We start from the raw sequence: 71,469 nt of genomic DNA, 5'->3' as shown, positions 1-71,469 counted from the left end.
GGCAAGAGCCTCTGTGGTCCCTTCAGCTAAGCTCTGGCATAAAGTCACTTTCTTTTTACCATCCTTGTGTTTGTCAATAATTTGCAAGCAACAAGCAGCATGACTTGCCTTCCTAGGACTGAGCCCTTAGCCTGTGGGGTCTGATGCTTTCTCCAGTTAGTGTCAGAATTGGATTGCACTGTAGGACACCTAGCTGGTACCCAAGATTTGGTCTGTCTGGGGAAAAAAAACCTATGCATCTGTTAATAGAAGCATTCTGTGTTGAGTGTTAAGAGAAGACAGTTGTTTTTTCTGTTATAACAATTCTTTCAACTTTTTTCTTCATGTCATCTGTGGCATAAAAGCTTTGAATTTTGAGGAGATCCATCGGTTTACTTTTCTTTTTGTGGTTTGTGGTTTTCGTGTCAGATCTAAGAAACTATTGCTGCACCCAGGGTCATGAAGGTTTAGCTGTATGTTTTCTCTAGAGATTTTAGTTTTGCCATATTTAGATCTTTGATCCATTTTAAGTTAAATTTTTTGTGTGATATGAGGTAAGGATACAATTTCGTGTCTCTTTATGTGGATCACAAGTTGCCTTACATCACTTGTTGAGGACAGCATTTTCCCCCAATTTAATGGTTATGGACCTTGTCTGAAATCAATTGAGTGTGGACGTATTGTTTTATGTCTGGACTCCCAGTTCAGTTCAGTTGATCTTTCTGTTTATTCTTGTGCCAGTATCACACTGTCTTGATTACTATTGCTTTGTAATAAGATTTGAAACTGGGATGTGTGAAGCTCCAGATTTGGAGTTATTTTTCAGGATCAATTTTGCTTTTCAGGGTTCTTTGAAGTTCCATATGAACATTAGGATAAGCTTTCCCATTTCTGTCCCAAGACCCTTGGGATATTGGTAGGAATGATATTGAATCTGTAGATTGCTTTGTGTAGTTTGGCAAACATAACAAATATGGTCTTCAAATCCACAAACATGATATGTTTTTACATTTATTTGGGCTTTGTTTAATTTCCTTAAGCAATGTCTTATAATTTCCCCCATCTAAGTCTTGCTCTTTATGTTTATTCCTAAATGTATTATTGCTATTGGTATTATTTAAAGTGGAATTTTTATAATTTTGTTTTCAGATTATTCATTGTTAGTGTATACTTATAAAATTGATTCTTTGGTCAGGCACAGTGGCTCATGCATGTAATTCCAGCACTTTGGGAGGCCAAGGCAGGCAGATTACCTGAGGTCAGGAGCTCCAGACCAGCCTGGCAAACATGACAAAAACTTATGTCTACTGAAAATACAAAATTAGGCAGGCCACCGTGGACTTCCTGGGATAAAAAAATCATGTTCATGGTGTTTGATGCTTTCAAAATGCTGTTGGTTTAAATTTGCTGTTATTATGTTGAATAGTCTTAAGTCTATATTTCTGAGGTTATACATCAGTCCTTGAAGTGGTGTGGCACTGAGTAGTATGGATAAGAATGGGATTGTGAATAGACTGTGGTTAGCATTTACAGATTTAGCGTGTCAGGGTATTACAGAATCAGGAAATAGGGATTTAAGGGTTAAGAGTTTACCAATTGTAGATTATAGTATAAGGGCTGCAAGACAGGATGTTCCAGTTGGTGGTTGTGAGCTGTGTAGTAGAGATTAGTGGGAGACATCAGGTGCATAACAGGGTTAGGTTGAGAGGTCAGGATTATGGTGAAGGGTTAGGGTGAAAGGGTTAGTGAGGTTTATGGTTAGGGTTACAGAAAAGGTTAGAGTAAGTTTAATTTTGAAGAATATGTCGAGTGAATTTTCGTATAAGTTGTAAAATGTGCATCCATGTTCATTTTATTTCCTATCGTTTCCGATTAATTGCCCCTTCTTCATTTCTAGAAACCCATGGGCTGGTGGGCTCTGTGTCAGTTTGCATTTCCAGAATGATGGTGCTGAACGCTTTGCCTTTTGACTTGAAGGGCGCACATCCACCCACCAGTGCCATGAGCATGAGGGCCCTGAAGTGCCCCCAGCCGCTGGCAAAGGGCACATGAGCCCCAGATTTTCTAGTCCCAGGGGCCACAACATCCTACCCATTTGCTCCATGCGGGCCCTTGAAAGGGCAGGAGCCAGGTTCTCCTCAGCACAGACCAGGGGACGCCACTCACTTTGGTACACCTCGAGCCCATGTCCACGGTAACATCTTTCCTGTTTGCCACCCTGACTGCTGAGGGGCAGAGACCCTTCGTGTGGAAAATTAGAAACCAAAAACCATGATGAATCCATGGCAGCTAGGGTTGTTTGTCAGCACCCAAGGTGAGGTGGCCACTGGGCTATGCTGCAGGCTCAGAACAGAAATGCAGCGTCAGGAGAGCAAATAGAACACCCTCCACACTGATGATAACCCCTTATAATACCAGTAATGCTCTGTCTGTGGTGCTGATGTAAGCACCCATTTGACGCAGATATCCCTTCTGTTAGGGGAATGCGCTAGCCACCATGCAGGTCCCAATCCCAGGAATGCGGATGTGTCTCACAGAGTGCACAGAATGCCTGGAATGCCTGTGAGTGCACACGTATCACCCAGAGCGCCCATGACATAGACTAATGCAGCACCCGTCACACTCATCTAACACCCAGAACATGCATGTGTTCCTCAGAGTGCACACATATCACCCAGAAAGCCCGTGACAACATCAGACTCAGAGTGCACACGTGTCACCTGGAACGCAGAAGTGACACCGACTATCCCAACACCTGTCACACTCCTACAACCCCCAGAGCAAGCATGTGTCCCTCAGAGCACACACATATGCCCAGAACGCCGGTGACACTGTCAGAGTGCACATATCACCTGGAACGACAAATCATATTGTCAAATTAACCCAACACCCATCACACTCATATAACCCCTGGAACATGCATGTGTCCCTCAGAACACACACATATCACCTGGAATGACTGTTACACCGTCAGATTTAGAGCGCTCTTATCACCTGGAACACACAGATGATGCTGTCAGACTAACCCAACACCCGTCACATTCATATAACCCCCAGAACACACGTGTGTCCCTCAGAACACACTTGTAATGCCTGGAATCACCATGATACCATTAGACTAATGCAGCACCCATCACACTCATATAACCGCAAGAACATTCATGTGTCCCTTACAACACACCTGTCACTTGGGACGTGAATGTCACCTTTGGAATGTCTGCAGCACCGAGGATGGGACCCTCTGGGTCTCACCGGGGAACTGGGTTCACAGCCTATGCCAGACTGTATTTGGGTTGGATTTGGCATCTGTTACGAAGTGTGAGGTTGTTTCTGCTTTTCTGACAAGGTGTTGACAGGATTGTTTTAAAAAGTAATTGACTTCCCAGTAATGTCATGCTTCTGGGAAACTTGCAATTGCAGTTAGTATGCCATCTCCTTTCCTCTGATTCCCCAGCATTTACATGCTGTGCCAGATTTGCGGCTTCACACAAAATACCCCTGTGTGTTTCACCAAAAGCATAAACACTCCTTCAGGTGATCCTCACGTAACCCCCAAATCAGGAAATAACACGGTTTTTTTCTTCTTCTTTTTTGGAGACGACAGCTCTGTTGCCAGGCTGGAGTGCAGTGGCGTGATCTCAGTTCACTGCAACCTCCACCTCCCAGGTTCAAGGGATTCTCCTGCCTCAGCCTCTCTAGTAGCTGGGATTACAGGTGTGCACCACCACGCCTGGCTAATTTTTTGTATTTTTGGTAGGGACAGGGTTGCACCATGTTGGCCAGGATGGTCTTGACCTCTTGACCTCCTGATCCTCCTGCTTCGGCCTCCCGAAGTGCTGGGATTACATGCGTGAGCCATCGTGTCCAGTCGAAAATACACAATTTCTGTGTGAAAGTCCTGTCCACAGAGACTTGAATTCACTGCTTGCCCCAGTTGGCAGAAAAATGTCTCTTTCAACATGGGCCCAATTTTCCTTTTTGGAAACTGTTCTTGACGCTCTCTCAATTTTTTTTTTTTTTTTTGATATGGAGTTTTGCGTTTGTTGCACAGGCTGTAGTGCAGTGCTGCGATGTCTGCTCACTGCAGCTTCTGTTTCCCAGGTACAAGAGAGTCTCCTACCTCATCATCCCGAGTAGCTGCAATTACAGGCATCCACCACCACGCCTGGCTAATTTTTTGTATTTTTAGTACAGACGGGATTTCACTGTGTTGGCCAGGTTGGCGAAAAACTCCTGACCTCAGGTAATCCACCCACCACGGCCTCCCAGAGTGCTGGGATTACAGGCGTGAGCCACCTGTAACTAGCTGACTACTTGGAGGATCTTTCATCCATCCCACCCCGCTGGCGATCTCACTTGGTAATGTCAGAGTATTTATTTACAATCACAAATTTCATCCTGTCAAGTTCTGGATTTAACTTTGCCAGTGGTTTCCCAATGCTCTTAGAACCATGGCCTCCAGGTGTTGAGTGCTCCTGCCTGCTGCCCTCTCCCATCCAGTCTGCCACAGGTGTGTGCAGTCCCACTCATGGAAACGCAAGCTCTTGGGTTTCTCGGCAGGGATTTTATATGTGTTCTCTCAGTGACCACCTTAATCCATTATTTATTAGACCACCCGTGAGATGACCCTCAATTCTTTTTTTTTTTTTTTTTTTTTTTTTTTTGAGATATAGTCTTCCTGTGTTGCTCAGGGTGGAGTGCAGTGGCACAATCTCTGCTCACCATAGCCTCCACCTCCAGGGTTGAAGCAATTTTCATGCCTCAGTCTCCTGAATAGCTGGTACTACAGACACCCATCATCACACCCAGCTAATTTTTGTATTTTTAGTAGAGATGGGGTTTCGCTATGTTGGCCAGGCTGGTCTTGTACTCTTGACCTCGTGATCCACCTGTTTCGGCCTCTGAATGTGCTCGGATTACAGGTGTTAGCTAGCATGCTCAACCTATTTTTAACTTTTTTAGGGAATACAAACTATGTTAAAAGTAGGCTGCACTATTTTATGTTCCACATACAGTATTTAAGGGTTGTGATTTCTCTCCTACCTTGCCACTTGTTATTTTACATTTCTTAATTATAGCCTTTCTACTGTGTGTTTGAAGGAATATGTCATTGTGATTTCAGTTTAGATGGCCATAATGAGAATGGTATTCATGATCCTTTTATGTGTTTCTTTTCCATTTATATGTTTTATTGGTGAAGTGTGTGTTGAACTATTTCTGCATTGTGTAATTTTGTTCTTTTGGTTGTTGAGTTTATCCAAGTGATAGATTGTGATTAACAAACTGTAGTTAAATACTTAATGCACAAATATTTTATTCTGTTTTGTGAGTTGTCTTTTCACTTTTTTTTTTTTTTTGAGAAGGAGTCTTGTTCTGTCGCCAAGATCGGGCTGCAGTGTCAAGATCTTGGCTCACTGCAACCTCCGCCTCCTTGGTTACGATAAGAGCATGGATCATCTTTTTATGTGCTTCTTTTCCATTTGCATGTCTTATTGGCAAAGGGTATGTCCAACTGTTTCTCCATTTTGTAATTTTGTTTTTGTTGTTGAGTTATTCAAATTATACATTGTTAAGAGATTGTTTTTAGATACATAATGCAGAAACATTTTCTTCCCTTCTGTAAGGTTATCTTTTTACTTTTTTTTTTTTTTTTTTAATAGAGTCTTGCTCTGTCTCCCTGGCTGGAGTGCAGTAGCACTGTCTACTCACTGCAACCTCCAGCTCCTGGGTTCAAGCGCTTCCTCTGCCTCAGCCTCCTTAGTAGCTGGGATTATAGGTGTGTACCACCACGCCTGGCTAATGTTTGTATTTTTTAGTAGAGATGGGGTTTCTCCTGTTGCTTAGGCTGGTCTCTAACTCCTGACCTCAGGTGATACATCCGCTTTGGCCTCCAAAAATGCTGGGATTACAGGTGTTAGCCATTGCACCCTGTCGCTCCCAGGCATTTTGTTTTTCTTTCTGTCTTGTTTTTGAGATTGGATCTTGCTCTGTCGGCCAGGCTGGAGTGTAGTGGCCTGATATTGACTCACTGCAACCTCTGCCTCCTGGGTTCAAGCAATTCTCGTGCCTCAGCCTCCCAAGTAGCTTGAATTCCAGGTGTGTGCCACCATGCCTGGGTAATTTTTATATTTTTAGTAGTGATGGGATTTTACCATGTTGGCCAATGTGATCTGGAACTCCTGACCTCAGTGATCCGTCTGCCCCAGCCTCCCAAAGTGCTGGGATGACAGGCATTAGCCACCATGCCTGGCCTTTCTTTTTTGAGATAGGGTGTTGTGCTGTCTTCCAGTCTGGAGTGCAGTGGTGCAATCTCGACTTAATGCAACCTCCAGCTCTGGGCGGAAGCAGTCCTCCTACCTCAACCTTCCAAGCAGCTGGAACTACATGTTTGTGCCACCGTACCTGGCTAAATCTTGTATTTTTACTAGAAATGTGGCTTTGCTATGTCGTCCTGGGTGGTCTTGAACTGTACTCAAGTGATCCACCTCTCTGAGCGTTTCAATTTGCTGGGATTAGAGGCATTAGCTACTGTGCCCAGGCTTTTTTTTTTTTTTTTTAATTTTTGAGGAGATACCAAAGTATGTTACTAATAGACTGTAACATTCAATATTCCATATAAAGTATTTAATGTTTGTAATTTGTCTCTGACATCGCTGAGTTGTCCTTTCACATTTCTTGTATTTTAGCCTTTCTAATGTGTGTGAAGGAGTATGTCACTGTGTTTAGATGGCCATGATGATAATGTCATTAATCATATTTTTATGTGCTGCTTTTCAGTTTGTATGTGTTACTGGAGGAGTGTATGTCCCAGGGTTTCTTCATTTTATTACTTTGTTGTTTTTGTTGTTGAGTTGTGGAAATTATACATTGTGGGTAACAGACTGTTGTTATATAATGTTCAATATATTTTCTGTTTTTTTTTTTTTTTCACTTTTTTTTTGAGACGGGTCTTACTGTTTTGAACAAGCTGGAGTCCTGCTGTGCAATCTCTGGTTACTGTAACCTCCAGCTTTTGGGTTCAAGCGATTCTCCTACATCAGCCTCCTCAGAAGCTGGGATTACAAACGTGCATAACCATGCCTGGTTTTTTTATGTGTTTTTAGTGGAGACTTGATTTGGGTTAAGAGTTAGGGATTAAGGGTAGAGGTTAGGATTAGGGTTTAGGGTTTTTGGTTAGGGTTACATGTCAGGGTTGGGGATGGGGTTAGGGTAAGGGTTGGGTTAGGCTTAGGCTGAGGGTTTAGGATTAGGGTTAGGGTAAGGGTTAGGGTAGGGGTTACGGTTAGGGTTTTAGGGTTAGGGTTTAGGATTAGGGGTTAGGGTTAGAGTTAGGGTTGGGGTTGGGGTTCGTGTTAGGGTTAGGGTTTAGGGTTAGGGTTAGGTTTAGCGATGGTGTGTGGGGGTGCCATTATCCTCTCTTCTCCCCCGAGTCTCCCTCTTACCCCCACCACTGCCCTCCCATCTCAAAGCAGGTACAGCTCACCTGGAAGAGAGGACAGCCTGTGACTGTGCAGCTCGCCTGGGCTGACAGGTTCTCGGCACACAGCACCGCCTGGGATGGCTGCTTGGCTGCCTCCCCGGGGAAGGTATGTGGGGTCTGACCGCTGTGCCCAGTGTGGGGCTCCCTTTTGTTCCAGGCTTCTTGGCTGCCCCCCATGAGGTCGTGTACCCTATTCTCTTCCCTATCAGCTCCAGGAAACTTTGGGCCTGGACCCCCTCCGGGCCTGTGGGGCCATAACACAGACCCCAGATGTGTTCATTGAACAGTTCCACCTGTCCTGGAGCCAGCAGCGCGTGCGGCAGAACTTGTCACATGAGGTGAGGCCTGGGGAGCAGTGTCCAGGCAGGGAACCCCCATACAGCTCCACATGCTGCAGGAGTGCCCCACTGAGACTGTGTGGTCTTGAGTTCCAGTGCTTGTGGGACGCTGGGCAACTCACTTCCCTGCTGTGCACCTTGGGTTTCTCACCTGTGAAAAGGGCGCAATACTCCCTTCCTACCTGGGATGTGTGAGGCTCCAGAAGACAAGAAGAGCATGTGTTTCCAGCATAAGATGCTGGAAACAGATGGGGAAGGAGGTGGCGTGCTAGTGGGCTTCTCAGGAGGGGGCGGAGGGAGATCAGGAGCTCAGGTTTCTGAAGACATCAGGAACCAGGTCTCCTCCAGCATCACTACCTGATGGGCTCCTCATGGGGCCAAGCACTGTTCTGCAGAGCCTCAGGCAGGAACCCGCTCATGGAGAACTGGGGAGAACTGGCCCTGGAAGCCCCCTTCCTCTCCTGGACATCCCATCTGGGTTCCTGGGGCTCTTAGGCCCATCCCCCTAAGTGCTCACAGCAGAAATCCTGCCATGATCAGAGTGCAGTGGCTCACACCTGTAATCCCACCACTTTGGGAGGCTGAGGCGGGGAATCACCTGAAGTCAGGAGTTTGAAACCAGCCTGGCCAACATAGTGAAATGCTGTCTCTACTAAGAAGACAAAAACAGCTTGGCGTGGTGATGTGCACCTGTAGTCTCAGCTATCTGGGAGGCTGAGGTGGGAGAATCACTTGCACCTGGGAGGTGGAGGTTGCAGTGAGCCGAGATTGTGCCACTGCACTCCAGCTTGGGCTACAGAGCAAGACTATGTCTCAAAAAAAAAAAGAAGAAAATCCTGCACCAGAGTGTAAGGGAGTGCTGTGGCTGATGAGGGCTCTGACGGTGGATTCCTGGCACATGTTCTTGCTAGGTGAGGGTCTCCACCTGCAGTTGGCCATGGACATTCTCTTACTTGATGAGCCCCTGACACATGGGCCCTCTCATTCCAGAGGCATCAGCCATCTCAGCCAGACAAGATCATCATGGAGGCCATGCTGGAGCACGTCCTCAGGGCCTCTTGTGCCCGGCAGAGCTTTTGGGGAGAAATATAAACTGACTACACACACTGGCTGTGGCACTCCCTCCAACTGGGGCTCTGTGACCTGCCCAGGGTGAGTCTACCCTGGGGAAAGAGGCAGCTGGAGGACCAGGAACCCGCGGTGATGGTGCAGTACAGAGGTTGGTGTCTGCAGAAGGCAGGGGTGTAAGCGAGGCAGCCAGACGCCAGTATGGTGGCTCTGCCATTTGCCTGCTGGGTGACTGGGCAGGGCACATCTCCTCTCTGAGCTTCCAGTGTTTCATCTGAGGAATGGAAGCAGCAGCAGGTTCCAGGATGTAGGGTGATGGTGGGAGTTAAGAGAGATGTGATGCAGGAATGCTCAGCCTTGGTGCCTGGCACAGAAGTTAGCATTGCTGTTGTCATGATTGCCTCAAAAGAGAGGTGCTGGGACCTCTTTTCCTCAACCCTTTTCCCCTCCTGGGGTTGGTACTGGTTCATTGGTTCTTTTATGCACCCACCCATCCATTCATTCACCTATCCTTCCTTCCTCCTTCCCATCTTCCATCCATCCCCCTATTTCTGCCTTCCCACCTCCCACCCTCACTCCCTTGCATCCCTCCATACCTCCACCATCCATCCATGCATCCACCCACCATCCATCTATCATCATCTACCATCCATCTACGCATCCACCATCCATCCATGCATCCCAGGGACCCACACTCTTCTGTAAAGGGACAGATAGTAAATATTTTAGGCTTTATGAACCATCCAGTCTCTGTTTCAACTACCAACTCCACCACTGTCTTGTGAAAGCAGCTATGGATGACATGTAAGTGAATGCATATGGCTGTATTCCAGTAAAAGTGTTTTATTATAAGAGTTGGAAGTGAGCCAGATTCAGCCCTGAACCATCATTTCCCACCCCTTATCTATTCCTTTGTTCATTCAGAAAATGTGTGTGATTTACCTATGTCAGGCTGTGCTCTAGGTTTAGGGACTGGGTAGTGAAAGAGACAGCACAGGTGCCGACCTCCTGGGTGGTGCATTCTAGTGGGGCCAGGAAGATACAACAAACTAGAGCTGTTTTGGTCTGTGGTCAGGGCGTGGTAAATGCTGTGCAGTGAAGAAGCAGGGAGAGTGGGCAGGGTGTTGGAAAAGGGGTCTCACTGGTGAGGGTGAGCCCTGCAGAGGGAAGGAGCCCGAGGCAGGACCTTGTCTTGAGGACCACGGGGCAGCCCTTATGGAGAGAGCGAGAGAGGTGAGGTTGGGAAGATGAAACAGTCCACAGGCCATGCCAGAGCCCAGCTTCTCTTAAGCGCATGGGACAATGTCTAATTTGCATTTATTTTCCTGAGACAAAGGGTTTTGCTCTGTCACCCAGGCTGGAGTGCAGTGGTGCGATCTCAGCTCACTGCAAACTCCACCTCCCAGGTTCAAGGAATTCTCCTACCTTAGCCTCCTGAGTAGCTGGGATAGGTGAGCATCACCATGCCCGGCTAATTTTTGTATTTTTAGTAGAGACGGGGTTTCACCATGTTGGTCAGGCTGGTCTTGAACTCTTGACCTCACGATTCACCCACCTCAGCCTCTGAAAGCGCTGGGATTACAGGTGTGAGCCACCACGCCGGGCCCTGATTTGCATTTCTTAGAGGTTAGCTGGGGCAGAGGCAGGCATGGAGGCTGGGAGGTGACAGCTGCTGCAGTATTCCAAGTGCAGAGGATGGTGAGGAGAAGCAGCTCTTACCACCAGCCCCACCCCCCACACCGTGCCTGCCTGAAACCCAGAGTCTTTCATCCTAGGCCCTCTTGGTCTCCGGAGAGCACATCCTGGGCCAGGGTCGGCTCCTGCTGCATTCCCACTGCCAGCTGGGCCTTGCCCCAGCCCCAGACCATGGCCTGCACCTCAGCCTGACCCTCTGAAACCACAGCTGGCCTCATTCTCCTGATCTCCGGGGAGCTGGAGGTTGGTGGCCAGGACCAGGCTGACAGTCCCCTGGGGCAGATGCCAGGACTTCCCTCCCGTTCCTCCCTGGGCAGCAGCTCCTCACTGCCTGGGTGGTCTCGCCATCTAGTGGCCAGCTGAGGAACTGCAGACTTGCACCCTGGATGGGGCTAGAGCGGGGAACACCTACTGAACCCAAGGTGAGGCCTGGCACCAAGACAAAGCAGCTCCTCCACCGGCCCAACACCCAGCCCTTCTTATAACAGAGAGGTAGTAGCTGGGCTGCCCAAGTTTGAATCTGAGCCCAGATGCCTCCTGGCACCTGAGTTTCCTCCCCTGTAAAATGGTTATAATAGTTGCCCTGACCCTATCTCCAATGGGGTTAATATTGCAAAGATTACATATGTCCATAGGCATAGATTGCTTAGAGCAGTGCCTGATGGAAAACTGCCACTACATAAGTATTTGCTGTCATTAGCCGTTATTGGCCCCATCTCCTCCCCTTCCTGCCTCCCAGCAGCCCTGCAAAGTAGGAAGGGGCAGAGTTTGCCCCCAGTGCCTACTCTGCCCTGATCTGGCAAGGAGATCACAGCAAGGAACCTCTCTGAACATCTGTTTCCTCATCTTGGATTAGGTATTTCATAGGGTGGTTTTTGGGGGCTGGATAGCAGTTCCCATTGCCTGCATAGCCAAGGCATGTGACATAACAGGTGCTCTCTCGGTGTTTCCATCTGCCTCCTCTGTCTCCCTGGCTGGGTGAACTTGACCTTGTGATTTTCCTTTGCTGAGCCTCAGTCTTCCCCACTGTCAAAAGGGAACATCCAACATCTCCCTTGCAGAATCCTTAGGAGGAAAACAGACATTTGTATAACATCTGCACATAGTAGGTGCTTGTGAGAAGGGAATTCCCTCCCTTCCTGGCATCTGGAGCTGGATGAGGATGGCATTTTGGGTTGATAGTCCAGCAGCTGTGGCCATTTCCAAGGAGCTTCTCCTTCCAAGGTTCTTGTTCTCTGGGACTGATGGTCACTTCCTGTTTCCCAGCCAGGCTCCTGGCTGCTCCCAGATCTGTAAGCCCCATGCCCGATGGAACCAGATGCCTGGGAATGAGCCTGTGGTGGACACTCAGCAGGTGACTGGTCCTCTTGCTTCCCTGTCCCAGATTTATTAGGGACAGCTGTTCTGGTGCCTCCTCATTGGCTCCATTCTGGTGTCTGTGGAGTGATCAGAGGCTTTCTCAGCCTTCTCTATTCCTCCCCACAACCCAGTGGCCCCAGGACAGATGAGGGACAGATTCAGGGAGGTCAGGCACACTCCCAGGCTGCACAGAGGCGGGTGGGGCCCTTGCTCTTCAGTGATAGCCAGCGGGGCTGAGGCCGACTCTGTGTGGTCTGCAGACTGTCCCTTGCCCCCACCTGCCTGGCAGGATCACACTGTGCTCTGTGAAATTCCACAGGAGTCCTAGGCTGTACCTTCTTACCAACTTGGATCTCCTGAGAGATCAATGTGCTTCTGCACATTTAGTAAGCACCCTGCATTAAGTTCCAAGGGCTACTGTATTAAATTGCCACGACCAGAAGGCTTAATGCAACATACATGTTTGGTCTCACAGTTCTAGAGGCCAGAAGTTGTCAGCAGGGCCACATTGCCTCTCAAAGTCCTAGGAAGGATCCTTCTGTACCACCTCTAGCTTCTTGTCGCTGCTGGCAATGAGTGGCTATGGTGGCATCGAGCCAGTCTCTGTCTCTGTCTCACTGGTGGCCTTCTGCCTTCTGGGTGGTGTCTTCACATGGCCTTCTAGGAACAGCATTCACTGGATGTGTGGCCTACCTTCATCCACTATGGTCCCATCTTAACTTGATGATACTTGCAAAACAAAACCCGCACCTGTTTCCAAATAACACCACGTTCACAGGTATGCGGGGGTCACGACTTCAACATATGTGAGGAACTAAATTCAACCCATAACAGACACACACACACACACACACACACACTCACTCACTTTTAAGTCCTTGTAAGTTTTGTGAACCATTGTTCAGTATGTTTTACAAACCTTTGAACCGAGGGCCAGAGAGGGTGCTGCCCTTACTGAAGGGTGCACAACTTGTTAGCTGCAGTGTCTGGAGTAGAATACAGGGTAGCTGAGGCGCCTTCCCCCGCAGGGCCTCTTCCAGGCTTGTGTTCTCTCGGGGCCTCTGAGCCTCTCCCCTACCCCATTCTAGACACCTTTTCTGGTCCTGGTCCCTGCCATGCCCCAAGGATAGGTGCCTGCAGGGATTTAGGTAAACTGCTCAGTGCCTGGGGCGTTAAACATGCCAGGTGTTACCCGCATCTCCTTGAGCTTGCTTAGACCTTTAGAGTAGTTCCTATGCAAACTCGGAAAGCCTGGGCTCTTGGCAGAAACACCTGGGCACTGTGAATGTTAGAAACACAAGTGCCCAGGGTGCCCCCTCAAACCAGTTAAATCAGAGTGTCTGGGCAGGGCCTGGGAAGCCATCTCTAAGTTGCCCTGTGGAGGCTGCTGCTAGATTGGTGGGCTCCTAGATTTTTTTTTTTTTTTTTTGAGAAAGAGTCTCACTCTGTCACCCAGGCTGAAGTGCAGTGACGTCATCTTGGCTCACTGCAACCTCCACCTCCAGGTTCAAGCGATTCTTCTGCCTCAGCCTTTCAAGTAGCTACGACTACAGGTGTGTGCCACTACACCTGGCTAATTTTTTTTGTATTTTTAGTAGAGACAGCGTTTTACTGGGTTAGCCAGGATGGTCTCGAGTGCCTGACCTCATGATCCACGATCCACCTGCCTCGGCCTCCCAAAGTGCTGAGATTACAGGTGTCAGCTACCATGCCTGGCCTAGATGGATATTTAAAAATCGTTTAAATCTATTTGCTATGAGACTGCCTAATTTTTGTGTTTTTGGTAGAGACAGGGTTTTGCCATGTTGCCTAGGCTGGTGTCAAACTCCTGGGCTCAAATGATCTGCTCACTTTAGCCTTCTAAAGTGCTAGGATTACAGGAGTGAGCCACTGTGCCCGGCCTTGAGTATTCTCATAGGTGCTTTCTGTGATGTGGCACTGGGAGCCTTTTGGGAGGGATGTGGCACAAGGAACCTGGTGCCCTGGAGATTGGGTGTGGTTATTGTGCCTTCCCTTTGTTTCCTACAGGTCTGACTGCAGCCTCCTCAGCCAGCCCCTTCCTAAGCCTGGGGCTGGCAGAAGACAGAGACGGGGGACAGGGCCTGGGACAGACTCCACTCAGGACTTTGCCCTTCTGCTCGCAGCTTTGCGGCTCCAAGGCTCAGTGGGTTGGCCTATTGGGATGTGTCTCCACCTCAGCTTCTCAAAGCCTGGTCCAGTTGGAGGGAAACGTGGACAACAGGGAGGAGAAAGTGAGGCTGTCCGTGTCCAGGGTCCCAAGCTGTCTCCAGGCTTCTGTGTCCCATCAGGAAAGTGAGTGGCAGCTGGGTCCCAGCTTGGCTCACTGGGTCATGGCCCCCATTGGCTCAAGAAAGGATAAGGGTCCCCCAGCAGCCAGCAGGGGGCATACCACCACTATGTTGTTATTAAGAGGTCCTGGAGTCGGGCGCGGTCGCTCACACCTGTAATCCCAGCACTTTGGTAGACCGAGGCAGGTGGATCATGGATCAAGAGATCGAGTACATCCCGGCCAACATGGTAAAACCCTGTCTCTACTAATACAAAAACTAGCTAGGCGTTTGGCACACGCCTTCAGTCCCAGCTACCCAGGAGGCTGAGGCAGAAGAATCGCTTGAACCCGGGAGGTGGAGGTGAGCTGAGACTGCCACTGCGCTCCAGCCTTGGTGACACAGCAAGACTCCGTCTCAAAAAAAAAAAGAGGGCCCTGCATTGTCCCTTGCTGCCAGTAGGGGGCGCGGGTACAGCACCGTGAGCAAGAGGGCCCTGCAGTGCCCGGGCGCCAGCAGGGGGCGCCCGAAGCCGTCTTCTCAGATTCCTGAGGCTCCCGCGCCCGTGTGCAGCCGGTGTGCATGCGTTGCGTTGTGTCGCAGGGCTGGCGTGCGTGCATGCGTTGCGTCGCATCATGGCGCCGGCGTCCCTGTGTGCCTCGCGTCATGTGTTGCGTCACGTCGCAGCGCTGCTGTGCGTGCATCGCAATGCAGCGCCAGCATGCATGTGTCCCTTTCTCTTTAGTATACATGTTGGGGGCACTGCGTGCAGGCGGAGCTGCGTCTTCCTCAGCACGGACCCTAGGATGGAGTGGTTGGGGGCACTGCGGTGGCAGAGCCGCGTTTTCCTCAGCACTGACCTGGGGACACCACCTTGCTTTGGGACAACTCTGGGTCGTGTCCACGGTGAGTAAAATTTTTCCTGTTTGCAGTCCCGACTACTAGTCACAGAGACTGGTAAGAAGGTCTCGGTGTTGAACACTGGACACCAAAAGCCACTGAGTCCTGTGCACCTCGTTCTCCCCGCACAAGGCCAGGCGGCTGCAGTAAGCAGCCTCAGAACACAAATGGAGCATTCCTAAGGCAGATATGACATCTGAAATACGATCACAACACCCGCAGTGCTCCTGTAGAAAACAACTGTAATGTTCATGCCGTGCCTCAGTATGAAAAATGTTAATATAAAATCTGGCTACCTTTGCAGCCCTGCCAATACAGCACTCTTAATGACGCTGACGTGTCAATGCAAATGTAGAAACGTACAGTTAGGGTTGGAGTTAGGGGTTACAGGTTAGGGTTTAGGGTTAGAAGAATTTTAGGCAAAATAAAGTTTAACAGTTTGAACAAAGGAAAGGTTCATAAACTATGCCTGAAGCACCAGAACAGAAAACAGGGCTTGGGGCTTTGAGCTCTAAGTGATGGCAGCTAAATGAGGCTTCTCATTGGGTCCAGCTAGTCAACTGCCTTCAGCGTTTCTAGTCATACAGCCAGCTGGAGGCTGGGGTTTTGTCATTGACTGTAGTTGGTTTGTTAATTTTTTAAAGTCAGTTTAAATGCCTCCAAGTTTGGTATCCATTTGCTTAGGCAAGACCTCAGCTAACGGCCTCCTTTTTTTGCTTTAACATGTCAAAACCGTAATTCATTTTAATTTTACTTTCTGGCATTAATAGAAGTAAATTGACATTTTTGTTGTTAGGGTCAGGGTCAGGGGTTAGGGGTTAGGGGTTGGGGATTGGGGATTCGGGTTTGGGGTTAGGGTTAAGGGTTAAGGGTTAGGGTTAGAGTTTTGGGTTTAGGGTTGCTTGCGCTGAACACAGGAGTTCTCTGTGACCCTTCTGGACTATTCTGCCTTCTCGGACAAGGGAAGAATAAGGTGTACACACTTGGGCTTCAGATTTGTATGGAAACAAAATTTATTAGAACAAGAAGCAAAAAGCAAAAGTGGAGGGGAGCGGCCTGGGAAAGAACCACATGTTGACGTTGCACTGAACACTTACAAACTCTGTTTTTCTTCTTCATCTCTAGTCATGAAAGTGGCAGATTTCTTTAATCATCTATTTCTGATCTCTTTACAGTCTCGGGGAATGTAAGGGGTGAGTAGATTTCCTCTGAAGCCAGAGGTGGGGTGTGCAAGTGTATGGTGACCACATTTGTCTTCTTGTGGCTATAGAGATGAGTTTTGTTACTAATGACTTACTCATCCTCCCTGCAGACATAGGGCTTCTCCCCTGTGTGTGTCCTCTGGTGACTGAGGAGGGTTGACTTATGGCTAAAATCCCACCCACATTCCCTGCAGTCACAGGGCTTCTCCCCTGTGTGTGTCCTCTGGTGACTGAGGAGGGTTGACTTATGGCTAAAGCACCGCCCACACTCCCTGCAGACATAGGGCTTCTCCCCTGTGTGTGTCCTCTGGTGTCTAAGGAGGGTTGACTTCTGGCTAAAGCCCCGACCACACTCCCTGCAGACATAGGGCTTCTACTATGTGTGTCCCCTCTGGTGACTGAGGACATGAGACTTATGGCTAAAGCCCCGCTCACACTTTCTGCAGACATAGGGCTTCTCCCCCATGTGTGTCCTCTGGTGTCTGAGGTGGGTTAACTTAAAGCTAAAACCCAGACCACACTCCCTGCAGACATAGGGCTTCCACCCTGTGTGTGTCCTCTGGTGTCTAAGGAGGGTTGACTCTGGCTAAAGCCCCGCACACACTCCCTGCAGACATAGGGCTTCTCCCCCGTGTGTGTTCTCTGGTGACTGAGGAGGTTTGATTTCCGGCTAAAGCCTCACCCTAACTCCCTGCAGACATAGGGATTCTCCCCCGTGTGTGTGCTCTGGTTACTGAGGAGGGTTGACTTATGGCGAAAGCCCTGCCCACACTCCCTGCAGACATAGGGATTCTCCCCTGTGTGTGTCCTCTGGTGACTGAGAAGGGTTGACTTATGGCAAAAGCCCCGCCCACACTCCCTGCAGACAGGGCTTCTCCCCTGTGTGTGTCCTCTGTTATCCAAGGAGGGTTGACTTCTGGCTAAATCCACGCCCACACTCCGTGCAGACATAGGGCTTCTCCCCTGTGTTTGTCCTCTGGTGTCTAAGGAGGGTTGACTTCTAGTTAAAGCCCATACACACTCCCGGAAGACATAGGGCTTCTCCCATGTGTGTGTCCTCTGGTGACTGAGGACATGTGACTTATGGCTAAAGCCCCGCTCAAACTTTCTACAGACATAGGGCTTCTCCGTGTGTGTCCTCTAGTGTCTGAGGTGGGTTGACTTAAAGCTAAAGCCCAGACCACACTCCCTGCAGACATAGGGTTTCTCCCCTGTGTGTGTCCTCTGGTGTCTAAGGAGGGTTGACTTCTGGCTAAAGCCCTGTACACACTCCCTGCAGACATAGGGCTTCTCCCCTGTGTGTGTTCTCTGGTGTCTAAGGAGGGTTGACTTCTATTTAAAGCCCCGCCAACACTCCCTGCAGACATAGGGCTTCTACCCTGTGTTTCCCCTCTGGTGACTGAGGACATGTAACTTATGGCTAAAGCCCCGCTCACACTTTATACAGACATAGGGCTTCTCCCCCGTGTGTGTCCTCTGGTGTCTGAGGTGGGTTGACTTAAAGCTAAAGCCCTGACCACACTCCCTGCAGACATAGGGCTTCTCCCTTGTGTGTGTCCTCTGGTGTCTAAGGAGGGTTGACTTCTGGCTAAAGCCCCGCACACACTCCCTGCAGACATAGGGCTTCTCCCCCATTTGTGTCCTCTGGTGACTGAGGCGGGTTGACTTATGGCGAAAGCCCTTCCCACACTCCCTGCAGACATACGGCTTCTCCCCCGTGTGTGTCCTCTGGTGACTGAGGAGGGTTGACTTATGGCTAAAGCCCTGCCCAGACTCCCTGCAGACATAGGTCTTCTCCCCTGTGTGTGTCCTCTGGTGACTGAGGTGTGACTTAAAGCTAAAGCCCTGCCCACACTCCCTGCAGACATAGGGCTTCTACTCTGTGTGTCCCCTCTGGTGACTGAGGACATGTGACTTATCGCTAAAGCCCCGCTCACACTTTCTACACACATAGGGCTTCTCCCCCATGTGTGTCCTCTGGTGTCTGAGGTGGGTTGACTTAAAGCTAAAGCCCTGACCACACTCCCTGCAGACATAGGGCTTCTTCCCTGTGTGTGTCCTCTGGTGTCTAAGGAGGATTGACTTCTGGCTAAAGCCCCGCACACACTCCCTGCAGACATAGGGCTTCTTCCCTGTGTCCTCTGATATCTGAGGAGGTGTGACTTCTGGCTAAAGCCCCGCCCACACTCCCTGCAGACATAGGGCTTCTCCCCTGTGTGTGTCCTCTGGTGACCAAGGAGGTGTGACTTAAAGCTACAGCCCCGCCCACACTCCCTGCATTCTTAGGGCTTCTCCCCTGTGTGTCTCCTCTGGTGACTGAGTGTTGACTTATGGCTAAAGCCCTGCCCACACTCCCTGCAGACATAGGGCTTCTCCCTCGTGTGTGTCCTCTGGTGACTGAGGACTGTTGACTTCCGGCTAAAGACCTGCCCACACTCCCTGGAAACATGGGACTTCTCTCTCGTATGTGTCCTCTGGTGTCTCAGGAGGTGTGACTTACCGCTAAAGCCCCGCCCACACTCCCTGCAGACATAGGGCTTCTCCCCCATGTGTGTCCTCTGGTGTCTGAGGTGGGTTGACTTATGGCTAAATCCCCACCCACACTCCCTGCAGACATAGGGCTTCTCCCCTGTGTGTTTCCTCTGGTGACTGAGGAGGTTTGACTTCTGGCTAAAGTCTCGCCCACACTCCCTGCAGACAGAGGGCTTCTCCCCCTTGTGTTTCCTCTGGTGACTGAGGAGGTGTAACTTCTGGCTAAATCCCCACCCACACTCACTGCAGACATAGGGCTTCTCCCCTGTGTGTGTCCTCTGGTGACTTAGGAGGGTTGACTTCTGGCTAAAGCCCCGCCCACACCTCTGCTGTCATAGGGCTTCTCCCCTGTGTGTGTCCTCTGGTGTCTGAGGAGGGTTGACTTTCGGCTAAAGCCCCGCCTACACTCCCTGCAGACACAGGGCTTCTCCCCGGTGTGTGTCCGCTGGTGTGCATTAACATCTGACACATCACTGAAACCTTGCCCACACTCTCCATAGTTGGCTTTTGCAATTCTTGAGATTCCCACCCCCACAAATAATTTGCCCATGTCCACTGGATTCACTTTCTGGTCTGTTCTGGACTCACCTTCCATAATTCTTTCTTCCACTCTAGAGCTCCCCATTTGTCCTTTGGTTGGGTTAGGAAAGGCCCTCGAAATCTCCCTCTGCCATGTCCTTGTATTCAAGATTTTGGACCTTTCTTTGATCTTTTGACCTTTGGTTTTGTCATTAGAGTTGCATGGATCAAAATATTGCTGCTCCTCTTCCTGTTTCCCCTGGCCGGGATTCTCTGGTTGGAGTAGTTTTCTTGTAGATGTTCCTGGGAAGTTCTGAGAGGAATGATTGCGTTCCACATGATGACAGAAATTTCTGACTTGAGAAGGCCAGACAGCATGAGGGACATGGATGAATCTCCGGCTTTGGTTCTGAAAGAGAAAGTTTTTGGTCAGGGTAGATGTTTTGGTCAGGCCTTACCACATATGAAGTCATGAAGATCAAATGAAGAACCAATCATTCTTCATATGTTAACAATGTAAGCTCGCTCCCACCAAGTGCTGGATGGACCTTTAAAGTCCATTTTTCCATTCCACTTTTATTCACTACATCTTACAAAATCCAGAAATCCCACGTCTTGGGCCTTTTCTATATATTAGACTAGGTAACCTCAAGCAGCGTCAGAGGCAGTGTCATTCCTCACACAGATGGAACTGCAGTGACCTTTCCCCCACACTACAGGTATCTTCCAAGTCTTGTAAAACCCTCCCTGATCACCCTCTGCCACATCCTTCCTCCCTGGTCCCTGGGCACTTTCACTGACATGAGGTCTTCAGCTGTTTTATTCTATTAAAAAATAACACTCGATGACTTAGGTGAGATTGTCCTTAGAGACTTCCTAAGAGGGAGGGGAAAAGAATGATTAGGAACACAACCTGGAGATCCACAAATGTGGTTAAAGAGAAGATGTGTGAGCAAATCTAAATTTGAGTCTCATTCAAAATGACATATTTAATCGAGGACTGTTACGTGCTTGGTTCTCCATCAGGAAGTGGGATTCAGGTTGGCCAGCACAGAGCGGTCCAGGTCCCACTGACTAAAGGGCCTGCTGCTCCAACTAGGTGCATGGGCTGCTTTTATTTCAGATTCCACAGATCATAAAATGAGGATATGCTCTTTCTCAGGCTGCGTATCAAGTATTTATGCTTGATTTATTTCATTCAGTCTGAGCCCATTTCAAATACAATAGGAAATCTTGTTTCAAAAAATATCCCTAATCAGGCTTACCTCCGTGCTCCCCCTTTCACCCTGTCACTATTCCCTCTCACCCAGAAACTGGAGTAGCTCTGAGGGGATGACCAGCTGCGGTCTGTTTTCCAAAAATGAGCCAAAACTGAAGTATTTCTGGCCTCAGGACCTATGCACTAGCTGCGCCCAGTCCCCAGAACCCTTTGCCCACAGGCACATGCACTTCTCAAATGCTGTCTCCTGAGAGAAACCTTCCCTGACAGTTCCCTGCCACACTCTGATCCCCAGGTACTCTTCCTGGATTCAGTTTCTTCAAAGCACCAATCGCTGTCTGATATTACACATATGCCTGTATGTATTCATATGGTTCCCTAATTTACATGTCATCTGTTAAAGAGTAGTTTTTCTGATTGTCTTGATCAACTCATATTTATACTTCTTGCAACTTCTATTTACTACGTCTTAAGAAATCCAAAATGCCCACATCTTGGGCCTTTTCTACATATCAGCTAGACTAGGCAACCTCAAGCAGCATCAGAGGCAGCCTCTGTGCAATGTCATCTGGCACAGAGTAGGAATTCATGTGACAGCTAATTGAGATAATGAATGAATGAATGAATAACAACACATGCATATCATTAAAAAAAAGGAAATGCCATAAGAAACTACTTTGTTAAGAGAGCTGGAGGTGTTTGAGAACTTGATTTTTGTCTTTATTTTGTGCATGAAGTACTTAGAATATAAAATCAAAAATTAAAAACATAAAAGTCATTCCAAAGAGGCAAAAGTGTGTAACATGAATCTTTAATCTTGGAAGCCACTGATCTGAAATTTTACTGACTTTAGATGTCATTTTACTCTGCTTAAGAGTTAAACCATGAAAATTCTCAAGGATAATTCTTTCTTGTCCTGTTACAAGAGTAATAGTGATGCCTACCTCTCCCTGCCATTGAAGAGGGAGACCCAGGCATCTCAGATCAACTTCCCTTTTCCTAAGACTGTAAACTTCCCCTTCTCATTCCTAAGACTGTAAACTTAAGCCCTTTTCATATGTAATTCCTAAGACTGTAAACTGAAACCCTTTTCATATGTAATTCCTAAGACTGAACAGAGACCCTTTTCATATGTTAAGCTCTAAACCTAAGATTCTTCCACATGTAGCATCTAAAGTATAACCCTATATAAAGAAGAAAACTTCCTTTGTTAAGCGAGCTTGGATATTAGGCAAATATGCCACCTGGCTCCTGGCCAAATAAACTCCTTCCTCCAATATTCGGTGTCCAAGAGATGTTTCCTGTGGCCACTCCTGCAACATTTTGGTGCGTTGGCCTGGAAGCGAGTCTCAGATAGCAGATGGTGGGAAAAGTCTCTTAGGTGGTTTGCCTAGCCCTGTGGAGCATCCCTGCGGGGGGACTCCTGCTCCCTGGAGTGATGCATCCTGAGAGCACTCCTGGGCAGGTATTTTCCAGGTGGAAAAGTCTCACCAGAGTGGAGCAGGGAGGCCCTGCAGACCGGATCCACCCAGTGGCTGAACACCGAGGAGGAATGAGCATTTGGGGAAGTCCGGCACACTGAATTTGTAAGATTGTACCCGGGAAAGTAGCTCACCCCACTGGGTGGAAGCATGGCCTGATCACCCACGGGTACCAGATCAGCACGTTGGAAGGTAGCTCTCTGTTGCATTGGAAGGAGGGCATTTGGATGTGTGTGTGTCGTTGTACCCAGGAAAGTAGCCCACCCCACTGGGTGGAAGCATGGCCTGATCACCCACGGGTGCCAGATTGGCATGTTGGAAGGTAGCCCTCAGTTGCATTGGAAGGAGAGCATTCAGATGTGTGTCTGTGTGTGAATGTGTGTGACCTTGGAAGCTTTTGCTTACGGTTTTGAATTGGAAGGAGAGCATTCAGATGTGTGTCTGTGTGTGGATGTGTGTCTCTGTGTAGTTGTGTCCGGCTGGCCTCATCAGTCGTAAAAGGTATTGGGCCCATTAGGAATGGCCTCGTGTGTCAAGCAATTTGTAAAAATTAAGAGACAGCCACATAAGGCTGAGTGAAAAAGCCTCTGTGCATTGTAAAGGGATTGAAGTGAATGTAAATTGGAGAGTGTTCTGTGCTGCATCTTGCTAGTCATGGGCTGCTGTGGGTGAACTGATACTCTCCTAACTGTGGGAATTGTTTCTTTGAATTGTTAACATGGGTCACTCCCAAAGCAAGCCCACCCCTTTAGAAATCATGCTGAAAAATTTCAAGAAGGGATTTAGCGGGGATTATAAAGTAACTATGACACCAGAGAAATTAAGGGTTTTATGTAGGAAAGATTGGCCAGCATTTAGGGTGGATTGGGACCCAGAGGGGACCCTAGAGAGGCCCCTTGTCTCCAAAGTAAGGCAGCGAACTAGAACAGCTTGATCAATTTCCATACATAGACTCGTGGTTGCAGTTAGTTTTGAACCCACCAAAGTGGCTAAGAGAGCAGTCAGCGATTGTTTTAGTAGCCATGGGATAGATTGCTAGAAACCACTATCCCCCTTGCCGCCGAGAAACATGTACTCCCAAGTCCAGGCAAATTCAGTGGCCGAAACAGGCAGGATTTGCATGTATGAATACTTCAGTTATTGGAAGTGGCTAACCAGGCATTTGTAAACCAAGAGGCTTATCTAAGCCAGAGGGAAAGTCATAGGGAAAGGGAACGTCAGGCTCAACAGAAGGCTGACTTGATAGCTGCTGCTATGAGAGGAACACCCTCAAGAGTGTGGAAAAAGGGGTGTTCCTGGAAAGCCTCACAGTCTGCCCACCTGTGCCTGCAACGCAATCAGTGTGCATTTTGTCAAGAAACAGGATATTGGAAAAAAATGCCCACAGTTAATGGGAGACCAGGGCGATCTTAAAGCACGAGGATCCAGATAAAAAGTGAAGAGGCTCTGTTCAATCTAATGGAAGGGCCACTGGACTAAAAGAGAGAGGGGCCAGACACATATGCCCCCACAGAGCCCACAGTCCGGACGACAGCCCTGTAACCCCCCATGGAAAAAACAGAACCAATATTGTTAGAGCTATTAAGGTGTTAAGAGAACAGACTTTCTTGTACTTAATGGACTGCCCCTACTGGCCTTCTCTGGCAAAACCTGTTGTGCAAATCGAGGGCCACTATGCCATCCAAAAAGGAGATTCCCTGCAGCTAAAATGCCTTAGGCAGGGGTCATCCAGGCTCTCATTGTCCCTTGGGAAGGAGGGTGGAGCCTTCCTAGCCAGAAGCAGAAGACTGATATTATCACCCAGGCCCATGCAGGGCTTGTGTGGCTTTGCACCCAACTCATATACGCAGTTGGGATTATTGCCAGTAGAAGATAGTTGGTTCACTTAATTGGACTTAAAGAATACCTCCTTAGCATTGGACTGACCTCAGAGGGTCAAAAGAACTATTTGCATTTCAATGGCAGAAACCCAGAAGCAGGTGTGACCACTCAATACACCTGGACCCAGCTTCCCCGGAGCTCAAAAAACTCTCTCATCATCCTTGGGGAGGCATCAGCCCGTGACCGCCCCCCAGAAGCTTCTTGCTTGCATGCTGCCCCTTGTATGCTGATAACCTTCTATCAGGACACCCCACGGCAGTCGGATGTGCAAACAAATGCCTTACTTTGGCACCTGGAGGACTGTGGGTATAAAGGGTCTAAAAGGAAAGCCCAGATTTTCCAAACAGCAAATGCAGTATCTGAGGCTTACCATCTGGAAGGGGGAATGCAGCCTAGAAGCAGAGAGGAAGCAAGCCACTTGCAAAGTGACAGAACCTGAGACTAAAAAGCAGTTGAGAGAGCTCCTGGAAGCAGTGGGTTTTGTAAATTGTGGATTTCCAAACTTTGCAGTACTAGCCAGATCCCTCTATGATGTGACAAAGTGGGGGAGACAAGGAGCCCTTCGAATGGGGATCCCAGCAGTGTCAGGCCTATCAGGAACTGAATACAAAACTAATGTCAGCTCCAGTTTTGGGGCTGCCTGATTTAACAAAGCCCTTCACATTATATGTGGCAGAAAGAGAAAAAGTGGCAATTGGGGTCCTAGTTCAAACAGTAAGACCTTGGCCCAGGCCTGTAGCTTACCTCTCCAAGCAGCTGGATGGAGTTTCCAAAGGATGACCCCCATGCTTAAGGGCCCTGGCAGCAACTGCTCTGCTAGCACAAGAAGCAGATAAGCTAACTCTGAGACAGGATCTGAATATCAAGGTACCTCATGCAGTAGTGACTCTAATGAATACCAGAGGGCACCACTGGTTATCAAATGTTAGGCTGACCAAATGCCAGGGCCTGCTATGTAAAAATCCCTGCATCACCATTGAAGTCTGCAACACCTTAAACCCCGTCACTTTGCTCCCAATGTCAGAGGGTCCTGTTGAACACAACTGTGTTAAGTCCTGGACAGAGTCTATTCCAGCAGGCCTGATCCTTGGGATCAGCCATGGACAGTAGCAGACTGGGAGTTGTATGTGGATGGGAGCAGCTTTGTCAGTCCACGAGGGGACAGATGTGCAGGCTACGCCGAGGTAACTCTAGACACTGTAAGCAAGGCCAAATCCCTGCCTCAGGGCACCTCAGCTCAAAAGGCTGAACTCATTGTTTAACTCAAGCCCTAGAGCTGAGTAAAGATAAGTTGGTAAACATTTATGCCTTCCGACTCTCCGAGTACCTGGAGCATTGTTCAAAGAGAGAGGCCTGTTAGCTTCAGGGGGAAAAGAAATAAAGTATCATTTTGCAGCTCCTAGAAATGGTCTGGAGAGTGGTGGTGGTGCAATGCCGAGGACATCAGAGGGCCTGCACCTCCGTGGCCCTGGGAAATTCCTGATTGGATTCAGTAGCTCATAAGTAGGGCGGCATCTGCCCCCTGCCAAATAGCAGTTAAGAGCTGTTAAGAGCATTCAGTTTACTCCGCTAGGGAGAAGAGAAACCTAAAACTAGGCAATTGGACAGATGATGAGCGGCCACCGGAGAGAATTATTGAGTACTATGGGCTGGCCACATGGGCTGAGGATGGCTAATGGGGATACCGGACCCCCCTTTACATGCTCAACCAGATCATCCGGGTGCAGGCTGTTTTGGAAATACTAATGAAATGAGCAAAGCTCTGTCCCTCTTGGCCCGACAACAAACTCAAATGAGAAACGCAATCTATCAGAACCAACTGGCCCTAGATTATCTGCTAGCAGCCGAAGGAGGAGTCTAGGGAAAATTCAGTCTAACCAACTGCCGTCTGCACATAGATGACCAGGGGCAAGCAGTGGAGGATATTGTGTGAGACATGACCAAACTGGCACATGTGCCTGTACAGGTATGGTGCGGATTTAACCCTGAGTCCTTGTTTGGAGGTTGGTTCTTATCCTTGGGAGGATTCAAAACCCTCATCATAAGTGTTGTAATAGGTGTTTGTTTACTGCTCCCTTGTCTACTGCCCCTGTTCCTTCAGATGAATAGGGGATTCATCCCTACTGTAGTTAGCCAAAAAGTGACCTCACAAGTGTATTATATGAAACATTATCAGTCTGTTTCTTCAGAAAATCTGGAAAGTGAGACCTCTCACTAATATTATAAAGTGGTGAGGGTCTCAAAGGGGGGAATGAAGAGGGAGACCCAGGCATCTCAGATCAACTTCCCTTTTCCTAAGACTGTAAACTTCCCCTTCTCATTCCTAAGACTATAAACTGAAGCCCTTTTCATATGTAATTCCTAAGACTGTAAACCGAAACCCTTTTCATATGTAATTCCTAAGACTGTAAACAGAGACCCTTTTCATATGTTAAGCTCTAAACCTAAGATTCTTCCACGTGTAGCATCTAAAGTATAACCCTATATAAAGAAGGAAACTTCTTTTGTCAGGCAAGCTTGTATATTAGGCAAATATGACACCTGGCTCCCGGCTTAATGAACTCCTTCCTCCAATATTCGGTGTCCGAGAGATGTTTCCTGTGGCCACTCCTGCAGCACCATGAGCTCTTTCTTCCACTTGCTGCCCCACTTGATGCCCAGTTTCTGGCCTTACTCATCCCCATACCAGACTAGCAGTTCACAGCCTGGCCTAATGACTAGGCAGGTTCTATAGAAGATCTGCCTGTGGTACTGGAAGGCCACAAGGTTCTGCTCCTCATCATCCGGGCACAGTTCACATACCTGGGGTCAAGGGAGCAAAGGGAAAGAAAAGAGGCAGTGAGTTCTCAGTATCTGTCAGATCCAGGTCGGGCCCATCACCTGCTGGTCTAGGACCCCATGGTCTAGTGCTGACCACTCCCCCACCACTCCTCTGGGAGCCTTCTGTTCTTTTCTAAATCTCTTTCACAAGGTCATATGAACTTACGATTTTGACTGCAGTGCTCGTGCTGCCTGGAATGTGTCCCTGCTGTGCGCAATCAACCATTTTTTCAAAGCCCAACTCTGGACTTACCTCCAACTTGATTGACCATAAAACACATCAAAGCCTAGCTTCTCTAAACTCTAAATTAATTCTTTTTTATGCCACAGAACTTGGTGCTTGATCATGTACTCTGCTTCTAGATTAGCGTACATCATTCTACATTCAGCCCTAGTCCATCTTGCTTTGAGAAGCCTTCCTCAGTCATCCTACAGTTCACCCAGGTGCCGTTCACCTGCCTTGCCCAGGTTTCCAGAGAAACTTAGAAGCCTATTTCTCTTGGCCCGATAACAGAACGGTAATAGTTTATTCATTTTCCGATTCTCTGGTAAAACGAGAGCCCACTGTGGGAAGGGGCTGGGTCATCCAGCAGCTCACGTCTCCTTAGGCTTCAGTTTTAATTTTACTCAGGCCAGGAAGATTTGCTGCCCTCACAGATTAAAGGTCCTTTGTTTCAGGTTGTTTTGGTAATGTGTGCTTCTTAAAAAAATAAGAAAATTGTAGTTAAATGTTCCTATAACCAAATGTTTCATGTCCATCTGCAATACATCCTCCACATAGGACATGGGTTGTATGACCTGTTCAATTATGAACTTCACTTCCTAGCCTGGAACATACCAAGTGCTTAATAAATATGGATTACATAAAGCATGAATGCAGTGTCCCCGTGAATCTAGGCTTCTCAAGGTGTATCTTGGTGCCTTATTTTTGTCTAACATACAGATTTATGTTTTGATACCAATAAATCATAATGTCTATATTTTTATCTTTTATTTCTAAATGTTGATGGTATAAAACAGCACTGTGTGGAGAAAATAGAAACACGGAATGTGGAAATCATTGAAGGTGCCATGATGAGAAGGAAAGAAATCCGGGATTGTGAGAGAGGAAGGTTGGTTCTGAAACTCCTGGCCTTGCCTCATCCAGTTGGACCAGGATTTATCATTTCCATCCAGATACTCATAGCAGTTTCTCCCTTTGGTGATCTGAGTTTCAGAAAAATAAGGTAAAGGCTTTTTAGAGAGTAAAAATAAGAAGAATTATTTTACTCCATGTCATCAGTAGCCTTTGGGCCTGCATGGCTTCAGCTGCCAGTTCAGACCACATGGTATGCACCATAGTCATCATCTGCACATCTGAGTTGATTTGTCCAGTCAGAGCAGAAGCCCCACAAGGGAGGATGCACTTGTTGTCTTTGTACCACTCTGCTCCCATATACCTTCTGATCTCTAAATAGAAGTTCCATGTTCATGCAAAGACCCTTGAGTACACAGAGCTAACCACGTTATCTCTGCCTGTAAGCTAACATGAAGATGGTGCTGTCCCAGCAAAGGCACAGAAGGGATGTGGGAAGACAGAACAGGGGAAATGGCAGGTAATTCTTACCAGCCAGGAGTATCCATTGTTGACTACCTCTTCATCTTCTATAATTCGGCCCTCATAGGGTCCAAAGTGAAGACCCAGCGGCAGATCAGAGGCATCATTCCATACTCCAAGCCCAGCCTGAGGGATGCCTGATGGCCCAATTCTCAGTCCAGGGAGCAGGCTGAGGGCTGCATGGTTGGGATGCCCCTTGTCCACTGCACTGTCCTTCACAAATGTTGGGGGCCCATGAGCAGCACAGCTGTCAATGAAGTTCTGACACATCTCACAATCTGGAAGTGAGGGCAGCAGGGATTAGGAAAGTTATAATCCAAGTTCCTTGATAAAAGAGCTTCAGAAAGAGCTTGGCACTCACATTACTTAGCCACAGTCCTGTACTCTAACTCATCAGAGTAAAGGAATGATTTGGGGATCAAATGATGAAATTACTGTACCAGGACATAACAGCCAACTGTGTGAGTGGCCAAGAGGGTCACTTACAGAGGTAGTCATCATCCTGGGGCTCGCTGACCTCTTTGTATGCATGACCCTTTCTTTCTCGCAGTCTATACATCTTTCCTTCAGTCTGCTTCCTCCTGAGTTCTAGGTTGGAGAAAAGGAAATGGGTAAAATTGGGAGACTGGGGTGTTTGTCTCTGTTTCATAAGAAAATGTGAAATCTCCTGCCATCTAATGAGGATCTACCTTGCTACATATTCCAGTCCCCCCTCTTTACTGCTTCAGAGGGACTTAGACCCCACACCCGCACTGACTTCAGATGCCTATTCAATTTTTTTTTTTCTTTTTTTGAGACAGAGTTTCGCTTTTGTTACCCAGGCTGGAGTGCAATGGCACGATCTCAGCTCACTGCAACTTCCGCCTCCTGGGTTTGGTCAATGCTTCTGCCTCAGCCTCCCGAGTAGCTGGGATTACAGGCACGCGCCACCATGCTCAGCTAATTTTTTGTATTTTTAGTAGAGACAGGGTTTCACTATGTTGACCAGGATGGTCTCGATCTCTTGACCTCGTGATCCACCCGCCTCGGCCTCCCAAAGTGCTGGGATTACAGGCGTGAGCCACTGCCTATTCAATTTTAGTTCTGACCGTTCCCATTATCTCATTAACCTCCCAACCTTTCTACTTGTAAAATGTTTCATTCATGCATTTAGTCCTTAAGAAAATATTTCTTGAGGGCACATTACATCTGGGGATCTTCTATAAACTAATAGACATTTTATGGAAGAGGAAATGTACAAATGCACAAAGGAATATCTATTATCAGAGAGGTACTTTTTGAACACTTTGCACGTATCAATTCATTTATATTTAATTATTTCAAACAATATATGAACTATATGTCCTTGATCTCATTTTACAGATTACCATTCAAGGGCTCAGAGATTTTATAACATTTGCCCAGGGACCCAATGCTTCTAGGTAGATTATAACCCAAGTGAGTGACTTCAAAATTAATGTTCTTACATGCTATTCAATACTGTATCCAAGACTGGACATGGTGGCTCAAGCCTGTAACCCCAGCATTTTGGGAGGCTGAGGTGAGCTGGTCACTTGACCAGGAGTTCGAAACCAGCCTGGCCAATATGGTGATACCCTGTCTCTACTAAAAATACAAAAATTAGCTAGGCTTGGTAGTGCATACCTATAATTCGAGCTACTTGGGTGACTGAAGCATGAGAATTGTTATTACCTGGGAGGCAGAGGTTGCAGTGAACCAAAAATCGTGCCACTGCACTCAGCCTGGGCGGCAGAGTGAGACTCGGTCGCAGTGAACAAATAAATAAATAATTTTAACAAAATGCTGCATCTAACTTCTGGTCTCACAATTGAGTCCAGCTTAAGCCCAGGCTATCCAAACTCTACCCCACATATGCAGACCATACTCATCAACCTTTCTAGAGGACATAGAGGGATTGAAGTCCCCCTAAATATTTTTTCTTACCCGGTTTTACTCTAGAGTGCTGTCCAGAGGTACTCACTTCTCCAGGAGGGGACACTGGTCTCTGAGCCTGCTCTGAGCCACTTGTATTCAGTACCTTTGCCATTCCTGACAATTTCTTCAAACTAGATTCATTGCTGAATGATGCCTTGGGCATTCCCTTGAATGTGAGTCACATATTAAACAATAACATGCATTTCTTTAGCTCTTTAAGGCTTGCAGCGTCTTTTCATATGTGTGACTCTAGTTAATGCTTCAAACCTTGGAAATACCTAGAGTATCTAAATACAAGAGGGAAAAGAGAAGTTCCAAGTGGGTAGTGAATCTGGGACTATAACCCATGTCTTAAGGCTCTTTCCTTCAACTTTCTCTCAAAATTCTCTATAGAAGTTAAAGGGAGGGAGGAAGAAAACTTGGGAAGACTATCTGGAGAATCAACAGGTCTGTGAAAGAAGAGGGTAAGGGCTAACAGAGAAGAAGGGAATCTTCTATAAACTAGCAGACATTTGATGGAAGGGGAAATGTGGAAAAACACAGAGGGACAAGGCACATCTGGAAAATGAAGTAAAAGAGCAGTAAGGTTGGGAACAGAACAGAGATGACTGGCAAAAATGTATCTAGAAAACTAAGAAAGTGATGTCAGATTTGCACATTGCCATATCCTGGAAAGAATATTTGGTTTTGGAATTACTTAGTTCCTGTACCAGTTCTGCTTGTCTGCTTGAATAAGGGTGTATTGTTAGCTAATTCTCTTTAGTTTCCCAATCCAGAAACTGGCATACATGCTAATTTTTTTGAGAGGGAGTCTCACTCTGTTGCCTAGGCTGGAGTGCACTGGCATGATCTCAACTCACTGCAGCCTCCGCCTCCCATATTGAAGAGATTCTCTGGCCTCAGCCTCCCGAGAAGCTGGGATTACTGGCACGTGCCACTACACCTGGCTAACACGTATTTTATTTTATTTTTTGGTGAAATGGAGTTTCATTCTGTCACCCAGTCTGGAGTGTTGTGGTGTGATCTCGGCTCACTGCAACTTCCACCTCCCAGGTTCAAGCAATTCTCCTGCCTCAGCCTCCTGGGTAGCTGGGACTACAGGTGTGCACCACCATGCCCAGCTAATTTTTGTATTTTTATTAGAGACAAGGTTTCGCTAGGTTGGGCAGGCTGGTCTTGAACTCCTCACCACAATTGATCTACCCATCTTGACCTCCTGAAGTACTGGGATTATAGGTGTGTGCCACCGTGCCTGGCCCATGTTCTTTCTTGCTTGCTTGCTTGCTTGCTTTCTTGCTTTCTTGCTTTCTTTCTTCCTTTCTTTAGAGAGGGAGTCTTGCTCTGTTGCGTAGGCTGGAGTGCAGTGGCACAATCTCAGCTTACTGCAGCCTCTACCTCCTGGATTCAAGCAATTCTTCTGCTTCAGCCTCCTGAGTAGTTGGGATTGCAGGCATCCACAACCACGCCTGGCTAATTTTTGTAGTTTTAGTAGAGATGGGGTTTCACCATATTGGCCAGGCTGGTCTCAAACTCCTGACCTCAGGTGATCTGCCCACCCTCACCTCCCAAAGTGCTGGAATGACAGGTGTGAGCCACCAGGCCTGGTTCTAATTCTTAATATTATAGGAAATATGAAAGATAATAATGTTCACCAAAGTGTTTCATGAGCTACTTAATACAGTGTGAATGTGAGAGTAATAATTTTTTTTGGCTGGGTATGGGGGTGCACACCTGTAATCCCAGTGCTTTGGGGGGGCTGAGGCAGGTGGATCACCTAAGGTCAGGAGTTTAAGACCAGCCTGGCCAACCTCACCTCTACAAAAAATACAAAACACTAGCTAGGCATGGTGGTGGGTGCCTGTAATCCTAGCTACTTGGGAGGCTGAGGCAGGAGAATCACTTGGACCCAGGAAGTGGAGGTTGCAGTGAGCCAAGATCACATCACTGCACTCCAGCCTGGGTAACAAAAGTGAAACTCTGTCTCAATAAAATAAAATAAATAAATAATTATTCTCACAGACTGGGTGTGGTGGCTCACATCTGTAATCTCAGCACTTTGGGAGGCCGAGGTGGAAGGATTGCTTGAGCCCAGGAGTTCAAGACCCGCATGAGCCACATGGCAAAACCCTGTCTTTACAAAAAAATACAAACATTAGCCAGGTGTGGTGGTGCACGCTTGTGGTCTCAGCTACTCAGGAGGCTGAGGCGGTAGGATGTCACTAACCTAGAAGATGGAGGTTGCAGTGAACTGAGATTGAGCCATTGCACTCCAGCATGGGTGAAAGAGTGAGACCCTGTCTCAAATCCCTGCCCCACCAAAAACAAACAAACAAACAAACAAACATTATCTCATAGTCCTGATACCATCTCTGCAGTTGAAATCTAACTCAAAGATATTTTCAGCATTCCTTGACCCTGTTACCTATAGTTTATTTCATAAATTTGGAATCACTCATTCAGAAAACACTCAGGAGGCTCTCAGAGGCCCTGAGCCAGGCTTAGGAGTTCTAAGAAGAATCAAGTATGGACCAGACTCCTGAAGAGCTCACAGCACAGAGGCAGCAGGCAGGCTAAACAAATGATTCCAGACAGCATGAGAGTTCCCTTACTGGAGCCCAGAGGAAGGAGCTGTTACTGCCTTCTACTACAGGAATGAGCATTTGAAATCAGTTCCAGAAAATATTTTTTCTTAATAGGTGTAACCTATATGAAGTCCTAAACAATTTTCTTGTTTGTTGTTTCTCAGTCTTCAAACTTGAAACTCCTCAGGGCTGGAAGCTGCTTCCTCTGATCAGAATGGGTCCCTTATGAGGGGAGGGACCCTATCTCCTTCTGGGACCATCACAGTATGAATTGTCTATTTACTTGGAACCTTCCCTTAATCAGAGTGTTTTAGTGCAAATCTTACTGTACTGTAACAGAGAAAAACTGAGGTTGAAAAGTCAGTTGAATGAATGATGCAAAGATATATGGGTAAGGCAGCATAAACTTTATAAAACTATGAAACTTTTAATGATATTGTAAGTGCTTTAGAGAAGGAGGTTTGGATTAGACTGCATGTGATTCCAGGCCTATAATTGAACATTTTTATACGTCAGTTTTCTCATCGAGAAAATGGCTATAGTTACAGCAGCTACTTAATAGGAACTATACGTAAAGTTGAATAGGTATGATATGTGAAGTTTATTCATGTAAAATGCTTAAAATAAACTCTTAAATATTGAGAAAATAACACTATAGTAGTGATTATTATTACTGTACTTATTAACTCTTAAAATAATCATGGCCTCAGACATTGTGCAAGAGAGCAGGAAAGGAAGGCAGTAGTTCTAGGACATTCTGTACATTCTTCTTTTACCTGTGTTGGATCTAGGAGGAAGATTTCTTGTCAGTAGGATTTGGGAAATACTTAGCTTCTGGTGTTTACTCTGTTCCACGCTGAAGGCAATCCCAGGAGGTTTGACTAAAAGGTGACGAGAAATCAGTGGTTTGGTTGGTAAATGTTTCCAAACTCTGGAGGTTTTGTTTTTCTTTCTTTTTTCTTTTTTTTTTTTTTTTTTTTTTTTTTTTTTTTTTTTTGAGATGGAGTCTTCCTTTGTGGCCCAGGCTGTGGTGCAGTGGCACAATCTCAGCTCACAGCAACCTCTGCCTCTCGGGTTCAAGTGGTTCTCCTACCTCAGCCTCCCAAGTTGTTGGGAACCACAGTTGTGTGCCACCACACCTGGCTAATTTTTGTACTTTTAGTAGAGACAGGGTTTCTCCATGTTGGCCATGCTGGTCTTGAATTCCTGACCTCAGGTGATCCACCCACCTTGGCCTTCCAAAGTGCTAGGATTACAAGCATGAGCCACCATGCCTGGCTCTGAATTCTGAACCAGATAGTGATGATCCAAGTATTATCTGAGGGTGATTTAAAAATGTTTTCTGAGGTATCATTAAGGCCTATGCTTCTATGGGGGCATTGCTAATATTCTCAAGATTAAAAAAAAAATAGAAGAAACTTCATGTTTGTTTCATCCTATATTCATAAAGTATCTATTACATTTATTTTTAAAATGTAAATTGGCCTTTCATGACAAACACATTGAACAACCTCAGAATAGAAGGAAATCACCTCAACATAAAAGGTCACATAAGAAAAGTCCATTTTTAACATCATAGTCAATGATGAAAAATGAAAGCCTTTCTTCTTAGGTCATAAACAAGGTAAGGATTTCCAGTCTTCCTACTTCTGTTCAACATAGTGCTGGAAGTCACAGCCAGAACAATTAGGCAAGGTAAAGAAATAAAAGGCATCCGAATTGAAAGAAAGAAGTAAAATTATCTCTGTTTGCAGATGACATGATCTTACATACAGAAAACTATAAAGATTCATTAGCTGGGTGTGGTGGTGGGCACCTGTAGTCCCAGCTACTTGGGAGGCTGAGGCAGGAGAATTGCTTGAACCCAGGACACAGAGGTTGCAGTGAGCCACTCACTTCTCCAGCCTCAGCTTCCTGAGTATCTGGGATTACAGGCACCCACCACCACGCCCAGCTAATTTTTTTTGTGTGTATGTTTAATAGAGACAGGGTTTCACCACGTTGGCTAAGCTGGTCTCAAACTCCAGACCTCAAGTGATACGCCTGCCTTGGCCTCCCAAACTGCTGGGATTTCAGGTGCTATAGGTCACTCTAAATCTTACGGGGGGCTATGCACGGTGGCTCATGGTGGTGTGCACCACCATGTCACAGCTACTCGAGAGGCTGAGGTGGGAGAATTGCTTGGACTCAGGAGGCAGAGGCTGCAGTCAGCTGAGACTGCACCACTGTACTCCAGCCTGGGTGACAGGGCAAGACTCTGCTTCAAAAATAATAAAAATAAAAAAATAAAAAATTCTGCTTTCCTCTTACCTTGCCGCCTAGGTGTCCATTCTTCATCAGAATCTTCAGTGTCATCCACCTGGAGTTTGCTGGCCTGCCTTCGGTGACACATGAAAGCTGGTTGAGTGGCTCTGAGACCTGAAATGAAGCAAAAAGTTTGTTCTGAAAGGGAAGAGCTGGGCAGAGGAACAAAGGGCAGTGGCAGTGGAAAGGACCACAAAGCCAGTGTGGCTCAGTCTGAAGAGCTGGCAGAGTCCTGAACAAGGTCAAGATGTGACTTCTGCATGGTCAGTATCCACACTCAGCCCCACACTGACACGAAAGAACACAATTTCCCTCCAGATTTGTCTTCATACAAAAGGGAACTGCGGGCAGATACCACTACCTGAGAACTGAAATGACATAGGACCAAAGACCTGTTTTGTTTCCAAGCTGGTATGGGCCTAGCACTCTGGTTACCTATAGTAATCAGTGCATTATAGTTCCTTTGCACATTCCTACAGCGAGTTTTCTCCCAGTCTCCCATCTCTGCCCATTCTTCCTTGGAGAAGTATATGGCAACGTCTTTGAAGGCATCTTTGACCTAGAGGAAGTAACAGAGTCTATCAGTGATTTACTAGTACACGTCGAGTGGGTGCTTTTCCTCTACTCTGTGTGTAGAGCTTGGCCTGGGGCCTCTGGGAGTCTCTGTGAAACGTAGACTTTCCCTTCTTCTCCAGATTGCATCCTGTCTAACTGAGAAGACACCGAGCATTTTCCTAGCTCTCTGCTGACGCAGAGCAGTCCCTGATGCCAGTGTTCTTTTCTCTCCAGTGTCCTGGCCAGGACCAGCTGCCCCTGTTCCATGCACATGCAGACAGGGTCACCCAGGGGTACAGGCCAGGAGTCTGCAGCACCCCAGAGACCAGCTCCTGCGATGAGTCTGGCTTCGCCTCCCCCACCTCTCGCCATAGGCTTCTGCTCTGTTCTCCCTGTGTCTCCTGGGCTCTCCTCTTGGGACCTTTCAGGGCTCATGGTGCTGGGACTGTCTAGAAGGCCCTGCTTCATTTCCAAGTGTGGGAAGGGCCCGATTCTCCCAGCTCCGAAGCCAAAGGCTCCTGTGGAAGGAGAAGGTGCTAAGAGGGGGCAACAGCCCTGACCACTACCCAGAACCAGGTTCTGTCTTCTGCATTTGGCTGGGGTGTTCACAGCAGGAAAATGTGGGTTCCTGGTGAGGTCTTGAGCACCTCAGGGAGGTCTGGGGGTACTTATGGGATGGGAAGGTCTCTACTGGCCATGAACTACCACCTAATGTAAGCTGGATTTTGTTCTTTCAGTTCCCCTGCAGCTTGGCTCATTTGGAGAGGGGGAGCAGGGTGGCACAGGGGCCTGGAGGCTTGTAGCTATGGGTGTTTAAGGGGAGTCCTAAGGAGTGAGAGCCAGAGGAGTCCTAAGGGAAACTTGAGGCCCCCCGACTGCTGGGACTTGGGTCACACTGAGGAGCAGGGTTTTGTTTCAGCAAGGCAAAATGAACATTTCTCACAGATAGGATTTGGGGATCATAGAGATCCCCAAATCCTATCTATGAGAAACGTTCCTGGGGATTCAGGAAAAATCCAGGAGTAAAGCAGTATGCATCTCTAAGGGGCAGCTATCTCTCAGGCTGAGATTTGGGGTCCCTCAGGCTGAGGGGATTTGAGGTATCTTAGGCTGAAGAAACTGGGGTTGCTGAGATTGAGGGAATTTGGGGTCTTGAGCTGAGGAGCTTTGGCATCCCTCAGTCTAACAGTTTTTATGGTTTTTCAGAATGAGATTTGGGGTCTTTTAGGCTGAAATTTGGGGTGCTTAAGTTGACAGGATTTGAGGGGATTTGGGATTCCTCTGGATGAAAGGATTTGGGATCTTTGAGGCTTGGAAACGTTAAGGAGATTTGGAGTTTCTCCGCCTGAAAGGATTTGGGATCTTTGAGGCTGAGGAAATTCTGGGTCTCAGGTAAAGGAGATTTGGGTCTCTCATTAAGGGGCTTTAGGGTCTTTGACACTGAAGTTATTTAGTCCTTGAAGCTGAAGGGATTGAGTTTTCAGGCTGAATATTTAGATTATCTGAGGTTGGAGAAATTTGGTCTCTCGGTGGGTGAGATATTTAGGGTTCCTCAGGCTGAGGGGTTTGGGGTGCTTTAGGGTGAGGGGAATTGTGGCTCCTCAGGCTCCGAATATTTGGGGATCTAATCATTAGGAGATTCAGCGTTCCTCTGGGTAAAGGGATTTGGAGTCTCTGAAGCTGAGGTACTTTGGGAGTTTTATGCTGAGGGGATTTAAAGTCCCTCAAGGGGTTGCAGTGAGGCGGGATCGTGCCATGGCGCTCCAGCCCGGCGACAGGGCGAGACTCCACCTAAGAAGACAAAAGTCCCTCAGGGTGACAGGATTTGGTGTGTCCAGAGGCTGAGAGGATTTCGAGCTTCTCAGGCTGTGGGGATTGGGGGTCTTCCAGGCTAAAATATGAAGGTTTCAGGCGGAGGGTTTACAAGGATTTCACGCTGCATGACAAAGGCTCTCCGTGCTCTTCACAGTCTCCCGTGCCCTCCTGCCGCGGTGTCCACTGTGGCCGCGTGTCCTCTCGGCGCCCCTCAGGGTGTGAGACGTGGTGGAGAGCGAAGTGCCAGCCCGCAGCCCTCCGTTGGCACAAGCGGCCAATCAGCGCTGAGACCAAGGCGATCCCGCCAATCGGCAGTCAAGAAGTGCTAAAGGGGCGGGGAGTAGGGCAGAGCTTTGCCTGTCAGTCACGGGCACAACCCGGTTCCGGGCTCAGGAGGTTGGGGAGGGGCCTGGCTTTTGCGCGCGTCCGACTGGAATCGTCCAGCGCGCAGGCGCAGCTTCGCGGTTTTCGTCACTCCGTTTTCCCCAGCCCAGGTGTTTGCGACTGAGCCGGGGGTCGGGGCTGCGCCTCACGTCCCTCCGCAGGCCTGGGTCTTCTGAGGGGACACGGTGTCTTTTTGGATTGCCAGAGTTCTCGCGTTGAGTCTCATGCGGGAGGGCTGGTGTTGCCTTAGCTGTGGTGTAAACTGGGTCTAGTCGGCTGCTTGGCTCCTGGCTGCGTCAGGGGCTAGGGCTCGGTCCGGGACCCTTCTGTGTGGGAACTGCGCTTCGTTTCACAGGTGCTTTATTGGCAGGTCAATGTTGGTGTTTATTTAGGGCTGTGATCCCATAAACGGCGTCTAAGAGGAGCAGCCGCCAGGCTGATCCCCCGCTGCAAGGCTGACCGCCACTGCAAGCCTGACCCCCAGCTGCAAGGCTGACCCCCGGCTGCAAGGCTGACCCCCGGCTGCAAGGCTGACCCACGGCTGCAAGGCTGACCCACGGCTGCAAGGCTGATCCCCGGCTGCAAGGCTGACCCCCGGCTGCAAGGCTGACCCCCGGCTGCAAGGCTGACCCTCGGCTGTAAGGCTGACCCTCGGCTGCAAGGCTGATCCCCGCTGCAAGGCTGATCCCCGGCTGCAAGGCTGATCCCTGGCTGCAAGGCTGATCCCCGGCTGCTAGGCTGATCCCCCGCTGCAAGGCTAATCCAGGCTGCCAGGCTGATCCCGGCTGCTAGGCTGATCCCTGGCTGCTAGGCTAATCCGGACTCCAAGGCTAATCCCCAGCTGCCAGGCTAATCCCCCACTGCAAAGCTAATCCTGGCTGCTAGGCTGATCCCTGGCAGCAAGGCTAACCCCCTGCTGCACGGCTTTTTTGTACTTCGTGTTTGCAGGCTTGCTTTGTGGTGAGACCAGAGAGCGATGAACCCTCACCAGGTCCTGGACCTTTATGGAGCCTCCTGTGATCACTGGCGCCTACCTGTATTTCTTTCCTTAGGTGTTCTGGGCTGTGGGGCTCCCTCTGGCACAGGCTGCATAGGTTGCTCCCTTTCTGGACTGGCCCTCTGGAGGGAGGCATGCCTCATTCCCCACTGCCCAGGAGCCCACGGGTCTCACCCCTCTCAGTGCTCTGAGAGTGGAGTCTCCTCCCCCATTCAAGTGCTGGCCGCAGGTCTCCCCCTCGGTATCCCTAGCTTTGTGCCACAGCCCTGGGAACACCGGGAAGTCCTGTGGCTTGGGATTGGGCTCTTGCTGTGCTGGGGAGTCCAATGTCCTCCTAGGTCATGGGGAAGATACTCAGGTGGAGCAGTGCACTCAGGCTGCGCTGCAGGGGCTGCAGGGCACACCTGCTCTTGCACAGTGACTTGGCTTGGGCCCTGGGAGGGGCCAGTGGGCAGGAGGACTTGGAGAACAAAGGCACCCAGGTCCCACAAGGAAGCTGCCCCTGCTTTCTCCTGGCTCACAAGTCAGCTGCGGCCAGAGCCTCCTGCAAAGAGATAAGGGAGCCTAGGGGAATCGGTGTCTGTATTAGTTCATTCTCGCACTGCTATAAAGAAACACCTGCCGGGCGCGGTGGCTCAAGCCTGTAATCCCAGCACTTTGGGAGGCCGAGGCGGGTGGATCACAAGGTCGAGAGATCGAGACCAACCTGGTCAACATGGTGAAACCCCGTCTCTACTAAAAATACAAAAAATTAGCTGGGCATGGTGGCACATGCCTGTAATCCCAGCTCCTCAGGAGGCTGAGGCAGGAGAATTGCCTGAACCCAGGAGGCGGAGGTTGCGGTGAGCCGAGATCGCGCCATTGCACTCCAGCCTGGGTAACAAGAGCGAAACTCCTTCTCAAAAAAAAAAAAAAAGAAAGAAACACCTGAGACTGGGTAATTTCTAATGAACACAGATGTAATTGGCTCATTATTCTGCAGGCTGTACAGGAAGCATGATGCTGGTACCTGCTTGGCTTCTTGGGAAACTTACGCTCATGGTGGAAGGAGAAAGGGGAATCAGCACTCACATGGTGAGAGCAGGAGGACCAGAGAAAGGTGCTGGGGGCAGGACTGCACACTTTTAACCATATCCTGCTACAGGTTACCAAAGAGGGATGCTGCTAAACCGCTCATAACAAGTTTGCTCCATGATCCAATTACCCCACCAGACCCCGCCTCCAACACTGGGGGTTATATTTCAACATAGATTTGGACAGGGACACAGATCCAAACCATATAATTCCATTATATGGAATACTACCGCATAATGCATTATCTGTTATCATTAACTCAAATATATTAAAGACTGAAATGTTAAGACCTAAAAGTACAGAACTCCAAGAAAAAAAATAAACTTTTTATAACATTGGAATGAGCAATGACTTCTTGGATATGACGCTAAAGGCACAAGCAATCAAAGCAAAATTAGATGGGAGCACATCAAACTTAAAAACTTCTGTGTAGCAAAGGAGACCATCCACAGAGTGATAAGGCAACCTACGGAATGGGAGAAAATATTTGCAAGTCATATAACTGAGTTAATATCCAGAAACGTATAAAACAAGTTATAAAACTCAACAATAAAAAGTAACTTGATTAAAAAATCAGGTGGGGTGCAGTGGCTCATGCCTGTAATCCCAACACTTTGCAAGGCCAAGTGGGGAGGATTGCCTGAGGCCAGGCGTTTGAGATTAGTCTGGGCAACATATTGGGGCCCGTCTTTATCATTTTTAAAAAAAATTAGCTGGGTGTAGTGGTCCATGCCATAAGTGCAAACTACATGGGTGGCTGAGCTGGGAGGTTCACTTGAGGGCAGGAGTTCAAGACTAGCCTGGGGAACATAGGGAGATTCTGTCTCTACAAAAAAAAAAAAAAAAATTAGCTGGATGTGGCAGCACTTGCCTGGAGTCCTAGCTACTTGGGAGGCTGAGGTGGAAGGATTGCTTGAGCCCAGAGTTTGAGCCTGCAATGAGGCATGGTTGCAGTTTTCCAGAATGTCACAAAAATGGGATCATACCTTATGTGATCTTTTCAGACTGGGTACTTCTCCTTCTCCTTCTCATTCTCCTTCCTTCTCCTTTTCCTTCTTCTTCTCCTTCCTTCTCCTTCTCCTCCTTCATTCTCCTTCTCCTTTCTTCATCTTTTTCTTCTGAGATGGAAAAAGAAAAGAAGAAGCAGCGCTCTGTCACTCAGGCTGGAGTGCAATGGTGTGATCTCGGCTCACTGCCACCTCTGCCTTCAGAGTTTGGTGATTGTCCTGCCTCAACCTCCTGAGTAGCTGGAATTACAGGCACCTGCCACCATGCCCAGCTAATTTTTGTATTTTTTAGTAGAGACAGAGTTTCACCATGTTGGTCAGGCTAGTCTCCAACTCCTGACCTCAGGTGATTGACCCACCCCTGCCTCAAAGTGCTGGGTTAAAGGTATGAACCACCACACCCCGCCCAGACTGGCTTCTTTTACTTAGCAATATGTATATCAGATTCATCTATGTCTTTGCATGGCTTTGTAGGCCACCCCTTTTTCTTGATGAGTAGCATTCCATTGCATGGATGTACTTTCTTTTTTTATTGCATCTTAGGTTTTGGGGTACATGTGAAGAACATGCAAGATTGCTGTATAGATACACACATGGCAGTGTGATTTGCTGCCTTCCTCCCCATCACCTATATGTGGCATTTCTCTTCATGATATCTCTCCCCAACTCCCCACCGCCCGCTCTCCCTCCCCTATTCCCCCCCAACAGACCCCAGTGTGTGATGCTCCCCTCCCTGTGTCCATGTGCTCTCATTGTTCAACACCTGCCTGTGAGTGAGAACATGCGATGTTTGATTTTCCGTTCTTGTGTCAGTTTGCTGAGAATGATGGTTTCCAGGTTCATGTCCCTACAAAGGACACGAACTCATCATTTTTTATGGCTGCGTAATATTCCATGGTGTATATGTGCCACATTTCCCCTGTCCAATCTATCATTGATGGGCATTTGGGTTGGTTCCAGGTCTTTGGTATTGTAAACTGTGCTGCAGTGATCATTCGTGTGCATGTGTCCTTATAGTAGAATGATTTATAATCCTTTGGATATATAGCCGTAATAGGATTGCTGGGTCAAATGGAATTTCTATTTCTAGGTCCTCGAGGAATCGCCACACTATCTTCCATAATGGTTGAACTAATTTCCACTCCCATTAACAGTGTAAAAGTGTTCCTATTTGTCCACATCCTCTCCAGCATCTGTTGTCTCCAGATATTTAAATGATCGCCATTCGAACTGGTGTGAGATGGTATCTCAATGTAGTTTTGATTTGTATTTCTCTAATGACCAGTGATGATGAGCATTTTTTCATGTGTTTGTTGGCCTCATGTATGTCTTCTTTTGTAAAGTGTCTGTTCATATCCTTCACTCACTTTTGAATGGGCTTGTTTGTTTTTTTCTTGTAAATCTGTTTTAGTTCTTTGTAAATTCTGGATATCAGCCCTCTGTCAGGTGGGTAGACTGCAAAAATTTTCTCCCATTCTGTTGGTTGCTGACTCACTCTAATGACTGTTTCTTTTGCTGTGCAGAATCTGTGGAGTTTGATTAGTTCCCATTTGCCTATTTTGGCTTTTGTTGCCAATGCTTTTGGTGTTTTGGTCACGAAGTCCTTGCGTACGCCTATGTCCTGAATGGTTTTGCCTAGATTTTCTTCTAGGGTTTTTATGGTGTTAGGTCTGATGTTTAACTCTTTAATCCATCTGGAGTTAATTTTGGTGTAAGGTGTCAGGAAGGGGCCCAGTTTCTGCTTTCTGCACATGGCTAGCCAGTTTTCACAACACCATTTATTAAACAGGGAATCCTTTCCCCATTGCTTGTTTTTGTCAGGTTTGTCAAAGATCAGATGGTTGTAGATATGTTGTGTTGCCTCTGAGGCCTCTGTTCTGTTCCATTGGTGTATATCTCTATTTTGGTACCAGTATCATGCTGTTTTGATTACTGTAGCCTTGTAGTATAGTTTGAAGTCCGGTAGTGTGATGCCTCCCGCTTTGTTCTTTTTGCTTAGGATCAACTTTGTTATGTGGGCTCTCTTATGGTTCCATATGAAGTTTAAGGTGTTTTTTTCCAGTTCTGTGAAGAAGGTCATTGGTAGTTTGATGGGGATAGTGTTGAATCTGTAAATTACTTTGAGCAGTATGGCCATTTTCATATTGATTCTTCCTAACTATGAACATGGAATGTTTCTCCATCTGTTTGTGTCCTCTCTTATTTTGTTGAGCAGTGGTTTTTAGTTCTCCTTGAAGAGGTCCTTTACATTCCTTGTTAGTTGTATTCCTAGGTATTTTATTCTCTTTGTAGCAATTGTGAATGGCAGTTCGTTCTTGATTTGGCTCCCTTTAAGTCTGTTATTGGTGTATAGGAATGCTTGTGATTTTTGCACATTGATTTTGTATCCTGAGACTTTGCTGAAGTTGCTTATCAGTTTCAGGAGATTTTGGGTTGAGACGATGGGGTCTTCTAGATATACAATCATGTCGTCTCCAAATAGAGAGAATTTGACTTCCTTCTTTCCTATTTGAATATCCTTTATTTCTTTTTCTTTCCTGATTGCTCTGGCCAGAACTTCCAGTACTATATTGAATAGGTGTGGTGAGAGAGGGCATCCTAGTCTAGTGCCAGATTTCAAAGGGAATGCTTCCAGTTTTTGCCCATTCAGTATGATGTTCGCTATTGGTTTGTCGTAAATAGCTTTTATTATTTTGAGATATGTTCTATGAATACCTAGTTTATTGAGAGTTTTTGGCATAAAGGGCTGTTGAATTTTGTCAAAAGCCTTCTCTGCATCAATTGAGATAATCATGTGGTTTTGTCTTTGCTTCTGTTTATGTGGTAAATTATGTTTATAGACTTGCATATGTTGAACCAGCCTTGCATCCCCGGGATGAATCCTACTTGATCATGGTGGATAAGCTTTTCGATGTGCTGTTGCAATCGGCTTGCCAGTATTTTATTGAAGATTTTTGCATCTCTGTTCATCATGGATATTGGCATGAAGTTTTCTTTTCCTCCTGAGTCTCTGCTGGGTTTTGGTATCAAGATGATGTTGGTCTCATAAAATGATTTGGGAAGGATTCCCTCTTTTTTGATTATTTGGAATAGTTTCAGAAGGAATGGTACCAGCTCCTCTTTGTAGGTCTGGTAGAATTCGGCTGTGAACCCATCTGGACCTGGGCTTTTTTGGGGTGGTAGGCTCTTAATTGCTGCTTCAACTTCAGACCTTGTTTTTGGTCTATTCAGGGTTTCGACTTCTTCCTGGTTTAGGCTTGCAAGGATGCAAGTGTCCAGGAATTTATCCATTTCTTCCAGGTTTACTAGTTTATGTGCATAGAGTTGTTTGTAATAATCTCTGATGATGGTTTGAATTTTTGTGCAATCTGGGGTGATATCCCCTTTATCATTTTTTATTGCAACTATTTGATTATTCTCTCTTTTCTTTCTTTCTTTTTTTTTTTTTTTTTTTTTTTTGAAACGGAGTTTTGCTCTTGTTACCCAGGCTGGAGTGCAATGGCGCGATCTCGGCTCACCGCAACCTCCGCCTCCTGGGTTCAGGCAATTCTCCTGCCTCAGCCTCCTGAGTAGCTGGGATTACAGGCATGGACCACCATTCCCAGCTAATTTTTTGTATTTTTAGTAGAGACAGGGTTTCACCGTGTTGACCAGGATAGTCTCCATCTCTTGACCTTGTGATCCACCCGCCTTGGCCTCCCAAAATGCTGGGATTACAGGCTTGAGCCACCGCACCCGGCCTCTCTTTTCTTTTTAATAGAGACAGGGTTTCACCATGTTGGTCAGGCTGGTCTTGAACTCCTGACCTCAGGTGATCCACCTGCCTTGGCCTCCCAAAGTGTTGGGATAACAGGTGTGAGCCCCCACGCCTGGCTTCCTTACCAATCTTGGTTCTTTTTATTTCATGTTCTTATATGACTGCATCCTGCAGCTCTCCACGGCGCATGAGAGGTGAGAGTACACGTTACATGCGTGATGGCTTAGAGAGTGCATCCAGGCTTTCACCGTTGAGGGTAGTGCTGAGTATGGTTTTCCCTAGATGCTCTTTGTCAGGTTGAGACGTTCCCTTCTGTTCTGAGTTTATTGGGTATTTTTCATTATGAAAAGGTGTTGGATTTTGTTGAATTGGATGTGTTGAGATGATCCTATGTTTTGATTTTTTATTTTATTGATGTGGTGTATTATAGTAACTGAGTTTTGGTGTTGAATCAACCTTGCATCCCTGTGATAAATCTTACTTGTTCATGGTGTATGATCGTCTTTATATGTTGCTGGATTCAGTTTGCCAGTATTTTGTTGAGGGTTTTTGTGTTTATGTACACGAGCGATGTTGTTGGTTCCTGCGGCGGTTCATGCAACACTTTGGGAGGCCAAGGCAGGCTGATCACTTGAGGTAAATAGTTCGAGACCAGCCTGCAACAACTTGGTAAAACCCCATCTCTACTGAAAATACAGAAATTACCCAGGCATGGTGGTGCGCACCTATAGTCCTCGCTACTCGGGAGGCTGAGGTAGGAGAATCACTTGAACCTGGGAGGCAGAGGTTGCAGTGAGCCGAGATTGTGCCACTGCAGTCCAGCCTGCATGACAGAGCAAAGCTCTGTCTCAAAAAGAAAAAGGAGAGAGAGAGAGAGAGAGAGAGAACACTGTAATAAGTTATGACCTTTTTATAAAACAATTGAGGTAATTTATAAAACATAAAATACATCTACTTTAAAGTTTATAATTCATTGATTTTTAGTGTATCCAAGGTCACACAGCTTTTGACTCTAATCTAAAACATTCTGTCATCCCCCTTAGCAGTCACTCTCCCACCGTCCCTTTCCCTGGTTCCTGGCCCCCACGTGCCCCTTTCTGTCTGTGGGTTGGTCTGTTCTGAACGTTCTGTATCAGCTGAGGGCCACCTCATCTTGCCGGGGTGCTGGGAGAGGGGGCTTGCTGAGGGATGCAGGCTGGAGAAGGTGGAGCGGGGGAGACAGGCAGACCCTGGTTCCCTGCACCTCCCTGCGCCGATGCTGCTTGCCCGAGGGGCATCAAGGTCCCAGGCTACCTGCTGGCCACATGTGCTGGCCCCACAGGGTGGAATGTGGGTGGGCAAGTGTCTGTGACTGCTCCTTCTTCCCCTTGCTGCGCTCCCGTGGGCCAGGTGTCTTTACGCTGCATGTCTTCACAGCGTAAAACTCGTCCACACCCCAGTCTCTAAAGAAGGGATTGCCGTCCCTGTTTTCCCTACGTGGCTCCTCACCGTGGTTACTGAGGGTCCAGGCGCACCCAGGCAGCTCCAGGTCATTCCCTCACTCTAGAGAGGAGCCTGCCACCAGGGGTCTTCCACATCCCGCAGCTGCCTGTTCTGTGAGTGGCGCGCCCCTGTGTGTCCAGCCATGCAGGCTCTGTGGCTGCCCTCCTAGAGGCTTCCTGCCCTGGACCCCCAGCCCTTGGGCCCCTAGCCTTGGACTACATTGCTCCCTGTCTGGATTGATTGAACCCTGGCTATTTCCTTTTATTTGTTTTAAACTTTGACTAACTGGAGACTAAACGTGGAGCGAAATGGTGACACACCCCAGTTCTTTCGGGGAAACCCTGGGTCTGATGTCAGCAGCCGTCTGTTGGGCCATGTGTGTCTCACAGTGGCTTCATGTGGCCCTGAAGGCAGAGCGTGAGGGACTGGCATTGTCCAGGTCCCACTGGCACTGCCCCTGCGTGGTCCTTGATGCTGTGCTGACCCACGCAGGTGAGGGTTTGGCATCACCCGTTTCAGGAGCCGTGGAGTCTCGCGTGCACTCAGCTCCGATAAGTCCTGCTGCTCCGCCCACCCTAACGAGATGGCTGTCTGTCTCCTTCTAGTCCACGCTCTCCAAATCCTCACAAACTTCCCTGTTCAGGAAGACAAGCAGTTCCTCAGAAAGATACCCCCCATAAAAAAAACCCTTGGAACTAGTGTGTGCAGCTCACCAGCTGTTGTGGGGTGCTTGAGTTGTGGGGTGTCCTGGCTGGGACCCACGTGGGAGGCTGGCCCTGCGGTGCAGAGGGCCTCACCCCTAGGACTTCCCCTGCCCCAGGCGCCCCCAGTCTGTGCAGGGTGGTTGGGACAGGCGGGCAAGGCGCTCACCTGCGCTGCGGTCTTCTCTCCAGCGGTGCCCATAGGCTCTGGAGACTATCAGTTCAACCTCGCGGAGATCCTGTCACAGAACAACAGTGTTGAGGGGAAGTGCGAGGAGCCTTCGAGGTGCTCAGACAAGCCCAAGGAGGAGCTGGAGAAGGATTTCATCTCCCAGGTACTTGGCCGAGGCGATCCTGCCCCTGTGTTGGGTGGAGCCCTCTGGGGTCAGCCTCACAGTTTCTGTGCCGTCAGATTCATGTTGGCAAGTGCTAAATTGTGCATCTCTCTGCAAAGTGCCAGGCACCATCCTAGGAGCTGAATTCAGTGGTGACCAGGTCTTTCATGGGGCTCTCTGGGCAGCACGGTGGCCCGGCATTAAGCCGGCTGCTCTCAAACCCTCTGGTCTCAGAACCCAATTTGTACTCTTAAAAATTATTGAGCGTTCCGAGGCAGTGTAGACTGAGGCAATAAAATTATTGAGAGTTTTGGCCAGGTGCGGTGGCTCACACCTGTGATCCCAGCACTTTGGGAAGCCGAGGTGGGCAGATCACCTGAGGTCAGGAGTTTGAGACCAGCCTGGCCAACATGGTAAAACCCCACCGCTATTAAAAATGCAAAAATTAGCTGGGCATGTGGCACACGCCCATAGTCCCAGCTATTCTGGGGGCTGAGGCTGGAGAATCACTTGAACCTTGGAGGTGGAGGTTGCAGTGAGCTGAGATGGCGCCATTGCACTACAGCCTAGGTTGACAGAGTGAGACCCTGTCTCAAAAGAAAAAAAAGTTATTGAGAGTTTTAAGGAGTTTTGTTAATGTGTTTTATCTATTGCTTTTTTACTACAATAAAAGTTAACATTGACATGTAGGAATACTTATTTGCCAACTCACTTTAAAATGACATGAATAGGCTGAGTGTGGTGGCTCATGCCTGTAATTCCAGCACTTTGGGAAGCCAAGGCGGGAGAATCATGAGGTCAGAAGTTCAAGACCAGCGTGACCAACATTGCAAAACCTTGTCTCTACTAAAAATGAAAAAAAAAAAAAAATTGCGAGGCATGGTGGCACATGCCTGTAATCCCAGCTACTTGGGAGGCTGAGGCAGGAGAATTGTTTGAACCTGGGAGGCGGAGGTTGCAGTGAGCTGAGATTGCACCATTGCACTCCAGCCTGGGTAACAGAGTGAGACTCCATCTCAAAAATTAAAAATAAGGCCAGGCACAGTGGCTCAAGCCTGTAATCCCAGCGCTTTGGAGGCCGAGGCGGGCGGATCACGAGGTCAGTCGAGATCAAGACTATCCTGGCCAATATGGTGAAACCCACTCTCTACTAAAAATACAAAAATTAGCTAAGCATGGTGGCATACGCCTGTAGTCCCAGCTACTCGGGAAGCTGAGGCAGGAGAATTGCTTGAACCCAGGAGGCAGAGGTTGAAGTGAGCCGAGATTGTGCCACTCACTCCAGCTTGGCACCTGGTGACAGAGTGAGACAGTCTCAAAAAAAAAAAAAAAAAAAAAAAAAAATATATATATATATATATATATATATAATAAAAATAAAATCGCTTGAACAAGTCAGTTACATGTGAATATAAATATTTTTTTGAAAATGAAAGAAAACCTCTGTGTTCCAAAAGAAAAACAATTAATGAGAAGAATGAATTTTTAGTTTTCGAGATCTCTTTGAATGTAGAAGCATATATGAAAATCCAGCTTCTTTTTTTTTTTTGACAGAGTCTTGCTCTGTCACCCAGACTGGCGTGCACTGGTGTGATCTCGTCTCACTGCAACCTCCACCTCCTGGATTTAAGCTATTCTCCTGCCTCAGTCTCCTAAATAGCTGGGATTACAAGTGCATGCCACCACTCCCGACTAATATTTTTTTGTATTTTTAGTAGAGACAGGGTTTCACACCATGTTGGCCAGGATGGTCTCAATCTCCTGACCTCATGATCCACCCGCCTTAGCCTCCCAAAGTGCTGGGATTACAGTCGTGAGCCACTGGGCCTGGCCTAACCTTTTTATTTATTTATGTTTTTCGGTAGAGGTCTTGCTATTTTGCTAGATCTGGTCTTAAACTCTTGACCTCAAGCAATTTTTCTGCCTGGGCCTCCCGAAGTTCTGGGAGTGTAGGTGTGAGGCACCGTACATGACTCAAGTTCTTTCTTTCTTTTTTGTTTTGGGACAGAGTGGGGCCCTTTTGCCCAGGCTGGAGTGCAGTGGCGCATTTTCGGCTCACTGCAACCTCCACCTCCCGGGTTCAAGTGATTGCCCTGCCTCAGCCTTCAGAGTAGCTGGGACTATAGGTGCCCACGACTGTGCCCAGCTAATTTTTGTGTTTTTAGTAGAGATGGAATTTCACCATGTTGGCCAGGCTGGTCTTAAACGCCTGACCTCAAAGTGATCCTCCCACCTTGGCCTCTTATGCTTCTGTCTTTTAAGGGAGATGCTAGTCTGTTGTGATAAGATATTAAGGTTGAAGTACAAATACAGCCTCATACAGATCTGTTGTTGGAAAAGGAAGGCGTATTTAACAGTTTTTCAGATAATGGTGGGTGTTCTTCTTTGATGCCATAGCAAAACTCAGCAAATGGTAGTTTTGTGGAGTGGAGTCTGAGACCGTAACCAGTGAACCTCATGGTTGTAGAGGCAGAGAGGTCCGTGAACAGATCCCGCAGAGTGGCTTCTGGTGCTGGCTCTCTTCCTGGCTCCCATGTCGTCACGTGGTGGACAGAAAACCGGAGGGAGCTCTCTGGTGTTTTTCTTCAAAGGTTACTAATCCTGCTGGATCAGGGCCCCACCCTCATGGCCTCACTGGACCTTAGTCACTTCTGGAAATGCCTCATCTCCAGATACAGTCGTGTTGGGGGTTAGGGTTGACTGTAACAGTTAATGTCACTGCTGGCCTCACCACAGGTTTTGCAAATGTTGGAAATTTGGCAAGTTCATGTTGAGTTCTACAGTTGCAGCAGTTACGGTTGGCTGTTTCTGCTGAAGTAGCAGCCCCCCTTGCCTGCCTGCGAGGCTCCTGTCTGAGCGGCTGTAGTCAGCTAGCACTCTTGAGGTGAAAGGACGGGAAGGCCCCCACCTCGCCTCACCAGCCATTCCACTCGTGCTTCCCTGAAGGAGCCACCTTGGGAAGGGCCCCCCACCTCACCACCCATTCCACGCGCGCTTCCTTGAAGGAGTCCCTCACCCTGGTAGGCAGCAGCCGCTCTGCTTCCCATGCCCTCATACAGAACATGGAGGTGTCTACTCCGGATGCCACGTCACAGAATGTGCCCACCATCTTCTGAAGTGAAGCTGGGGAGTTTGCTTTTGGTCTGTGAGGGATGAGTGGTGGTGCCCTGGCTGCGGCTTCCACAGGCACTGGGCTGTTGCCAGCTGCCAGTGTGGCACCATCAGTGTGAGTGTCAGTGAGGCCCAGCACAGAAACCACGGCTTAGTGCTCTTCAGACAGGGCTTCACCTGGGGCACCCAGGGGCCTTGGGACCACCGTGTCAGCCCTCCCACCCGCATACTTCTGGAGGTCATGGGCATACAGAATCTGTTCTGTCCGTCGGGTCCTGTGAGAACTAAAGGGGGACTCGGTATGGACGTTCCACCTGGGGAAGGGCTGGGAATGGGCCAGGAGGTTCTTTGTGGACTTGAAGCCCCAGGAGGAGTCTGGGCAGGAGCTGGGGTGGAGGGGAGGCCAGTGCTGACATCCTGAGAGAATGAGAGGGAGGGTTCAGGAAGGTGGATGCTGAGAGTGACCCCTGGGGCTGGGTGGAGTCTGAGCAGGCAACTGTACCTCAGTGGTGTAGAGGCTCCCATGAGAGGGGCATGGGGATTTGAAAGCAGCGCTGAAGAGGGTGACATCTCTTCCCTCCTGGGAGTTACGTGCCCTATTTCCACTTCCTGGCAGGCTGCACGGGCTCAGCATCAAGCTGTGTGTTCATCACGGCACTCTTGTTCCTGTTTGTGATGGTGATTTCTCTGGTTACTCATTTTTGACCCAGTGTGAATCGACAGCTTCTCCATTATGTTTATAAGGCCTCCATTTGTTTGTGTACTTTTCTTCTTCTTTGTTAATGTTTTGAGACAGAGTCTCGCTGTGTCTCCCAGGCTGGAGTGCAGTGGTGCGTTTTCGGCTCACTGCAACCTCTGCCTCCTGGGTTCAAGTGATTCTTCTGCCTCATCCTCCTGAGTAGCTGGGACAATAGGAGGCACGCAGCTTATTTTTAGTGGAGATGGCATTTTGCCATGTTGCCCAGGCTGGTCTTGAACTCCTGGCCTCAAGTGATCTGCCCTCCTTGGGCTTCCAAAATGCTGGGATTACAGGTGTGAACCCCTGTGTCTGGCCGGTTTATCTAGCTTCCTAAGAATTTTTTTTTCCAATCAGGAATAAATGTCAGATTTTACCAAATAGTTTTCAGGTTACTTTTTTTCCCTTTGATAAACTGATGTTGAGTTAAAATACTAGATTGCCAGGTGTCACACCATCCTTGTATTCCTGTCATTCACCCTGTGTGAAGAGACACTGTGGGCAGGGTGGTGCCCTCTTCCCCAGCCAGTGACCCTTGTGTTCCAGTGCCTCTCTGAGGGATTGTGAAGGAGCTCTCTGATGAGGGGCTGGGCCTGGGGTCTGGCTGGGGAGTGCTGCGTGTGGGGAGCTGCTGTGGGTGTGTCAGAGTAGCCCTGGTTGTGGCCAGCAAGGCTCAGGTAAGGGAGAGGGGACAGGAGCCCCTTGAGGGTCCCTCCTGATGGGGTCCTGTTCCCCTCCCTAACTCAGAGCAGCGACATTCCCTTCGATGAGCTCCTTGCACTCTATGGCTATGAGGCCTCAGACCCCATCTCAGAGTAGGAGAGCAAGGGTGGCGACGTGGCTCCCAACCTCCCAGACATGACCCTGGACAAGGTGAGTGAGTGCCCTTCCTGGAACTGGCCCCCAGCAGAGGTGCAGGGACCAGGGCTGCCTCTCAGCAGGGGATGTTCAGTGAGAGGAGCACAAAGGCCCCCAGAACAGGTCGAATGTGGCCACCTGTACCACTCTGCCAGGGTTGGAATGGCAGTCGGCATGAGGCTGGACCCTGGCCTTAACCCCGGGCCACGTGTCCTTCTGGTGTGGGCAGGTGGAGGGGCAGTGGGGGCCTATCCTGGAGAAGTGCACCTGGGAAGGCAGAGGAACCACGGCCTGGCCACCTCCCCAGGACTGGGCTTTCTGACATTAGGTACCCAGAGGTCACCGCTCGAGTGCTGGGCATTTGGAGCAGGGGGAGGCTGCATTGCAGAAGGTTAACACCACATGGACAGCTGAGAAAGAGCCACATGCTCTGGGTGGTGCCCAGTGGCAGCTCTGACTGTTCCTAGCTCTGGTGGCTGGGTATGAGCTCCCCTGCGCTGTGCACCCTTGGGTACCTCCAGCTCCTTATCTGTGTAATGGGAATAGCACCCCACGGGTCCAGTTCCATCCCTGCTCCCCACCGCAACACTGTGCACCCTCGGCCACCTCCGTTCCCTTTTCTGCAGAATGGGCATAGGCCCCACGTGAGCCTCAGGGAGCCCCCAGCGTCTTCACTGTTGTTGTCGTTAGTGTTATCCCAAGAGTGCTCAACTGTAAAACGTTCTTTACTTTTTTGTTAAAAGGAACAAATAGCGAAGGATTTGCTTTCAGGGGAAGAAGAGGAAGAGACGCAGTCATCTGCTGATGACCTCACCCTGTCCATGACCTCCCACGAGGCCTCTGACCTCTTCCCAAACCAGAGTGGATGTAGGTGACCCTGTTCCATTCTTCTCCGGTGCCCAGGCCCCAGGCCAGGTGGGGGTGATGCTGATGAAGGGCCCTGGGGCTGGTGTGGGCCAAGAACTCATCACAGATGAGGGGGTCTGCCTGGTGGGAAGCATTGGTAGCTTCCAATGCCTTGTTCTCCCCGACCCTGGCCAGTGAGCAGGGACTCTCGGAGTGATTCAGTTTAAACAAGGGGGGAATGTGCTGGTTCCGTAGCAGATCTAGAGACAGCATCCCCATAGCCATCCTCCCCCGCAAGCCTGTGTGCTGGCTTTCCTGGGAGCTGAGAGCTGGGGCCCAGCGGTGCAGCAGCCACTTGGAAGGGAAGGGAAGGGAAGGCCTCTTTCTTCAAAGTGCACCCCAGGTCCTGGGTTCTGTGCCCATCCACGTCCCGGTGTCTGGCCAGGGACGGGGTCACAGCCTGGGGATCAAGTGGATGAAGAGTGGGAGTGGAGGGTCTTTGCCCGGAGAAGGGGCTGTGCGGTCTGCTGGCAGTGGAGACCCTGGGGGACCTGCCTCCGTTTTCCCTAAGCTCGTTTCCTGGCTGATGAAGTCAAAGAGCCTGGTTCTTCTGCCTCCTCCAACCCTGAGGAGGACTCCCTTCCTGCTAACAAATGTAAGAAGGTACGTGGCTCTGCTTCTCCCAACCTCGTATCGACCACAGTCACCGCAGCGGTCTGAGCCCTCTCCCTGGCCGTGTGCCCCTTCTCAGAGGAGGGACGTGCTGCTCAACCCCAGGGTGGGCCGGGACCGGAGTCCCGGCTCCTGCTGCTGACCCAGAGTGTCTCTCCGACATCCTGTCTGGGCCTGCAGGCCAGTGTCAGGGCACAGCCTCCCCTCACATACCCAGGCCTCTGCCTCCTGTCCTCAGGCCCCAGAACTGGCATCAGCAGGTCTATTGCACACACAGGTCTGGGGTCTGAATGGCGGCCCCTCCACCCAAGCCGGCCACAGCCAGCCTCCTTCCTGTGCCAGATGCTTCCTCAGAGTCCTGATTCCCAGGCCCTTGTTTGCAGATCATGATGGGACCTCAGTTCCAAGCTGACCTCAGCAGCCTGCACTTGAAACGCCCCTGTGAGAAGAGTGAGTGGAGCCCGGGGCGGGGAACTCACTTCTGCAGGGGAGGGGCCCAGTTGGACTGCAGATCACTGGTCAGTCTGAGGGGCCCAGCCTGGTCAGGTGCCCGCCCTTTGTGGCTTGCTGGGCAGCCGAGCCTGTGGCAGCAGAAAGTGGAGGCTCTCTTAACTGGTGGGCCTGTCGATGCCTGGCCCTGCCCACTCTGCCCAGCTCTGTCCATCTCTTGGGGTCTTCTCCTGTCAACCCATGCAGCCAGACCCTCGGCAGTCCATCCTGCCCCGCCCTTGACTCCAGCCGCCTCCCCGCAGCCAGGGCACTGCCTTCTCTGGCTCTCTGCCCTGAGGCGCCTCCTCAGGCGCCCCGGGTCAGATGGGTTCTCCGGAGAGACCTGCTGGGTGTCATTCGGCTTCCCCTGCCTGGCTCCCCACCTCTGCAGGGCACTCCCTGTCCTGGACCTGATCTTCATCTCTTTCCCACTAGAGTTCAGAGTCAAGCCACTCTGGCCCCTTCCAGGCATGGACTCACGTGCCAACTGACTTGGGTCTTGTCTTTCCCCGGAGCCCTCGGAGGCCCTGGGCCAGTGCTCCTAGCTCAGGAGCCTTCTCCAAGGTGATTCCAGGGCTGGGATGGACCCGTGTGAGAGGGGGACGGAGGCAGGCAAGTGCAGCCAAGCTGGGACATCCAGAAGGCAGAGTCAGAGGGGACACGGGACCCGCACCCAGAAAAGGCACCTGCAGTCACACTCTGGGTGGAGCCCTGGCCTCGGAACCTGTCGTCAGGGGCCTTTCTAACCCTAACTCACCCCATGAGGGTGCCCTGTCCTCGGCAGCCAGCACCACTTCAGCCACGGGACACCGCTGGCCACTCCCACTCCATATGACGTCTGTGCTGTTGGAGTTGTCTGTGTGCTTGTGTCTCGCATATTGCGCTGTGGTGCTTGGTTTGGGTGCCACGTTTACCCACCCCTCCTGCTGTGGGCTGGTGTCACAGTTGGGTCTGTTTGTGGGCCGTGAATGCCCTTGTACCTGGTTTGTGGATAGAGTGCTCAGTTCTCGATGGACAGCAGGGAGTCGCACGGTAGGCGTATGCTGGGGTCACGCGCGCTGCCCATGTTTCTCACTCATGGTTTGTGGGAGTCGCTCACATTCTCGACGTTTGACCCCGAGGGTGAACTTGCCTGAGTTGGGATGGACTCTTGTCGCGTCGTGTCTTTCACTGGCATTTCCCTGGAGAGTGTGCTCGCCATTTGGATATTCTCTTTGTGCGTGCCCAAAGCTTTCCCCATTTCTGACTTGGGTGGTCTTTCTCTCTGATTTGTGGAGTGACTTACGAGTTCTGGAAGTGAGTCCTCTGTGGGCTTTGTGTATTGCTGCTGTCTGCTCCAGTTTGTGGCTTGCCCGTTGACTCTCTTGGTGGTATCTTCAGTAAAGTCCAGCTTACCGATCTTTTTTTTTTTTTTTTTTTTTTTGAGACGGGGTTTCGCTCTTGTTACCCAGGCTGGAGTGCAATGGCGAGATCTCGGCTAACCGCAACCTCTGCCCCCTGGGTTCAGGCAATTCTCCTGCCTAAGCCTCCGTAGTAGCTGGGATTACAGGCACGCGCCACCATGCCCAGCTAATTTTTTGTATTTTTAGTAGAGACGGGGTTTCACCTTGTTGACCAGGATGGTCTCGATCTCTTGACCTCGTGATCCACCTGTCTCGGCTTCCCAAAGTGCTGGGATTACAGGCGTGAGCCACTGCGCCCGGCCACCAATCTTTATTTTAAAAGTAATGTGTTTGTGTCCTATTTGTAATCTCAGCTACTCAGGAGGCTGAGGCAGAAGAATTGCCTGAACCCAGGAGGCGGAGGTTGCAGTGAGCCGAGTTCGCGCCATTGCACTCCAGCCTGGGTAACAAGAGCGAAATTCCGTCTCAAAAAAAAAAACAAAAAAAAAAAGAGTCTTTGCTTACCTTCAGGCTCTTGAAGGTATTCTTCCACATTTTATTCTAGAAGCTTTATTGTTTTCCTTTCACATTTAAGGCTGTGATCCAACTTAATTTACATTTTGGTGTATGGTTGCCAGGGCTGTCGCTCACTCTGTAATCCCAGCACTTTGGGAGGCTAAGGCGGGTGGATCACCTGAGGTCGGGAGTTTGAGACCAGCCTGTCGAACATGGCGAAACCCTGTCTCTACAACAAATACGAAAATTAGCCAGGCGTGATGGCAGTTGCCTGTAGTCCCAGATACATGGGAGGCTGAGGCAGGAGAATTGCTTGAACCACAAGGCGGAGGTTGCAGTGAGCTGAGATTGCACCACTGCACTCCAGCCTGGGCCACAGAGTGAGACTCCATCTCAGAAAAATTTAAAAAAAAAAAAAAGAATTTTGGTGTATGGCGTTAAATGGTATGAGGTGTGGGTTAGGGAACTGTTTTCCCATACGGATATGCAGTTGCTCCAGCACCACACATTGAAAAGACCATGGCCAGGCACAGTGGCTCTGTCTCCAAAAGGAAAAAAAAGTCCATTCTCTCCCCCACTGAGTTGCAGTGATGCCTTTGTGATAAATCAGGTGTCTGCACAGTGTCTCCTTTCTCTCACCCTGAGTCATGCCACACTGTCACAATTGTTCCACGTTACATGTAAGTCTGAGGTGGTGCAAGTCTTCCAGCTTTGTAAGTTTTCATTGTATGCATATAAGTTTAAGAGTAAAATTATTTTTTCAGCAATGGACAGGTTTTATTATTACTTATTTATTTTAGAGACAGAGTTTTGCTCTTGTTGCCCAGGCTGGAGTGCAATGGCGCGATCTCGGCTCACCACGACCTGCACCTCCTGGGTTCAAGTGCTTCTCTTGCCTCAGCCTCATGAGTAGCTGGGATTACAGGCATGTGCCACCATGCCCAGCTAATTTTTTGTATTTTTAGTAGAGACAGGGTTTCACCATGTTTACCAGGATGGTGTCGATCTCTTGACCTCGTGATCCGCCCGACTCGGCCTCCCAAAGTGCTGGGATTACAGGCTTGAACCACCGCGCCCGGCCAATTTTTTGTATTTTTAGTAGAGATGGAGTTTCACCATGTTGACCAGGATGGTCTCAATCTCTCGAGCTCGTGATGGACCTGCCTCGGCCTCCCAAAGTGCTGGGATTACAGGCTTGAGCCACCGCACCTGACCTTCATTTATTTTTTGAGACAGAGTCTCACACTGTCATCCAGGCTGGAGTGTAGTGGTGCAGTCTTGGCTCACTGCAACCTCTGCCTATCACGTTCCAGTGATTCTCCTGCCTCAGCCTCCAGAGTGGCTGGCATTACAGGCATGAGCACTGGGTAAATTTTGTATTTTTAGTAGAGATTGGGTTTCACCATGTTGGCCAGGCTGGTCATGACCTTTTGACCTCAGGTAGTCTGCCTGTATCAGTCTCCTAAAGTGCTGGGATTACAGGCATGAGCCACTGTACCTGTCATATTTATTTTTATTTTTATTTTTGGAGGTGGAGTCTGGCTCTGTTGCCCGGGCTGCAGTGCAGTGATTCCATCTTGGCTCACTGCCTGCAACCTCTGCCTCCTGGGTTCAAGAGATTCTCCTGCCTCAGCCTACCGGATAGCTGGGACTACAAGCACCCTACCACACCTAGCTAATTTTTGTATTTTTAGTAGAGACAGGGTTTCACCATGTTGCCCAGGCTGGTCTTGAGCTCCTGAGCTTAGGCAATCTGCCCACCTCAGCCTCCCAAAGCGTAGGGATTACATGTGTGAGCCACCCTACTCGGTCCGCAAATGGATGTAATACACCTACCCTACCAAGCATTGGATGTTAGCCCAGCCGACTTCAGGTTGAGAACAAACCGAGCAGTACTAAAAGGAGAACAAAACCCACTCACCCTTCCCCACCTTGGATCATGACTTTGACATTTCAGGGGTCCAGCCTTCATGAATGTTTGTAGAAATAGATAATAAACTTGGATAAATGTACCACCTTTAAGTGTACAATTCAGTGGCATTTGGTAGCTTCACAATATTGTACAACAATCACTACCATCTGTTTCTGTACTTTCTCATCATCCCAAACAGAAATGCTGTCCTTCTGAAGCAATAGTTTACCTACTTTTAAATTTTTATTTACTTATTTATTATGAGACTGAGTCTTTCTCTGTCTCCCAGGCTAGAGTACAATGGTGCAATCTTGGCTCACTGCTACTTCCACCCCCCAGGTTCTAAGCAATTCTCCTGCCTCAGCCTCCGGAGTTGAGATTACAGGTGCATGCTACCACACTTAGCTAATTTTTGTATTTTTTGTAGAGATGGGGTTTCACCATGTTGGTCATGCTGGTCTTGAACTCCTGATCTCGTCACGATCCAGCCACCTCAGCCTCCCAAAGTGCTGGGATTACAGGCGTAAGCCAAAATTTTTTATTTTTTAAGAGATGAGGTCCTGCTCTGTTACCCAGGCTGGAGTGCAGTGGCATGATTATAGCTCACTGCAGCCTCAATCTCCTGGGCTCAAGTGATCCCTTCTGCCTCGGCCTCCCAAGTAGATGGGACTACAGGTGCACACAATTTCATGTGGCTAATTTTTATCTTTTCTATAGAGACAGGGTGTCACTATGTTCCCAGGCTGGCCTCAAACTCCTGGGTTCCAGCGATCCTCCCACCTCAGGCTTCTGAAGTACTGAGATTAAGGGCATGAGCCACTGTGCCTGGCCCTCATGCAATTAATTGAATACTATACTAACAGTGAAAAACAGACAGATTGTATCGGTACTGGAAGCAGAGTTTCTACTGAATGGGATCATTTTTGTGCCATTGTAAAGTCAAAAAGTTGTGTGACCATCTGTACTTGGAACTACTGGTAGGCTTAGACACTTGGATTTTAGATCCAGAAACATCCAAACACCTCCTGCTGGGTGGGAGAAGACCGTAGGGGTCAGAGCTCTTAGCTGCTAGCGAGAGAAGCCCACTCAGGCTGAGTTTAAAAAACTGAGGCCGGGCACTATGGCTTATGCCTGTAATCCCAGCACTTTGGGAGGTCGAGGTGGGTGAATCACCTGAGGTCAGGAGTTTGAGACCAGCCTGACCAACATGATGAAACCCTATCTTACTAAAAATACAAAAATTAGCCTGGCATGGTGGCACCTGTCTGTAGTCCCAGTTACTTGGGAGGCTGAGGCAGGAAAATTGCTCGAACATGGGAGGCAGAGGTTGCAATGAGCTGAGATCATGCCATTGCACTCCAGCCTGGGTGACAGAGCAAAACTCCATCTCAAGAAAAAAACAAAAGAAAGAAAAGAAATGAATTTGTGGGCAGCTGAGAAGAATCGAGGAGACACAGAGACTAAAGATGACAGGCAGCCAGCTGGACAGCCACAGCCTCATCAAGCCCAAACATGCAGAGGCTGGCCTAGGGGGGTGATACAGAAATGGCCGGGCATGGTGGCTCATGCCTGTAATTCCAGTGTTTTAGGAGGCCTAGGAGAGCAGATCACTTGAGACCAGGAGTTCAAGACCAGCCTGACCAATATGGTGAAACCGTTTCCATTAAAAATACAAAATTAGCCAGGCATGGTTGCAGTTGCCTGTAACTCCAGTTACTTGGGAGGCTGAGGCAGGAGAACTGCTTGAGCCTGGGAGGTGGAGGTTGCAGTGAGCTGAGATCACACCATTGGACTACAGTCTGATCAACAGAGTGACTCTTTCTCAAAAAAAAAAAAAAAAAGAAAGAAAAAAAAAAAAAAAAGACACATAGAGACAATTTCTATGCAGAATTGTGAGTGTCTCTCCTTTTGGGGGCAATGTCAGGGGATTTCCAGGATCTGGGAGTTGGCACCGAGCATGTGGCTGAGAATCCTGGACAGCTGCAACATCCAGATGTACTTAGCAGAGGAATCCAGGATGTGCCTGACTGGGGTATCAAAAAAGCTGTCAATTCCAGCTGGCTGTGGATGTTGATGCTATACATCCTGTATATGAATTCTCCCATCAGAAGCTCTGTCTAGTTAGAAGGGCAAAGAAGAAAGAAAATCATGCTCCCGTTCCCCAAAGGAAAGGGTAAGGAGGCGGTCCCGTTCCCCAAAGGAAAGGGTAAGGAGGCGGGAAGGTGAAAGGGAACTTCCTGGTGCTGTGGCCTGAATCTCCACTTGTGCTGCTGTCTTCCCCACTAGACTCTGTACTTCCAGAAGGGGCTGGAGACGGGCACAATGTGAGCCCCTCCCTTCTCTCCAGAAGTGTTCTGCAACCCTGACATTCACAGTAATTGCTTCTTTCTGTTCGTCTTTTTTTTTGAGGCAGGTTCTTGCTCAGTCACCCAGGCTGGAGTGCAGTGGTGTGATCATGACTCACTGCAGCCTTGACCTCTTGGGCTCAAGTGATCATCTACCCCTCAGCCTCCTGAGTAGCCGGGACTATAGACGTGCACCACCATTCCTGGCTAATTTTAAAAAAACTTTTTTCTTTTTTTTCCTGTAGAGACAGGGTCTTACTATATTGCCAGGCTGGTCCCAAACTCCTGGGCACAAGTGATCCTCCCTTCTCGGCCTCCCAAAGTGTTTGGTGTTACAGGTGTGAGCCACCACACCTGGTCTCTTTGTGTTTCTTTAGAGTAGAGCCGTCCTAGTATGCAACTCTAGCCCATAACTGTTCCCCAGCATTGTTATGTCTTTTAAGCCTCTTTCAATCACCCAATTTTGTTAGCTGGGTGAGTCCTCACACCTGTAATCCTGATGTGATAAGATCATTTAAGTTCAGAGGTTTGAAACCAACCTGGACAACACAGGGAGACTTCTGTCTCTACAAAACCTAATTTTATTCTTTTTTTTCAACTCTACCCAGGCTGCAGTGCAGCAGTGTGATCTCACCTCACTGCAACCTTCACCTCCTGGGTTCAAGTCATTCTTCTGTTTCATCCTCCCACGTAGCTGAGATTACAGGCACATGGGACCATGTCCAGCTAATTTTTGTACTTTTAATAGAACCGGGGTTTCACCATGTTGGCCTGGCTGTCCTCGAACTCCTGACCTCAGGTGATCTGCCCACCTCAGTCTCTCAAAGTGCAAAGATTGGGATCACAGGTCTGAACAACTGTGCTTGGCCACAAAAACTAAAATTTTAAAAAAGACAAAATCTACAAGTTTCTCCTCTATTCCTTTCCTTTTTTTTTTTTTTTTTTTTTTTTGAGACAGAGTCTTTCTCTGTCACCCAGGCCAGAGCACAATGGCACAATCTCAGTTCACTGCAACCTCCGACTCCCAGGTTCAAGTGATTCTCTTGCTTCAGCCTCCTGAATAGCTGGAATTACAGGCATGTGCTACCACACCTGGCTAATTTTGGTATTTTTGGTAGAGATGGGGTTTCTCCATGTTGTCTGGCTGGTCTCAAACTCCTGTCCTTGTGATCTGCCCACCTTGGCCTCCCAATGTGCTGGGATTACAGGCATGAGCCTCCTTGCCTGGCCTATCCCTTTTCTTTTCTGTGGATTTTGGAAGACTCCACACTGTTGAGCCTGTAGCATTTCTCAAAGTCTGGATTTCCCTGGTGCAGGTGAACCCATTTTCTGTCTTTTGTATTTGTGGCATATTTGCAGCTGGATTTATGCTCATCCCATTAGATTAGAGTTTGATCATGTTGGCAAGATTCAGTGGGTGATGTGATTGATCTCTTATTGGTGATGAATACTATCCTATTGTCTCTCTTATTTTGTTAGTTTTTTAAATTAGTTTTTTAGAAATAAGGGTCTCATTTTGTCACCCAGTCTGGAGTGCAGTGACTCCACCATAGCTCCCTGAAGCCTCAAATTTCTGGGCTCAAGTGATCTGCACACTGCAGCCTCCTAAGTAGCTGAGACCACACACCACCACACCCAACTTTTTTTCTTTTTTGAGATGAAGTCTTGCTCTGTCACCCAGGCTGGAGTACGGTGGCATGATCTCAGCTCATGGCACACTCTGCCTCCAAGGTTAATGCAATTTTCCTGCCTCAGCACTCTGAGTAGGTGGAATTATAGGCAACCGCCACCACACCCAGCTAATTTTCATATTTTTAGTAGAGATGGGCTTTCACCATGTAGGTCAGGCTGGTCTGGACCTCCTGACTTCAAGTGATCTGCCTGCCACAGCCTCCCCAAGTGCTAGAATTACAGATGTGTGCCATTGCACTGCACCTGGCCAATGCCCAGCATTTTTTTTTTAGACTGAGTGTTGTTTTGTCACCCAGGCTGGAGTGCAGTGGTGCAATCTCGGCTCACTGCAATCTCCGCCTCCTTGGTTGAAGCGATTCTGTTGCCTCAACCTCCTGAGTAGCTGGAATTACAAGCACCCACTACCAGGCCCAGCTAATTTTTGTATTTTTAGTAGAGACGGGGTTTTGCCATATTGGCCAGGCTGGTCTTGAACTGACCTAGTGATCCACCCACCTCAGCCTCCCAAAGTGCTGGGATTCCAGTCATGAGCCACCACGCCTGGTACCTAATTCCTATTTGCTGGTCCTGGATGGGAGCTATGAAACCTTTCCCCAGAATACATGCTGGCCCCATCAGAACTTCAGGGTTCAGTATCCTAAGAGATGTTCCTCTGTTTGTGCTACACACCCAAATAATCCATCTCAGTCCACTGTCAGACAACTTCCAGGAATGATAGTGGCTGTAGTCTAGCTGAAGAAACACTGAAGTAGGAGTCAGCAGACCCCAGGACTCTTTTGACTCAGCCGCTAACAACTTAATGTGGCCTTGGGAAAAAAAAAAAAAAAAAAAAGCTGGAGCGACCATGCCTGTAATCCCAGCACTTTGGGAGGTTGATGTGGGAGGATTGCTTGAGCCCAGGAGTTTGAGAGCAGCCTGGGCAACATAGCAAGACCCCATCTCTACAAAAAATTTCAAAAATTTTTCCAGGTGTGGCAGTGTCCCCCTGTAGTCCCAGCTACTCAGGAAGCTAAAGTGGGAGGATCACTTGAGGCCCAGAGGTCAAGACTGCAGTGAGCCAAGGTCATGCCACTGCACTCAAGCTTGGGCTTCAAAGTGAGACACTGTCTCAGAAAAAAAAGCTGGAGCTTTTGTTTCGCATTTGTAAAAGGTAAATGATATTATCTCCTTTATGGAGTTACTGTGAAGATGGAAATTATTTCTTTTCCCTCTCCTTTTAGAAATACAATGAGATAGGCATAGTGGACAGGTGAGGTGGCTCATGCCTGTAATCCCAGCACTATGGGAGGCTGAGGCGGGTGGATCACCTGAGGTCAGGAGTTCAAGACCAGCCTGGCCAACATAGTAAAACCTTGACTCCACTAAAACTACAAAAATTAGCCCAGCGTGGTGGCATGTGCCTACAATCTCAGCTACTCAGGAAGCTGAGGCAGGAGAATTGCTTGAACCTGGGAGGTGGAGGTTGTAGTGAGCCGAGATCATCCCACTGCACTCCAGCCTGGGAGACAGAGCAAGACTCCATCTCAAAAAACAAACAAAAAACAAAACCCGGTGTGGTGGCTCATCCCTGTAATCTCAGCACTTTGGGAGGCTGAGTTGAATGGATCACCTGAGGTCAGGACTTCAAGACCAGCCTGACCAACATGCAGAAACCCCACCTCTACTAAAAATACAAAATTAGACAAGCATGGTGGCATGTGCCTGTAATCGCAGCTACTTGGGAGGCTGAGGCAGAAGAATTGCTTCAACCTGGGAAGCAGAGGTTGCAGGGAGCTGAGATTCCACTCCAGCATAGACAACGAGAAGGAAACTCCGTCTCAAAAATAATAATAATAATTAAATAGGCATAGGCCCTGCGCGTTGGTGGGATTCGAACCCCTGCGCCTCGGGCGGGGGAGACACTTGGAGAGAAAAGCTGAGTCCCAGGCTTCAGGACCTCAGGAGACCAAAACCTGTCCTGCAGGTTATTGGGCCAGATGGGGGAAGCAGTGCCCCGAGGCCTCCCGCCAGGGTCCCGGAAACAAAGGCCAAGTGTTTGCTCTGTGGCTGAAGGGACAATGGCCCCACGAATCTGTCACCACACGGGGGCGGGGGTGCGCTCCTCCTCAGCGCGTTTCCTGGTTCTCTGGCCAAGCCCTCTGAACTCCAAAGTAGACCCTCGTTAGGGGGAGCCAGGGGACAGCACGAAGTCACCGTGGGATGTCTGCCAGCCCTGGGTGCCATGTCCTGAGCAGTTGTGCTGTCAGTTACTTAAACATGTGTGTGTGCACTTTCTGGCATCCAGGCGCTCAGCAGCATGCAGATAACCGAAACGGTTTCCTTAAACGGCCTGTGAGTGAGGGGCAGCCTCATGGAGTCGCCTGCTGGAGGCCGCACAGCCAGGAGGTGCCGCCGTGGTGGGGTTGGGTGTGGCTGTTGTGTGCCAGGAGTGGTGGCTAGGCCGAGGGCACCTCCATTCTGGAAGCTGCGGCCCGTCACAGTGCAGTTCACAGGCTCCAGACGGGGCTGTGGGGGCAGCATGAGGGCGGGAAGGCTCCCGGGGGTCAAAGGAAGAGAAGGTGCCTGTTCCGGGGACCCCAGGGTGAGCTTTCCAAGCAGAGGGAAGCACGGGGCCGGTTGTCATGGGGGTGTCTGAGGCTTTAGCTGGAGTTACTGGGGCAGGGAGGTTGGAAACGGAGACCAACTGGTGTGAGCCTCCGCCTGCTGAGAGCTGCAGGGAGGGGCTGGTGTCCGCTGTCAGCGGCCTGTGACCCTGACCGTCCACTGCCGGCAATAGCAGGAGCCTCCTCCCTGGTCTCTGCCCTCACTCACAGTGGCACCAGCCGCCCCTGCACCGCAGCAGAAGCCGGGCTCTTACAGTGCATCCCGCTCTGCCCCAGCGCTCGCCACCACGCATGGCTAAACAGACCTTTCCTCTTCTGAGAGGGACGCCGGTGGGGACAGCCTGGAGGGGAGATGAAACTGAGCGGAAGTGAGAGTCACTTTGGTGCCCGGCACGTTGTCTCACACCTGTAATCTCGGCACTTTGGGAGGCTGAGGCTGGGGGGTCGCTCTAGCCTGGGAGTTTGTGACTGGCCTGGTCAGCATCAGACCCCTGTCTCTACTTTTAAAAATAAAAATAAGATATTTTGGGCAGAGAGAAGTACCTGTGCAAAGGCCCAGAGGTGAGTGTTTGCCCGGTTTTTTCTTTTTCTTTTTTTTTTTTTTGAGACAAAGTTTTGCTCTTGTTACCCAGGCTGGAGTGCAATGGCAGGGTCTCTGCTCACTGTAACCTCCGCCTCCTGGGTTCAGGCAATTCTCCTGCCTCAGCCTCCTGAGTAGCTGGGATTATAGGCACGTGCCACCATGCCCAGCTTTTTTTTTTTTTTTTTGTATTTTTAGTAGAGATGGGGTTTCACCATGTTGACCAGGGTGGTCTCAATCTCTTGACCTCGTGATCCACCCACCTCGGCTTCCCAAAGTGCTGGGATTACAGGCTTGAGCCACAGTGCCCAGCCTTGCCGGGTTTTTTCAAGGAGCAGAGGGAGGGTGTGAGGGGGAGAGGGCCTGGGGAGTTCGTGCTCATCTGAGGGTGATGGGAAAGGAGTGTCGCTTGGGCCTCCCACGTGCTGTGAGAAAAGCTCTTCCTTGTTGGTGGGAGCAGGCCTCGAGGCCAAGGCGGGTGTGGGGGCCCCATGGCCCAGCTGGTTTGAGAACCTCACAGCTCCCAGGCCCTTCTCCCCCTCCAGCCTCCCTGTCCTTCACTGTCCTGTCGCTGGTGAACACCCCATATAACCGAGGATTTTACTGTGGGGATGACTCCATCCGGTACCCCTATTGTCCAGACACCATCACCCTTGGGCTCTGGCCGGGGTCATCATCACAGCCACCGTCATTCTTGTAAGACAGGAGGAGTTCAGAGGGACAGGGAGGGGGGCAGGATGGGGTACAGCCTAACCCTGAGTTTCTGATGGGGGTGGCCTGGAGGTCTGTGGGGGGCTGGGGGACACAGCCTTGCCCCGAGTGGTACTTGTGGGTAATAGGAACCCCCTTTTGTTTTTTGAGGCGGAGTTTTGCTCTTGTTTCCCAGTCTGGAGTGCAATGGCAGGATCTCCACTCACTGTAACCTCCGCCTCCTGGGTTCAAGTGATTCTCTTGCCTCAGTCTCCCCAGTAGCTGGGACTACAGGCATGCTAATTTTTGTATTTTTAGTAGAGACAGGTTTCACCATGTTGGTCAGGCTGGTCTTGAACGCCCGACCTCAGGTGATCCTCCCACCTCAGCCTCCCACAGTGCTGGGCTGACAGGCGTGAGCCACCGAGCCCAGCTAGGGCTCCTTTAGAGTCCCCAGCTCTGCAGCAACCTTGGGGAGGCCCGTGGGGAGGACTGAGGCCCACTAAGGGCCCATGGGCTGACCAGGACCTCCGCTGGTCACTGTGGCTGCCCCACATGCAGGTCTAGGTGGGAGAAGCCTACCTGGTGCCCACAAACCAGCTCTATTCCTGCTCTGACTTCAATAATTACATGGCTGCCGTGTACAAGATGCTGGGGACCTTCCTCTTTGGGGTGGCTGTGAGCCAGTCTCTGACGGAACTGGCCAAGTACACGATCGGCCACCTGGACCCCAACTTCCTGGCCATCTGTGACCCCGAGTCGAGCTGGGTCATCTGCTTGGTCTACATGCAGCTGGAGAGCATGTGCAGGGGAAACGCTGCTGACGTCACCGAGGCCAGGTGAGTGTAGACGAGCAGCCTTCACTCTGCGGGCAGTGGGAGCTGAAGAAGCCACAGAAGCCAGATGGTAAGGAGCCAGCAGGCAGGTGGTCAGGCAGGAGCAGGGCCTCAGGGCTCCAGGCGCCCCACAGACAGCAGGAGGCTGCGGGGAGCGTGCTGTCTCCCTTGAGTCTCAGCCCTGCCCTCTTCTGCGCTGTCTTCTTCTTCTTCTTCTTCTTTTTTTAAAGACGGGTTTTCACCATGGTGGCCAGGCTGGTCTTGAATTCCTGACCGCAGGTGATCCACCCACCTTGGCCTCCCAAAGTGCTAGGATTACAGGTGTGAGCCACCGCGCCCAGCCATGTGTTGTCTTCTTACCATTTCTACTTAAACATTTCAACTCATCGTTGTCCTTTTTAAAAAAATCAAAATATTGACTGACAAGCCTAGGGTAATGTCAGACCAAAATCAATCAATCAATCAATCAATCAAAATAAAATTTGTATAAGTCACCATTTCTTCCATTTTAATGTGTACAGTTCATTTTTAGTACATTCACAATGCTGTACAGCCATCTCCTCTACCTAATTCCAGAATATTTTCATCTCATCAGAAGGAAACCCTGCAGCATAGGTAACATGGCAAAACCCCGTCTCTATGACAAATCAAAAAATTAGGCCGAGCTAGGTGGCTCATGCCTACAATCCCCGCACTTCGGGAGGCTGAGGCGGGCAGATTACCTGAGGTTGGGAGTTCGAGATCAGCCTGGCCAACATGGAGAAATCCTGTCTCTACTAAAAATACAAAATTAGCCAGGCATGGTGGCACACGCTTGTAATCCCAGCGAATACCACACCATGAGCAAGAGAACCCTGCAGTGCTCTAGTTCCCATCACAGGAGTGTTGCCAGGATACTATGGGCAAGAGGGTCTTGCAGTGCCCCAGCGGCCAGCAGGGGGCATGACCCCACTACACCGAGAGTAAGAGTGTCCAGCAGCACAGGCACCGCACTGTGAGCAAGAGGATGTAGCACTGCCCTGTTTGCCAGCAGCGGGCATATTGCCACTACACTGAGCAAGAGGGCCCTGCAGTGCTCCAGCTGCCAGCAGGTGATGCCGGTCACCACACTGTCAGAGGGCCCTGCAGTGGACCTAGCCAGAAGGGGGCGTGGGCACAGCATCGTGAGCAAGAGGGCCCTGCAGTGCAGGCCCCCAGTAGGGGGCACCCACACCCACCTTTCAGATTCTTGAGGCTCCTCCACCGGTGTGCATCATGTCACACCACCAGCGTGCATTGAGTCACAGCGGTCTGCAGAGTTGCGTTCTCCTCCGTATAGAACTGGGGGGCATTGTGAGGATGGAACTGCATCCTCCTCAGCACAGACCTTGGGGCAGGGTTCTTACTGCAAGAGGGGCTTGCAGTGGCCCCAGCTGCCATCAGGAGGGATGCGGACACAAGACCATGAGCAAGAGGGCCCCCACCGCCTGGCCACCAGCAGGGGGCGCCCGAACCTGCCTTTTCAGTTGGCATCACGGCGCCGGCGCGCGTTGCGTCACGGCGGTCTGTGGAGCTGCATTCACCACGACACAGACGTAGCGGGCACAGCCTCAGTTTGGGATAACTCTGGGCCATGTCCATGGTGAGTAAAATCCTTCCTGTTTGCATTCCTGACTGCTTAAGGTCAGAGACTAGTAAGAGCTATGTGTGAGAAACTGGACACGAAAAGCCCCTCTGAACCCTGCGCACCTGGGTTCTCCCCACCCAAAGCCAGGCGGCTGCAGTGTGAGGTGCACCCAGCAGCCTCAGAAGACAAATGGAGCGTTCCTGAGGCAGATATGGCCTCTGAAATACGGATACAATAAGCCCAGTGCTCAGGTAGGAAACACCTAATGCTAATGCAAGGCCTCAGTCCAAACATGTTACTATAAAATCCGCACCATTCATGCGGCCCTGCCCGTACCACAGTTTTAATACTCAACACGGACATATCAGTGCAAACGTAGAAACTAACGTATGGTTAGGGTTTAGGGTGAGGATTAGGGCTAGCGGATAGGGTTAGAGTCCAGGGTTACCAGTTAGGGGTTAGGATATAGGGGTTAGAAAAATTTTAGGCCAAATAAATTTAAACAGTTTGTTTGAGCAAAGGAATGATTCACGAATCATGCCTGAAGCAGGAGAATGGAAAAAAGGGCTTGGGGCGTCGAGCTTTTAGTGGAGGCAGCTGAGTGAGGTTTCTTGTTGGCTCCAGCTGGGTGACCGCCGGTGGTGGGGATGGTTCCCTCAGCGTCCCTAATCATACAGCCAGCTGGCAGCTGGGCTTTTTGTTATTGACTTGTTGGTTGGTTAATGTTTTTAAGTCAGTTTAAATGACTCCAAGTTTGGTTTCCATTTGCTTAGGCAAGACCTCAGGCTAATGGCTTCTTCCTTCTTTGCTTTAATGTATCAGAACCATAATTCATTTTCGTTTTACTTTACTGACATTAACAAAAGTAAGTTTTTGTTGTTGTTATTGAGAAAGTCGGTTTTATTGGCAACCTACTTCTGATGGTGCATAAAATAATGTTTGTTAATCATTAGCATCTTAGATTAGATGAAATATGTTAACTCTATTAAGCTTTGTTATTAAACCATAACAGGAGTTCAGCTGCTTTTTTTTCCTCCTCGGCTTTAACCATTTAAAACACAGTGATGCATCGCCTAACAATGTGGATACTTTCTGAGAAATGTGTCCTTAGTGATTTCATCTTTGTGCAAACACCATCGAGTGTCCTTATAAAACCTGGATGGTGTAAGTGATATGCTATAGCTTCTTGCTTTCAGGCTACATACCATACCTGTATAGCTCATCTCTGTACTGAATGCTGTAGTCAAATGTCACACCATGGTGATTGTGGATTGTGATCCCTAAATATCTGAGTCAGGTCTCAGTGAAGTAGAAAGCTTATTTCGCCAAGGTTATGGGCATACCCATGACACAGCCTCAGGAGGTCCTGACAACATGGGCCCAAGGTGGTCAGGGTAGAGCTTGCTTTTATATATTTTAGAGAGACACGAGACACCAATCAATATGTGCAAGATGTAAAGTCATTTGGTTCAGTGAGGTGGAACAAATGTAAGTAGGAAGGCGGGGTGAGCGGTGGTTCTAGGTCAGAAGTAGATAAAACAAAAGTTGCATTCTTTTGAATTTATTGATCAGCTTTCCACTGAATACAATTTATTCTGGTTCAGTGAATTTGCATTTTTACATATACAGTAGGGCAGAGGAATGGTGTGATCTTGGCCCAGCACACCCACCTCCTCCCTGGTTTAAGCGATTGTCTTGCCGCATCCTCCCCAGTAGCTGGGATTACAGGCATGCACCACCAAGCCTGGGTAATTTTTGTATTTTTAGTAGAGATAGGGTTTCTCCGTGTTTGTCAGGCGGGTCTCGAGCTCCCGACCTCAGGTGATCCACCTGCTTTGGCCACTCAAAGTGTTGGGATTATAGGCATGAGCCACCGTGCCTGGTCAGGAAGCTTATTTTGATTCTGATATTGTCAACTGTATTACAGGTAAAACTTATTTTCCTTGGAGTGTTAAATACTGCCTTGGTATTGTATTACACAAATAAAACACAGATCCCTTTTTATCACATTTATTGCTAGTGATATTGAAAACTAAATTTAGATGCATTCCAGAGTCTGGGCTTCCAGTAATTCTTAGCAATCCTCTAAAGGTAAATTACTTTTTCTCACAAGACACAGTGACATCTAAAGTCGCATTGATTGTCCTGCCACTTTTGTTTCTCTAGTTTCATTGATTTCTTCAAAGCATCTTTGGGGGAATAACTTTATCCCTTTAAACTTTTCCATATTAGAAAGCATCGTCATGAAACATTGAATAATTGTGGTCACAAATTCCCTTTACAGTCTTTCTTTGAATATTTTTTCCAGTGGCAAATATTTGCTTTTGTTGTATTGTAGCTAAAAGGAATGCTGGGAAGCAAAACAAAGACAAGTATTCATTATAATAAGTGATTCAGTCAATTGCTATTTTAATTTTTTTAAAAGTTATACTTCTGAAAACGTCCTGCTGTAAATTGAAATAGTCTCCAAAATCTGAATTCTTTCCTTGGTTCTAAGGTGACCAGATTTCCTAGAGAGTGAACCACACCACAAGAAAAAAGATATGATAAATACGTTTACGTGGATGTGTTATTTTAACATAAATCTTGTAAAATAGGCATTTCATTGAAATTATATATGTTTGCATAAAGTACTTTGCAGCGTCATTAATGCCCTTGTTTTGAAAAGTAGGAGTAGTTAGTGTCAATTACTACTTTTTATTAGTACAAATAAGGAGATATTTTTTAAAAATTACAATTTTTAAATAAAGGTTTTATTTTAAATTAGTTTTAGAATCACACTGAAATTGGGAGGAAAATGCAGATTTCCTGTGTAGACCAGAACTAGTTTCCCCTCGTATTAACATATCAACATGTATGAGATATGTTATTAACAATTTTTTTTTTTGAAATGGAATCTTTCTTGCTCTGTAACCCAGGTTGGAGTGCAATGGCATGATACTGGCTCATTGCACCCTCTACCTCCCATGTTTAAGCGATTCTCCTGCTTCAGCCTCCCAAGCAGCTGGGATTACAGGTGCCCACCAGCACGCGTGGCTAATTTCTTGTATTTTTAGTAGAGACGGGTTTCGCCATGTTGGCCAGGCTGGTCTGGAACTCTGACCTCAGATTATTTACCTGTCTAAGCCTTTGAAAGTTGTGGGATGACAGGCATGAGCCACCATGTCCAGCCTACTATCAGTATATTTGCTTTGGTTAGGTATCTGTTCAGATATTTACCCAGTTTTAAAATCACGTATGTATTTTGTAAATATCTTCTCACATCTCTCTTTTCTTTTTGTTCTCTGAGTACAGTTTTGCACAGTAGAA

At 48.7% G+C, this 71,469-nt stretch overlaps 1 pseudogene; it reads right to left on the bottom strand.

The window, feature by feature from the left end:
* Positions 1–16,400: 16,400 nt before the first annotated feature.
* Positions 16,401–36,169, bottom strand: LOC120363148 (histone-lysine N-methyltransferase PRDM9-like; annotated as a pseudogene).
* Positions 36,170–71,469: the final 35,300 nt, after the last annotated feature.

The sequence above is a fragment of the Saimiri boliviensis genome, chromosome 12, assembly GCF_048565385.1.
Source record: "Saimiri boliviensis isolate mSaiBol1 chromosome 12, mSaiBol1.pri, whole genome shotgun sequence".
NCBI classification, from domain to species: domain Eukaryota; kingdom Metazoa; phylum Chordata; class Mammalia; order Primates; family Cebidae; genus Saimiri; species Saimiri boliviensis.
Note: the sequence above shows the minus strand (reverse complement) of the source record. Positions and strands in the feature narration are given on the sequence as shown.